Source organism: Myodes glareolus, chromosome 3 (genome assembly GCF_982192425.1).
Source record: "Myodes glareolus chromosome 3, mMyoGla1.1, whole genome shotgun sequence".
In the NCBI taxonomy this organism is placed as follows: domain Eukaryota; kingdom Metazoa; phylum Chordata; class Mammalia; order Rodentia; family Cricetidae; genus Myodes; species Myodes glareolus.
Window position 1 is genome coordinate 25708376 of NC_142028.1, and position 72089 is coordinate 25780464.

At 47.2% G+C, this 72089-nt stretch overlaps 1 protein-coding gene across 1 annotated transcript; it reads left to right on the forward strand.

Moving 5' to 3' along the window:
* The first annotated feature begins 2528 nt into the window (after positions 1 to 2528).
* On the forward strand, positions 2529 to 11101 carry Kcna1 (potassium voltage-gated channel subfamily A member 1). The gene is made up of 2 exons (XM_048444094.3): positions 2529 to 3419; positions 3790 to 11101. Exon 2 carries the CDS (start codon positions 4324 to 4326, stop codon positions 5809 to 5811), a length of 1488 nt encoding a protein of 495 aa, XP_048300051.2. The 5' UTR covers positions 2529 to 3419; positions 3790 to 4323; the 3' UTR covers positions 5812 to 11101.
* Positions 11102 to 72089: the final 60988 nt, after the last annotated feature.

Below are 72089 nucleotides of genomic sequence, written 5' to 3' on the forward strand. Positions count from 1 at the left end.
TCAGACTCTATCCTAGCACATGGTATTAGCACCTGTCCAGTTACTGAGGTCACAGGCCTCGGGGACATTGTTGAGCCCCTTCTCTCCTCAAATCCCCACTCCACTTCCTCTGAAAGCATAAGGCAATCCCAAGATCTTTTCAGCACTTTCTCTAGTCTAAGACAACACTGCTTCTGACCCCTACCGTGCCAGCGTCCTGTTTCCAATAATTCTTGTAATCTTTTAAAAACCCCAAAGCAGGGCTGATGAGATGGCTCAGTGGGTAAAGGTGCTTGCCACCAAACCTGACGACCTGTCCTTGATTCTTGAGATCCTCATAATAGACGGAGAAAACCGACTCTAAATTGTCCTTTGACCTTATACATGTGTCCCCCAACTAAACGAACATAAATGAAAAATAAAACATTTTAAAAAGTTAAGCAAAACAAAACAGAGTGTGATGCCTCATGCCTGTAATCCCAAAACTAGGATGATTGAGGGAGGAGGGTTGCTATGATTTTGCAGCCAGCCTGAGCTTCAATGTGATACCATTTCAAATAATAACAAATGCAAACAAGTGAACAACACCCTCCCCAACACAACCATTCTATATTGTCACACTGATGCACGCCTTTCAGCATCTTCCCATTACGACCCAAATAAAATAATCACCCCCTCCCGGCCTGCAAGGACCCCTGAATGATCCACCGGCCAACCTTCTTCCTGGGTAATGTCTTTCTGTCTGTGATGACCTTTGCTTCCTAAGGTCTTTCTTGCCTTTTTCATGTATTCATCCATCTATCAGTCGCTCTTTTATCCATTAGTCTCTGCTTCCGGTTTCTAATGTTCCCTCTGCAGAAAGGGGCCGCTTGTCGGTAAACCCATACTAGTACTGGATCTACTGTCTAGGTTTATTGATTCATTGTCTGTGCCTGCTATTGAATGGAAGTGCTCTGTCCTCTGGCACCTGTGTGTCTTGTCTGGCCACACAGCACTAGGACATGCCTGGCTCAGAGCTGGGACAGAGCAAACTTCTGCTGAATGCCTTCAGGCCCCTAGCAGCCGAGGATTCGTGTGAAAAATGCTGAATTCTTGTCTCCAAAACGTTTTTCCCCAGTTCCTTGGAAGTTCAAATCCCACTTTAATCACATCTATTAGGCATGTGGAGGACCCAGGTATCCTACACTGCTCTGAAATTATGACTTGGGATCCTATGTCGTCTGAGACACTTTTCCAATAAGGGATGCATCAGGACCAGGCCATGTACAGGAAACTAGAATTCAGGAGCAGGAAGAAGAGTGTGAGAGCGCCGCAGTGAAACTGAAGAACCGGGAAGACAGACGGACGTGCCCTGCTAGGGCATGGCTGGGAAACGTTTGTTACATGCAGCAGGCTCAGAATGAGATTCGAGCTGCAGTCGCCACCAAACCACAGTACTTGGCATTTCATGGTAGAGCCTTGCGTTTACTACCTTTTTTTTTTTTTTTTTAAACCAATAGAGCTTTAGTGCAGAAGAAGGGGAGGGCATGGAGTTTCTGGGATGGAGGGACCAGCGTGCACTGGGTGGAGTTTAAGGTGGGAAGGAGTAGTGTGCCATAGAACTTGCTGTTCGTGGAAGAAAAGCCAGGGTAGGAATCTGGAGGAGAGGAGAGAACGAACACTTATTTTTCTGAAAGAAAAGCCGGGCTCTGAATCTGGAGGAGGGATTTAACTAGCTGTATCCCCGGGATCCTTGTAAAGTCCCCTGCCTTTCACTAGCCACAATAGAGCCAGGAGGACGCGATCATTGGCTTTGATTAAAGTGGTGGGTGGTGTGGGCGGGAGGCAACGCGAGTCGCGGTGGTGCGAAGGGGCGGTGCGAAGGCCGGGCGAGGAACCAATCAGCGGCGTCTCTGGGTTCTTGCGGGCTGCTCAGCGGCAGCTGGAAGGACCAGAGTTGTTGGCTGCCTCCTCCCTGTCTCCCCAGGCGCAACGCCTCTGGGGACGCCGCGCAGGTCCCTAGCTCAGACTGCCCCGAGCTTCTGTAGGGACCCTTGCACGAATATGTCCAGAGCCGAGAAAGTGGTCCTGAGGGGACAGAGAGTCACTGAGTGGGTGGATGGAGAGTGCGGGAGGCAGGACCGAGGGTGGGAGACAAATGGGCGACTTGCTTCTCCTCAGGTTTGTTCCAATTAGCACCAAGTTGGCAGACAACCCACAAACCCACGACACCATCGCCCACCGCCCCCCCCCAATATTTTCTGCATTTCAGAATATTTTGACTGTAAGAAAACTTCAGCTCCCTCTGGTAGGTTCAAGATGAACAGACACTTAGTACCACCTTCTCGCAGTAACACTACGTGGATGAATCCCAGGGATCCTCAACTGCAACGCTCTAACCAAACTCTGCACCCCTCAGAGTGCGGCTGGCATGGAGGTTGGGGTGGGGGGGGGGAAGTAGGGTGGGTTGGACAGAGAGGCCCCTGGGGGAGGGGCGGGGAGGCGAAGAGGAGCGGGATGCCAGAGAATTGCTTTTGTGACTGCATCCAAAGCAGACCGGTCCAAGGAGTTCTGCCAGGGACATCACCGCCTGCATTGCGTCGGACCTGACCATCTCCAATGTGAAATTCCCGGGGAAGGTCGCGCGCGCAGCTAAGGGCCGTGCGTGGGCGGGGCTGCGGGCCACCGGAGAAGAGGAGTTGGTGGTGGGCTTTTCGAGGAAGAGAGGAGGGAAAAAGAAGAAAAGCAGTGCTGGCAAGGATGGGAACTGAATGACAACCCCCCTCTGCCAAACCACCCCCTCATATTTTCCATCTTCCTCCTCGCTCCTGCCCTCCCCCGCCCTCCCCAACCCACGCCCGGGTGGGCCAATCGCTGCTCCGCATTCCAGGCGCTTTCTCAGGTTTCTGCTGATCTTGCAGCGCCCAGAAATGGACCGTGCGGACCTGCGGCCGCACGCTCTCTGCCCCACTCCGAGCTGCTGAAGGCTCCGGGCACGCCGTGGAACAAGGTTCGTGCGGTGGTGCGGAGACCCTAGAGCCATGTAGAGCCAGGCTTTGGGCCGCCCGCCTCCCTCGGGATCGAATCAAGGGCTCCCATCGTGTTCGGAGGGGGCGACAGTGCTGCTTATCACCATTTGCTTGGGTGACTCGGGAGAGGGTGGCCTTTTTGTTTTTTCACCCCGCATCTTCCGGAACTCCCTGCACCGGAGAGAGATCAGAGCCTCCAGGTTGCCTGCACCGTGTGAGAATGGGGGTAGGGAACGGACATTTCCCCCATAGCTGCTCGATAAAACGATCGGACCCCTGAGAGAGGAAGGACACGGACCGCGAGGTGCTCGGTGCCTCTCGGATGCTGCTGTGGAGGTGGCCGTGGCTCGCTCCGGCTGCTGCAGTGGAGACCTGCCGCATTCCGACTCTCCGCCGACTCAGCACCGCCCCTGCGCCAAGCCGGCCGGCCAGGTAGGGAGCTTCCCAGTTAGGGGCTGCAGAATCCGAGGTTATGGTGATAGGGTGGGGGAGGCTAAGGGTGAGGGGTTGCTGGCCAGGGCCCGGAGCTCCTCCAGCATCTCTAAGCGCTTTTCCGATCTCCAGTTTAACGAAGTTGTAAACAGATCGGCTGTTGGGCATTGGGGAAAAGTGGGATGGAAGATTTCCAAACTTGGATTTCTGGGTGTCTGTTGTGTGTCTGTTTGTGCGTATGTGTTAACCCCAGTATAAGTCCGGTGTGTTCTACAAAAGCTAGTAGTCTGTGCTCTTCGGTGTCTATAGGTTCGTCCCATAGGAATGCTTCTGATCTTCTACCCTCGTATCACTTTTTATTTCTCTGCAGCGTCCATCGATTGCCCCGTGAGAGCTTAGAAGGCGGCAGGCGAAGAGGGGTAGGAGGGGGGAGAGCCAAGGAGCAGCAAAGGGGGTGACAGGCGTGGGGATCTGCTGAGCTGGCACTGCACCGGGTCCTAGGAGGGCTGCAGGAGGGGAGGGGAGCTGCGGTGAGCCCCGGAGCGATGGCAGGTGTGCGCTAAGGCAATCAGAGCAGGAAGAAAAACCCACTCACCTACACAGAAAAACAGAGCACACCCCCCAAACCCAAACCTCTCAAAAAAGCTGCACTGGGGGCTCTCAGGTTTTCCAAATTGGGTAAAAGGCAGAGTGGAGGAGGGGGAGGTGGTAACTAGCAAAGTTGCAGACCTCTGAACCTCCTGGCTCTGAAGCCCCTCCCCGTGAGCGTGGGGGAGACTCACTCTCCGGTGGGGGGGGCGCCTGGGTCCCCCCCACCCCTCTTCCCTCGCCCCACCCCTCTTCCTTCGCTCCTTCACACCCCGGGCTCTCTCCTGGCCTCCCACCTCTGCACCCTGCTTCCATCATGACGGTGATGTCGGGGGAGAATGCGGACGAGGCTTCCGCCGCTCCGGGTCACCCCCAGGATGGCAGCTACCCACGGCAGGCCGACCACGACGACCACGAATGCTGCGAACGCGTGGTGATTAACATCTCCGGGCTACGCTTCGAGACGCAACTCAAGACCCTGGCACAATTCCCCAACACGCTGCTGGGCAACCCAAAGAAACGCATGCGCTACTTCGACCCCCTAAGGAACGAGTACTTCTTTGACCGCAACCGGCCCAGCTTCGATGCTATCCTTTATTACTACCAGTCAGGGGGCCGCCTGCGCAGGCCGGTCAATGTGCCCCTGGACATGTTCTCTGAGGAGATCAAATTTTACGAGTTGGGCGAGGAGGCCATGGAGAAGTTCCGGGAAGATGAGGGCTTCATCAAGGAAGAAGAGCGCCCCCTACCTGAGAAGGAGTACCAGCGCCAGGTGTGGCTGCTCTTTGAGTATCCGGAGAGCTCAGGGCCTGCCAGGGTTATCGCCATTGTATCTGTCATGGTCATCCTCATCTCCATAGTCATCTTTTGCCTGGAGACTCTCCCTGAGCTGAAGGATGACAAGGACTTCACGGGCACCATTCACCGCATCGACAACACCACGGTCATCTATACTTCCAACATCTTCACAGACCCCTTCTTCATTGTGGAAACCTTGTGTATCATCTGGTTCTCTTTTGAGCTGGTGGTGCGCTTCTTCGCCTGCCCCAGCAAGACAGACTTCTTTAAGAACATCATGAACTTCATCGACATCGTGGCCATCATTCCTTATTTCATTACCCTGGGCACGGAGATAGCTGAGCAGGAGGGAAATCAGAAGGGCGAGCAGGCCACTTCCCTGGCCATCCTCAGGGTCATCCGCTTGGTAAGGGTGTTCAGAATCTTCAAACTCTCTCGCCACTCTAAGGGCCTCCAGATTCTGGGCCAGACCCTCAAAGCTAGCATGAGGGAGTTAGGGCTGCTCATCTTTTTCCTCTTCATTGGGGTCATATTGTTTTCTAGCGCAGTGTACTTTGCCGAGGCGGAAGAAGCTGAGTCGCACTTCTCCAGTATCCCCGATGCTTTCTGGTGGGCGGTGGTGTCCATGACCACTGTGGGATACGGTGACATGTACCCTGTGACAATTGGAGGCAAGATCGTGGGCTCCTTGTGTGCCATCGCTGGTGTGCTGACAATTGCCCTGCCCGTACCTGTCATTGTGTCCAATTTCAACTATTTCTACCACCGAGAAACTGAGGGGGAAGAGCAGGCTCAGTTGCTCCACGTTAGTTCTCCTAACTTAGCCTCTGACAGTGACCTCAGCCGCCGCAGCTCCTCTACTATCAGCAAATCTGAGTACATGGAGATTGAAGACGATATGAACAATAGCATAGCCCATTACAGACAGGCTAATATCAGAACTGGTAACTGCACCACAGCTGATCAAAACTGCGTTAATAAGAGCAAGCTCCTGACCGATGTTTAAAAAGCAACAGGCAAGCAAGCAAAAGCCCCAAACAAAAGCCCTGATGACTCTTGCCCCACCCTGTAGATACCTTACAAACCATTTAGTCTTCGGATGCTTTACCTGTCAATGCATTGTTGCATTGTGAATCTGGGGAGTGGCAAACCTGAAGCTTTCAAGATCCATTAGAAAAAAAAAAACTATTTTCATTTTACTAGAAACGAGAAAAGAAAGTATTTTATAAAACTGGCTTCAATGCTGGCCATTAAGGAGTCTGTATGGAATAAGACTCATGCCTTCCCTGTACTGAAATATTTCCAGTCTTTTGGCATAAGTTTGTTTTTTTTTAAGAAACCTTAAAAGTCAAATGAGCACTTAGGAATATAAAATTCCAATTTGCATGGGACTCCACTCTAAAATCTTTGCAAAGTGCACACCACATTTCAGATAGTGTACCCCGCGGAACATGTAACAGCCTCAGTGGCCAGGGAACAAATGCTTTTATTTTGATGAACTGAATTGCATACAAGGCAACCAAAATCCGGACTAATTAAGGCTGGTTCTCCAAGCAACGTATACATCTGTTACTGGTCCCAGTCCGTTGGGATTTTCCATCTGCCCCATGCTCCTAGTCTATTCTCTAAGAAAAGGGTAATTGATTAAATGCGTTGATTCATCTGTAGAGCTGCTAAGTTCTCTCGACTGCAGATGATCCAAATAGAGGTCTTTTCTCACTAATCCTGCACCCTGACCCCTGACCTTGAGAAGTGGTTGTAAAACCTTCCCACCTTAGCCTCCTTATTGCAAGAGCACAAGAGTTAAATGGTAAGCATGTTTGAATCTGATAACACTTCTTTTATAATAGCATGCCGAGACAGTTAACCCAGACACTAGGGATAAGCTTACGTTGAAATTGACTCTTCTGAATATAGGCCCTTTGTCATTTGCATTCACCAAAAGTGCACTCCTTCATTTATTAACTCTTTTCTTAGCAACTAAAGTACTGTATTTAAGTACACATGTTAGTCAGATGGGAACAATCCCTTTTTGGAGCTCTAAGCATGTTCTCTTAGTCAGCATTATGGCCTATTTGATTAAGATGTACCTTCACTTAATTAATGCATGATTTCAGTAATAAAAATTAGAAAATACTAAAAATCATAAGTCCGTGGGATGAGAGGGCCCAAAAAGAAACAATGGGGGTGGGGTTGGGGGTGGGGGACACTCCCGTCAGTTTTCCTGCCTTTGCTCAGGGAAATGTGAAGCTTCTGTACAGGTCTAGGCAGAGAGAGGACCAATATGCCCATCCTTTAAGGGACAACTGTGGAAAACTAAAATAAGTCATCAAGGTATTTAAAACACCTAAGACAAGCATTCTTTCTAGCTGAACATACATACAAGCAAAACAAACAAACAAAAAAAGGTGCAATATTGCATGGTTTCTGGTGCATTCCTAGGATGTAAGTGGTAATGTTTATCTCTTCATGCACCCAGAGCAGAAGTGATTTCTTTTTGCTGTCATGATTTGAAGTCTATAGAGACTTTGGCCCTCCCCTTGAGGCTCCCTGAAGAAACTCAGCCAATTGATTTAATAGTTGCTTAGTGCCTTTATCTGTACCCACGGTGAACCGCAGAAAGTGCCTCCATAACTCAGCTGGGAAGTTATTTAACAAAGGGGAGGAAGGGTTGGGGCACAGACCTTTCGCTTTTTTGGTTTTGTTTGTTTTTCCATCCTCACCTTCTCACTTCACCACTGTGAGGAGAGCACACCACCCTCAGAGCCCCAAAGAAGAGAAAGAGAAAGCAGGTGCTGCCTCTCTGGCCATCTACTGGACTTGGTCTCTTTGACAGCCCCACTCTGGACATGAACTGAGACCCAGCTTTGAACTGGAAGGGAACCGTAAATCTGTTCTGTTCTGTTTTGTTTTCTTCTCCATCGGAAGGCAAGCGAAATGTTTTGGGGAATGTGGAAGGCCACTCTGGACAGACAGAGCTTCCTCGGGTTCAGTGGTTCCTTCTCCCCACCTTCTCCCTGACAGCTACAGCTCTTTGCAGATCTCCGAGAGTCTGGTCTTTGGGGGTATCGTTGCTAATTATGGGAACCCTTGGCTCACAGTGACCTCTCATAGGCCAGCCTTCTTGGCCAACCTCCTATAGATAATGCCTATGATGCTCCTATGATTGTCCCATGTGAAAGTCACTTCACTGACTGGACATCTGACTGCTGCTGCCCCAGCCGTTGAATCCAGCGAATGACGGGGACACTGTGTCCTGCTGAAAGATCGCCGTATCACACAGGCTCTGGAGTTCAGCAGCTATTCACCAATGGAGGGGCATTCATTGCCTTTTTAAGGATGCTGGAGTGGGGAACCTTCATACTGCTTTTAGCATGTGGCTGCCTACTACTGTCTGCCTTACATCCTTGCCTGGCTTCTTCTGGGATCTTCCTTGGTACTTCCATCCCTTCCCCCCACCCAGTCTTCAGACAAGAAGTGAGGCCATCAACCGGGAAGCTATGCTGACATCCAGGCTGTCCAGCTCAACTGAAGGAAGAAGGACATTTTCTTTCCCTGTGGAACTTTTGTGGGTATTCATGGAGAACACAACACATATCCTGGAAGATGAGGGGCCAAGGACTGCCCAACCTCTGACTACAGGGTATTAACCCCTCCCATGTGTGGCTCATTCTTTGAACCTTAGATCATCAGTCTTCTACAAGCTTCCAAGTCTCCAGTTGGGGGCAAAATGCCAACTCTCCCTCTAGTCTCCAGGGATAGCTTGTAGTTTTATTTTGACTCTGAGATGTAGGACACAACAGAACTCTGTCAACAGCAATAATCCACTCAGTACTATGGGATGGATGGGTTAGAGGATGAGACAATGAAGCTGAGACTCATCAGTCAATCTCTGGACACTTGGTCTGCCTCTGTGGCTGTGTCCTGGACAGGTTGACTCTTCTGTATCTGTTACAAGGACAAGTGCTGCATGTGGAGAAGCGGTCTGCCTGGGGTTGGGGATGCGCTGTTGTTATGAAGTTGGAGTGGATGGGGGCTATGGATGCTGGTTATCCATCTGTAGCTCATTTCAGTGAACCGGATGACAAGGAGTACAGGGATTGTCTGTGTAGCATAGGCATGCGACCTTTGACCTAGCTCTTACCCCTACACTGAAACGTGCTGAAATGTCTTTGTAGACCTGAAGGTGCACTTTACTAAACTGCCTACTAAGGAGTGACTCTCGTTTGGTCCACTTCATACTCCCTTCCCCAGACTTCCTGACCTTTCACCCCTTCTTAGGTACCGAGCCTTGATAGCTCATGCCATGCCCTGATGCTTATACCCGTTTTCTCTGGAAGGAGAAGACTTATGATGCACTGATAGCCATAACCCAGCTCTTCCAAGGTGCAGGGCCCTAGTTCAATAGGGTGCCCTTGGAAGGGTCAGGCCATCCCGTGGCTATTAGCCATCCCAGAATCTCTGAAGTGCTTAACTCACTTCAAGTGATCTGAATCAGAGAGACCAAAGATATTCATTTCCTCTATCCTCAGATTTCTAGAAGACTGACTAGAGCCAGGAAAAGGTTTGTTTTGGTTTGGCTTTTCTCTCCCCCTCTCCATCTGTGCACATCAGTGCACACCCCTCACCTAACTCCCCTCCGAGACTTGAATTCTGAAGCTCAGTGACGTCTGTTCACTGGCAGTGTTTGTGGATTAGTCCAGAATGCCAGGTCAGATATTCTTCCCATATTGTAGTCAGTGAACAGTTGTTTCTCTAAAATGGAACTGTGTGGTGGGTTTAGGTTCTACTGTGGTGGAAATGAAGCAGAGAGGCTACCACAGCCTTGATCCTCTTGAGAGTAGAACAGAAAAAAGCATCTGAGTGGTGGCTGAGAAATTTTCCTAAGTAGAAATGACATTCAACCCAGAATGGACTTTCTTCATGTTGGGTGTAGTTACAAATTTTTCAAAGTAGTGTCTAAAAGAATCAGTAAAAAATTAGTTTTCAACCTCATGCTCACTATAGGAGGCCTCAGAACACATTTTTTTTCTTTTAAAAAAGGCAACTTGAAAGTTTTGTTCCTTGTTTGGTAGACTGGATTGAACAGAAAGTAGAGAGGGAATGTTAGCCGACAGTAATTCCCCATTTTCTTCCAGGAATGACTTAGCCTGGGAGTGGTGAGAATTGGTGGGTGGTAACCATCCATAGTATAAAATTGTTAGAAAGACTATAAACTGCCAAACAACCACGTTATCTTCCAGCCTTTTCCAAGCAAGAGTGAGGCCTTTTGATATTTATATTCATTTTGAGAAGACAAACAAACTAGAATTAAAGGAGCAGGCACAAGCTCGGTTGAACTATCTCAGGAGATAGACTCCCACCTATGGTGTGATACAGTAGTACTTACCTTTATAGCATGGGACTTCAGGGTATATGCAAACGTGTCCAGAATGACTCAGGTAAATCTTCAAGGAATGTACATTTACTTACCACTTTTGTAAAGAAGCAAGCAGGAAGTGAATTGTTAACCAAAACTAGCCCATTACTTTGGGCCACTGTGCAAACTCATTCAGGGCATAGACACAAGGTTCGAAGCCTTGAGAGCAAATGGCCTCTTTGCTCATTCACTCATGGGAATGTCAGTGTGCTAGCAGAGGGTTAGGCTCTGCTGTCCCTAAGACAGTTTTGAGGAGGTTAACCCGGGTTACAGTGGCTTTTATTTAGAAGTTCCCAGGGAATTTGTGATGTGAAATTTCAAAGGACCTAGAAAAGTTTTGTTCCTAAATCACAAAAGAAGAAACAAAAAATAGAATGACGAAAGAAAATCAAACAAGAAAAGCGCTTGCAGAATATGCTAGGTCACAAGTTGTCTTCCCTTTCCCAAACTTGCAGGAGTCTCTTTCCTCTTCAGTGCACTGTTTAGGTACTGTTTATACAGCAGCCATAAGTGACGTGGACTCTGTGACATACCTCTAAGATTAAAGATAAAGTATTCCTGAGGCTGAACACTAAAGTCGAGAAGTATTAATTTGAAGTGCACCCTCAGGACGACAAACCATTGAAGCTGATGCTGTTCTGTTTTGTTCTTTGGCTTTGCCAGTTGCTGCCTCCTTGAGTTACGGACATGTCTCATCTCATCTCCCCTGCACTTGCCTTGCCCTAACCGTTTACCATGTCGGGTCGAGGATAGTGAATGTTACGAATGGAGAACCTAATAATGCGCATAGTTTTCATCTATGCAATTTTACTTGGTTCTGTCATTTCATGATCTGTTCATATTTGGCATCAATTAAAGATAATTTTTAAGGATCTTATCATGGGAATCCCTTGACTGTTTCTTTGTGTCTTGTCTTAATTGGTCTTTTGGGGGGCCCTCTGCTCATACCATCTGCTTTGGGATCTATTCAAATGACACAATGATGCCCGGGAGTGACCTCGTTTTCTTTGGGACCGGTGAACAGTTGCTGCCACCCAAAGAGGTGCTCTGGGCTTGCATTTTGACAATCAACTCATTGATTGATTTTAGATAGGGTCCCAGACCCCAGAAATGACATGTACAAATGGTGGGAAATCCTGTTTTGAAGAGGACAAAGCAATGAAGCCAAAGGGAGTAGAACAATTAGTTGTTCTTGATAAAATTGCTTTGAATTGGAACAGTGTTTCAGCCCTGCCCTAGAAGGAGTGTGTGTGTGTGTGTGTGTGTGTGTGTGTGTGTGTGTGTTTGTATGTGTGTGTATCTGCATGTACATACTCAGAACAGTGTTATGACATGGTCTCAAATGACTTGTTAGATACACAATGCTGTCAGTGGTGATTTTGGTGTAGACAGACCAAAAATCCTGGGTGCTCTTTACACATTCTTTCTCACCTCACTCCCCGTGTGGTTAACTTTTCTTTCTTCTCTTTCAACAAATGACTTAATACACTTCCTCAATGTTTGGCCTCTCTTCTACCTTGTGAATATTGAATCTTATTCCACTTCTGTGTCAGAGAAAAGAGGGTGCCATGCTTCAGGAGGGCTGTAATCTAGGGCTCTGGATGTCCGGACACCATCATGGAGTTTCCTTGCACCGTGGTGGCCTGGGTAATCTGGAGATGGAGCCTACTTTTTCTATACAAGTTGTTGCCAAGTAGAGTCTTGGCCTAAAAAGGAAGCTGCCTGTGGATTTTCAGTTATGATCAAATTATAGGTCAGGCTCTGCCGAAGGAGACGAGAGTAAGTCCATGCTGACAGCACTGGAGACACAGGAACTGGGAAAAGTACAACCTCCAGTATGTTTCTCAGAGCTCAGTGGTCTAGAAGTAGAGGCAGACAGAGCTAGGTCGATGCCAGAGGCAGCACTGACTGGAAGCTGTGGTGTTCGTGGGGCTTTGAAAAGGGTAGTCATGCCAGACTAGGGGGAGTCAAACGAAGAAGAGGGATCAGACAGCAGGGTGGGATTGAGTCACAGCCGCCTTGTGACTGACCAGGTAACTGCTTGCTGCATTCAGTCTGCTTCCAGATGATGAGGAGGGTGGGGTGTGAAGGAAGATTAGTGCCAGACTGAGCAAGGTGCCCAGCTGCAGGTCTCAGGAGGATAGGACTCAGCATGGCTGGACTGGTCACCACCAAGCCCTATTGTGAACCAACCGGGAACTGGTTTTTTGAACATCCTTCTTCATTTCCCAGGGCCAAAGGTGTTGCCTAGTGGCTGTGTGCACCATTATCTGAAACTCTTGGGAAAGAGAGGACAGTGGTGCTTAGGACCTAGCATGCCAGTGATTTGTCTCACTTTTAGGGATGTAATAATAAATGCATTTAAAAAAGGAATCTTAGAATAGATTAAAATAAAATCCTTTTGGAATAATTGACTTAACAGACCACCAAGAACATCACCAGATAACACCTTGGGCCTATAGAGAAGCTTCCCTCCTCATGCTGGACCTGCCTCTCTGATGGACCCACCAATGGATTTTTTTAACCTGCCTTGATTTATAGCTCTGTTTGTTCTGTAAACTATAAAACTTCATGGAACTGCTTCCATGTTGGAATATGGAATTTTGGGGTAGCCTAAATCTATGTTCCTGGGATCATGGCCACTGAAAATGACTCCAGAATAAACCACCTCTTATTCCACTCCCCAAAGACAGACCAACCAACCAACCAACCGACCGACCAACCAACCAACCAACCAACCAACCAACTCCAATTTGGTTCTTTAGGCTGGGGGTGTGGCTCACTGGCATAAACAAGTAAACTGAAATAGACATGTCAGTAATGACCATAGTGCTTTTGCTGTTTTGCTTCCTGAAATCTGAACTTTTTAAATTTGACAAGTTCTTTTGCACTACAACTTTGGATAGTCTCCCTCTCCGTCTCCCCATCTCTCTCCCTCTATCTCTCTCCACCCCCATTCCCAGCCCCACCAATCTCCATCCTCACCCCCAGTCTCATTCCCACCTCTATACTCATCCCCATCTCCACTCCATCCCTAGCTCTTATCTCCGTCCCTCTCCATCTCTATCCTATCTCTTTGTGCTGGGGAGCAAAGTTGGAGCCTGGTACATGTCAGGCAAACATTCTACCAATAAGAACCTATAGATAGTCTTTTAGCAATTTTTTTTATCCCATGTGATCTTGGCTGTTCTTCCCCAACACTGACTTTGTTCTAGAATATCTTGGAGATGCACTGCTCAGGAGAGCATTGTGTTCTGGAGGTCCTTTGCCTGGTGAGGACCTGGGAAGTAGTTGTAATTTAGCAAGTGAAGTTCAGTCTTCCCCTTCTTCCTCCTTCCCCCTCACAGCACCTCTTTATCCCCAAACCTTTAAAGTCACTAGCACCACTTTGCTTAAAGTCAAAGACATCGCCTTTCTCCATAAGATGTTAATAGCAACACTTCAGGCCTCTGTAGCTCTCTCTCTTTGCAGTTTCTAAATCACCTTCTCCTTAATTATATTGCTTACCACTTCCACCTCCCTGTGGATTAGGTAGGGCTGGTGTGAGTATTCCTGTTTTATAGACTAAAGGGCATGCCCATGGTGTTGGGTGGAGGGATGGCCCGGGTTTATGGTGGAGTTGAGGTCTGGTGTCTAGTCATGGTGAAGCATTTATTGAGCTGACTGATTGTTGGGAAAGACTGGCACAAGCAAGGAAAGCTCCCAGAGGACTCTGCATAGGTACTTGGCTTTTTTTTTTTGACTGCTCTTATTTTTGAAAGAGAAATATAATTACCCCTGAAGTTGCATGGGTTCTGTGAGAGATACTAGAACCAAATGTCTAAGACGTTCTACTGTGTTAGAGAAGTTGAGACAGCAATATGTTGTTAATTGTAGTAGTGGATGAAGATGCTGCCGAGGGGATTGGCAGCAGTCAGTTCCTCCCTGTAGCAGGAGCTCTGCAATTATGTGCCTGCATGGGCGATGGTGGCTTTTGAGGCTCTGGTGGGTGGAGGTATGTGTCTCAAGAAGAAACTTCAGTACATTTCACACATAATATGAGGGACCCAGCAGACCCAAGATGCTTGGCCATCCTTCCTGACTCTGTCCCTCCCTTGTTTTTGGCATGAATTCTGTTTGTCATCGTCAGACCCCAAATACCAAGGGCAGACTCTGCCTTGCAATATGTTGAGGGACCAGAAGGTATGTGATAATGATCTCAGTCAGGATTGCGAAATGTTGTCTGGTTCGATTTTTTCCCCCACTTCCACCTGTGAATATTGAGAAATAAAGCAAGATGTTGCTTGGAAATTTTCTCATATGCTTGTCTGAGAGACATTTTATAAATATATTAAAAGAAACTATTCTTAACTGTCCTCACTAAAAATAAAACAATGCTCATGAGCATCTATGAGTCAATATAGTCCTTTCCTGAATAGCACGTACTACAGACATGCTTATAAAACGGGTACATTATGACATCTCTCTGGTGGGCCAGCCCCTCGCTCCTAAAACTGGTCAGATGTAAGCCACAGTGAAGCTCCTGACAGCTTTTCCTAAGGCATTGTGTTGTATGTAGTTGAGTGAGAAGTAAGAAGAATGTTTGGTTCATGAGACATCTTTTTAGAGACTAACATTCAGGGGCTAAATTGAGTTTTTATTTTTAATCTACTAATACCTTTTAAAATAGGTTTTATGTGGTATTCCTGTGTTTGCTATAGTAGATAGCCCATTTTCACTGTTCAAATACACCAAAGGAACATTTCAGGAAAGTCTAATTTCAGCTAAAATTTATTGGTTTTCCCCCCAGAATTAAAATTAGAGATGACCAAGGAAGAGAATAGGCTCACATTTAAGATAATTGTTTTGGAAAAGTCCAGTTTATAGTAAAAATTCTCATTTCTCAATAGAGTGAGCTAAGAATGTGGGAATCCAAGACACTTCAACTCTTGCTAAGGTAGAGATTGCCCTCCCCACCCCTGCATCCCATGGTACACCATCATTTCTCTGCTTCAGCAAGGAAGCGATGTTGTTTTCTATGAGTCTCACAGGGAATCAATCTGAGCTCAGATTTCACTGTACAGTATGTTCCCCCTTCATATTAACAAGTAAAAACAGTTCTTAATCTCAGAGAAAGTTGTGCGTATGTCAACCCTTGCAAGATGAGACGCCCACCTCTGTTTTTGAAAGATTACAGGATATTAGCTTATTGTTAAAGGACATTTCTAATGAAACTGGAATAGCTGTCTCTGGAACCCAACAGGATAAAGATCACATCAATTTATTTAAAAAAAAATGTAATGCCTTCGGGATGGGAGATAGATCACCGGGTAAAGATACTCGCTGTACAAATATTAGGATCTGAGTTTGAGACCCCAGAATCCAGGTGTCTTAGTTAGGGCTCCTATTGCTATGATGAAAAACCATGACCCAACCAAGTTGGAGAGAAAAGGGTTAATTTGGCTTCCATTTCTATTTCTTGGTTCATCACTGAAGGAATTCAGAACAGGAGCTCAAACAGTGCTGGAACCTGGGAGCAGGAGCTGATGCAGATGTCACAGGGGAGTGCTGTTCAATGGTTTGCTCTCCATGACTTGCTCAGCCCGATTCCTTATAAGACCTCTTATAGCCCCACTCACAAGAAGCTAGGGCCTCCCCATCAATCATTAAGGCAATGCCCTACAGCCTGATCTCCTGGAGGCTTTTTCTCAGGTGAGGTTCCCTCCTTTCAGATGACTCTAGCTTGTGTCAAGTTGACACAAAACTAGCCAGCACTACATGTAAAGCTGGGTAGGTATGCTAATGCTAATCTGTAATCTTAGTGATCTACAGTAAGAGGGGAAACTGAGGGAAGGGAATCCATGAGAGGTTTGGGGGAAGCTAGCCTGACGCATTGCAACAGAAAAGCAGGAGTCCCTGCCTCAAACAAAGTGGACAGCAAGGACTAGTATTTGAAGTTGTCCCTTATTCCCACTTGTGTGCCATGGCATATATGCACGCACACATAAAAGTGTGTGTGTGTGTGTGTGTGTGTGTGTGTGTGTGTGTGTGTGTACAGAGATGAGAAAATACTCCTTATATGGATAAAATCAAGTTTGTGCTCTTACTTTTCAATCTTTGTGCTGGTCATTCCAAATGCAAGCTAAGTTGCCATTGCGTGATCGGTGTGTTGTTATAACTCATCAGAATAGGATATTTAAAGCCAAAGCATCCACTGTATGCGAAGCAAGAGTAGCCACAGGTAGTTTAGCATGTAACAGTCAGCCACTCGATTTTATGATTTTTCAAGGGTTTGCAGCAAGAGGATGGTGGACCAAGTACATGCTAACGTTTATGTGCTTGAAGCTGAGGTGTTTGGCCAGAACAGTTTTCAGGTGGGTGCTTAGAAAATGAACTGGCATGGGGGAGCTGGAAACACTTGGCTTATTTGGTGAGTAGTAAGGAATGAGCTAATTACTGATGGTTATTATGCTCTTCAGCGCCCATGGTTATTCTTCTGGCTGAAGCAGTGGCTCATTGGTTAATTCTATTACTTGTTAAGTGATGAACCCTTAAGCTAAATTGTGATCGAAGTGCTCGCTGTACTATGGACTAAATTACCCAGGAAGTTTGGTGGGATTCACTAAGATAGTTCCACATAAAGGCTAATCTAGACACTTCTTTTATAGCCATACACACCTACAGCTATTCCTGAAGGTCCTGAACATCTTAGCGAGTTTCAGTAAACTCCAGCTGAGTTGGCATCTCATCTTCTCTGTACTGAGATCAATTCTCCAGTTCAGAAAACGCAGTATCTGAGATTCTCAACCAACTATTGTTTGTGTGTTCTCTCCTTGTGGGATGAATCTTCATTGTGGTTTGTTCTGAGAGTGGTTCTTAGATTAACCAAAAATAGTCCATTGATAATTCCACTGATAATTCCATTGATAATTCCATTGATAATTCCATTTCTAGGCAAGACCCACAGACTGAACACTTCCACGTAACAAAGCTCTTCCTCCATTCTCCTCAGACCATATTGGTACATCTCTTCTCATACATTCCCACTTCCTTGAGAAGTCAGAGGTTGGTACCTAAGTTTTGCTAGAAGACTGCTGCATGTGCTCTTTGGGCCTCTGAGTTATGACTGACTGCACCCTGATCCCTTGGAGTGATGCCTACTTACATGTTAATTTTCCACGAGACTCTTCCTGGTTGTTTTACGGTCACTTTCGCTAAAGGGAAGCATGCAGCTGGGCACTAAACTTGAAGGTGGAGAAGCAGGACTGTAGAGCAAGTTAGTGCTAGGGAAAGGGTCTTTGAGACTGGCATTGTATCCAGGTTCTTTTCATTACTTTCTCATGTTTTTAGAAGCAGACTTAATCACTTACCCATGTCCCTAGAAAGACACCTGTCTACAGCTTCAGCTCATGCATCATGACATATTTACACACACGTGACCCACCCATGCATGCATGCACATACATCCACAAACTATGATTTATACTCATTTAGCGGCCCTTGAGTGTATGGTATGGGCATTGCCAGTGCTATCGCATTCCCCTACATCAGCCCTCATGGAACATCACTTCCAATGATAGTGATGGTTGTGTTCCAGGCCCTTTTGATGAGGCAAGCCCAAACTTATAAAGACTTCATGTTATGTTTCAATGGGAGACTCTGCCATGTGAAGGAAAATTAAAAGAAAAGTGGCTTACAGAAGCTTGGAGCATTATTCTCTGTGCCCTGAGTATTCAGCGCAGTGACTATGGTGGGGACCTTTCTGATTCTGCCCTTCTTGAATTAACATTTCTGCTGATACACAGGCACCTTGAATGCACAGTGATAGATAGCGACCCCAGGACAGAGTGGAATCCTGAAAGGCCACTGTTCTGTGGCCTTCTCTGAACACTGATTCATTTCCTATCTGGGCCATTTATTTTCCTGAGTTAGATTCAAATAGTAGATGCTTTTTAGTCTTACTCAGGAAGGGGCATTTCTAAATAGAACACTTAGGCTTAAGTTATCACCTCGAATGTGCAGGAATTTGGGTTTGTGGGCCGAGCATATGCTTCTTCCCTAGTCGAAGACTTTTACTTCCTGGTTTATAAACATCGGGAATAATAAGAACACCTGTTCTGGCCATGCTGCATGACTGAAGCACTAATGCCAGGCTATAGTGATGATTTCTGAGGACAGTACTTTGCTCTTGCAAGACTGAGCAACATTGCTCAAATTTGTATGAATGGAAGATGTCATAAAAATGAATGAATACTTGTGGGATATTATATATGCAGTTTAGTGTCTGTTAAATTCACAGATCTGTTCTCTTGAGCCGTCTAATTTTCCCTAAACCCGAAATTTAGAGATTACATTTGTATTCATCTGTTTCAAAAACCTTACCAAGTCCCCTCACGTCCGAGTTAGAGGGGAAGGGTACCCAGCGTTCCGGCTTACATCTCTAACAACTTATGAAGGACTTCCATGAGGGTAATTTATTTGGACGCAATGCTGGGATTTTAGGTGACAGGTGAAATATCCTCTAGCTTCCCAGGTGTACACTGAGTTCCTGGGTCACAGATCTGGAGGTGGAAGAGTGTGCAGGAGTGTGTTATTGGGCAAATGATCTTGGGATGATACTTGAGGGGAAAATTGAAAGTAGGGTGGGCAGAGCTCTCTAAACACCTAAGCAGAAGCCCAGCCTTTCTTGTAAGGGGACAATCAAACTCAGGTGTTCTCTCAAGTTGTTCGTATTTGGCATGTGAAGGCCAAGCCTTCATGTTTTCTCATTAACCTATGTTTGGACACAGCCGCTCTGCGAAGGAACACGACCTTGGGGAGGGTAGTTCTCTTGTTGTCTGACATCCCTGAAGAGAGTTAAGAGTGTTATATAAACTGGGGGCATTAGGGGACCATACTGATACACGAAAGCATGCCCCAAGAATGGGCAATAAGCTTGTGTGTGGCCAAAGGAAAGGCACCAAGGGAAGCAAGGCGAATTGGTGGGCAGATGGAACATTCCGGTTGGGTCATCTGCCTCTAATGAGGCCTCCTTGACTGTAGTTTATAGATTGACTTGTTAAATAGACAAAGTGCTTCGAAGGCCCCTGGAGATGCTCCATTCTAATGCATGGTAGGCCTCCTCCAGCCTAGCCTGAGCTTTTCTGTATGGATTGAATTCAATTATTAATCAGAGGCGATGGGTGATGCTGGCTAATGTGGCCTAATGGCACAGGCTGGGGCATCGTACTCCTTTGTAATGTGTGTTCTGAACACAGGCTCGGCTGGAGTGCATGCAGCCTGCTCCTCCCTGAGTCTGGACACCTCTGTGGTGTAATGCTTCGAGGGCCCTGAGAAGTGTATGAAACCGCTGCATGACTTAATGCATTTGTGCAACCTGAGCACTTCCTCTTCATGTGTCACAGGGATGATAGAGCGCTACCTGGAAGGGAGTTGGTGGGAAGGAGTCTTTTAAAGCAGTCTCTCAGCCCTCTGGGCACTGTCGCCGAGCCCCTGAATGTTTTCATGGCCCATTTAAAACTACCCTCCCTGGGATTCATGCACCTGCATCCCCATTAAGAAAGTCAGCGTGGCATGAGGAGCAGAAACGACAAGAGTTATTTAGATTTTTTATTCTTCATCTGAAAACAGACCCCAGGGAACTGTTCAGGTTGCTTTGCCCTCGAATCTAAAAGAACCCCCAGGACTGTAATAAATGATGACTCCTGGAATTCTCAGGCTTTAACCTGTTAGCAGAGAATTTGCATTTTGGGAAAGAAAGCAAGAGAGAAAGAGAGAGAGAGAGAGAGAGAGAGAGAGAGAGAGAGAGAGAGAGAGACCAACTCGTATCAAACACAAGTAAGGTTCGGAATGACTTGAAAGGAATCGTAGAACAAACAAGAATCCGTAAATGTCTGTCATCGCGTTCCATCACATCACAGTTGTGCTGGGAATCTTAGCGGTTTAGAGCTTGACTTCTGGAACAAAATGCCAACTTCTAGCTTAGTAATATATCCTATTAGCTGAAGGGTCCTTAAAGCGTCAGTCTAGATTAGCCATTTTTAAGGAAAGCCATTTTCAGAGATGTCAAGGATGCAATGGTGTCTTGGTATTGCTAGGGTCATGGGGCCATGTGGTAAGCAGAATCTTGAAATTCCTGAAGAAGGTGAGGAGAGGTGGAGCAACCACCTGACTTGTAATAAAAAATTACTAGTCATCGGTGAAAAGAGTAGTTTCTTGTGATCTTATTTCAGACTCAGGCTCTTCTAGAAAAGTGGCTGCTGGGAAAGATTGAGTCGGAACAGAAGAGTTAATTTCTTTCTAGAAACTTCATCTCATTCTTCCTAGAAACATGAGAAAGTTCCCCAAACTGATTGATTCTCGCCGGGCTCAAAACCCAAAGGACTCTTAACCAAACAACACCATTACCGTTGATGTGTGCGTCTTCTGGTGAAGGAACAGACTGAACAGACACAAGGATATGCAAGCTGGAGGGATTGCAGGCTTAGCAAATTGAGACCTGAATGCCTGCCTAAGGCTCAGTGCAGAGACAAGGCTCTGAGTTACCTGCTCTGGATTCCATTGTGATTAATGTTGGCTCTGTGTGTGTATAAGGGAGTGTGATTTATCATCATTTTTCCTTATGAAAAGTGCACAGGTTACTGTCCGGAGGGGGCTCTGTTCTGGACTTCAACACCATGGAGCCTTACTCTTCCAGTTTACCATGTCAAGCAGCTTGGCTTCAATTTAGACAGAATTTTGCTTCATTCACATTTACTAGAGAAATATATGCAGTTTTATCTCTCTGGTCACACAGAAACAAATCTTCAATATGATAGCACAAGATACAGTTGTTATCAATGGTAAAAACCAACCTATAGTGCTGTCCAGGCTGGGTCAGTTTGGGAAGCATCCTTCCAGTCTAGAGTTGTAACAGACAACACCAAGACTGGGAATATCATCTGTTTCCAGGCAACCAACATTTCCTGGGTACCAGCTCACTAAGAGGGAAGGTCAAGAGGGACATAATTGTAACATTTTGCTTTGAGTTTCTGTAGCCACAGACAAGGGTAATTCCAGGTTCCCAATGACACCAGGGCAGTTCAGTGGCCAGTAGTAGTATTCGCCCTTCAGTTTCAAACAGTCTGAGCTCCCAAATTCATTGGGTTGCTGAGAGGGTACCCTTAGCCTTCATAATCGGCTCTTCTGGTAAATGTTGAGATGACTTCATTGCCATTGCATCATTAAACTCTTCTTATCAAAAGAAGCTAAATGTGCTTTTCGATGTCATCTGCAAGCCCCTGACCGCAGATAAGGTGCTGATAACGTCTTGGCTGTGTGTCCTGGAACTGTCAACTCTCAGAATTCCCCTGAACCTTAAAAGTCCTCTTTCGTTTGCATTGGCTTACCTCAGCAGCGTCTGTGCCATGCCCCGACCTGCTCAGATGTGCTGCCTTGAGGGAGAGTTTCAAATCCAGTTCTTTATCATCATACCAATATAGTATAAACTCGTTCGTGCTAGTGTCAAAGGGCAGAGCCTTTGGGAGTGTCTAACTGCTCGTGCAACTCACCGATACAAGCCCAGGGAGCTAGGAGAACTGATGCCGAGCTAGAATTTAGTTCACAAGCTCTCATAAGGGATGCACTGCCGAGAATGACAATGAAAACCATGATTAATGGATTTTATTCTTAAGTTCTGGTTGAGTCAGCCTCTCTTGACTCAGTGTTTGTGTAGGGGATGTTAGTAAAAGTCACATACTTCCAAAGTGCGTTTGCTTGTACAACCAGAATGCTTGTAAATTGTTGAAAGCCATGTTTTTATATATGTGTGAAATCTTTCAACAAGAGTATACCTTAACATATATATACATATATATGCCAGGTTTGTGTATTATAATATAAAATGCCAAAAGTTTTCTCTAGCATATAAAATGCCATCTTATTAGTGTAAGCAGCATTTGGGCATGAAGTAAGTAAACTGAGGCTTTGGCTAGATAAACAATTGTGGCAGAAAAAGGATGCTTTTGGAACCAACATTCTCTGCTTTGAATGTCATGATGATGCTTCTGAGTTATGCAGAGTTGAGTTCAACCCCTTAGCATGCTAAAGACAGATGATAGAACTGGCCCCGGCAAAGCTGCCACACTGAACTTCCCTTTGCACTGGTCAGCCAGCAACGCTTCCCAGTGCCTTCTCTCTGTTCAGTCTGCATCCATCCTCATCTCACGGAGCAACATGAAGATCTGTCAGCGACGTGTCTGTTCCTAAGGCATGATGCCTGTAGGTGCACGGCCTCTGCTGTTGCCTGGCCCTCCCATTTTATTTTCTCTAAACATGTATTCGGTCTGTAAAGACCAGCTTAGGCATCACTCAACCAGTACATCTCAACATATTTTTTTTTAAAAAAATGTATTTAGAGTAATTCTTTATACCTGTCACCTTCATCAGTCTGAGTTCCCCTGGGGAAGAAGGGGGTCATGTTTAGCCCACAGTGTTTGATAAGCACTGAATTAATGAGGAAAGAAATAACATTTTGCTAAGTTGGATGCTGTGGCGAGGACTCAGGGAAATTCTGCAAGCAGGTAAGATTTTTAAGTGCTTATAATATATTATTTATACGACAGCTTTCTTCAAGGAGCTTAGTGTTCTAAGTCTTCAGCTATATCTCCTCCTTCCAGATTAACCATTTGACTTTTGAAAATAGGGTAAATACTTCTCCATCTGTTATTCCTGTGGGCAAGAAACAGACTCCTCTTCTTCACACGGCCCCTGGTGTCTTCCTGGGAATTTTTTGCTTTGATACAGTGAATTAAAAATCACACGCTGGAAAAATTGACCACATGAAATGAGAAAGGGTAGTGGGAGATCTTCCTGGGAAGGAGGAAGTAGTCTCAGAGAAGGGAGAAGACTGCAGAATCAACACCACATCGATGGCAGAGATCAGGTTGGCAGCCAGAAGTCCCGTGTCTAGGTTACTATCCTTGGGGCACTGGGGGCTGCTTTTTATCCTTTGCTTATTACAGTTCAGGAGTGGTGGAAAGATTTCCATTTAGTCATTATGGGTTTTTTTGTGGCTCATAAAAGCAGATTAATTATCTGTTAATACATTCATTGTGTAACCAGCCTGTACCAAAGAGAGAGAGACAGAGAGAGAGAGAGACAGAGAGAGAGAGACAAACAGAGAGAGAGAGAGAGAGAGAGAGAGAGAGGCAAGCACAAAAGATTATATCACAAGTTTTTATTTTTATCATGTTTTCCTCCAAAGAAATGGTTTCCAATGAAGACTGAATGTTCTGTGGAGCAGGTGGTACATGGATTGAGCCCTGCCCTGCTTCCCGTAGCCAAGACGGGCTCCGTTACATCAGTCCTGTACGATCCTTTGGTCCTTTATGATGCTCACTGCAGTTCCCGATTTAACATCCTCTAATGAACTTTCTGTTGGTGTTTTCCTTCTCCCACCTCGTCATTAATGAAGATGCTGAGCGAAACTGGGCCCATCACCAATCCACCGAGCACCCCAGCGAATGCCTCCCACCTCTAGCTGCATAAGCATTTATCATTCCCCTTTGTTTACAATCCTTTCGACTGTTTCTAACCCATGTGTGGGGCTTATATCCCAGCCAACGCTCAGCCTTGTTCGGTGAGGGAAATAGAATCCTGCACACCCTCTGCAGCTCTCTTGTATTCAGTGGGAGAGCCTTGGTTTAGAGAGAGAGAGGGAGAGAAAGGGGGGGCAATCTGGTGAGAAGTAAGGGGTTTGGTGAGGAAAGAATACAGATGTTTGAGGTTGGCTTTGTTGTTTTGGTGATGGTTTCTAGGGAAGCAGTGCCAAAGTTCCCACAGAAGCCAGATGCCCAGAAAGGACATCCTATTCATCTGCCAAGGAGATACTAACCACTTTCGCCATCTCAGAATGTATGAAGAAACACTGACAGATGCCCGTGCATACATGTGTGTGCATGCACGCACATACATGCACACACACACACACACACACACACACACACACACACACACACACGGACGCACATGCATACACACGCATGCTCATTTTCTTGTGTTTTTAGCAGGGACTCAGAGCTAGCCCCTCTGTCTTAGTTACTTTTATTGTCATTGTGACTTGATACCTGACAGAAACAAGGAAAGAAGAGAGCGGTTTGTTTGGGCTCACAGTCTGATGGGGCAGTCCATCATGGCTCAGAAGACATGGCAGCAGGAGTGAGGTTTCTGGTCACATTGGATGCACAGGCGGGAAGCAGCAGTAAGGGCTGGTGTTCAGGGATGCCAGACAATGGATGGCGTCTCCTGTATTCAGGGCGGGTAGAAACATACACACAGACTGGAGGGGGGGGAGGGAGCACCCAGAGCTGTATCTTCTATGTGATTCCAAACTCAGTCAAGTTTTCAGTTGAAGATTAATCATCACTTTGACTCCCAAATGCTCAATGGGGAACCACATTCCCCCTGGTCTTGTCTTCAAACTGGATGATATTTAATTGTATTGAATTTTGATATTTTATCTCTAGACTCTAGGAATGGAAAAACAAATCAGATATTCCCCTGTCCATGGTTAGCCTGTTGTGTACTGTAAACACCACAGGGCCAGTGACCCAAGGCATGGGAAGGAAGGGGTCAGCTGATGGAGAAGCTTAGCTCATTCCAAAAGGAGGGTCTTGAGAGCCTCTGAGTGAGGGGGGACATTGAGCTTGGGCCTTAAATCACCCTTATTTACCCGACTGACTTAAAACCAGAAATCATTTCCTCACAATTCTCAGGGCAAGGTATCTGAAATCAAGACGCCCACAAAGCCGTGATCTCCCTAAAGGCCCTGGAGAAGGATCCTCTGGTCACCTCTGTTTCTGGTGGCCGATGGTGACCCTTGGCATGTGCCTGATTTGCTCCAGTCTTCACCACCAGTGTTCGTCACATGGTCACCTTTCCTGGTGAAAGGATGTGGGTCACTGGACTCAGCCCCCTGAAACTCAGGAAGCCTCCTGCAGCTCAGTATCACAGCTCGGCCCTCGCTACCGCCATTGATCATTTGAGTGTGTCCATTCATTTCCTCCCTTCTGTGACAGTTGTCTGAACTGCATATGGCTGTTCAGGCACAGATAGACCCTACAGGCCAGGGAGGCTTTTCGCTTACCCCTCTTGTGTCTTCCCTGTTCAGCGGAAGCAAATCTCGAGACTGATTGCAGCCACGTGTCTTTGTCCTCTGAACTCCCAAGGTGCTAGGCTGGCCTCTTTTATGCTGCTTAGCGCTTCATAACTCGTTACATATTTATCTCTCACACACTGTGTGGTACCTACTGGCAGTCGTCACATTGCCTATGCACATGTGACCCTCTACAAAGCATGTGTGCTTACGACTGAATGCCTGAGGAGATGGAAGGCTACAGGGACAAAGGAACTGCCGAACCAATGAGTAGGTGGCAGGCCTAACAGTTTCTGAACTAAGCAACAAGGAAGCATTGTGTTTTTTTTTCTTTCTGAAATTGTCCTTTCGTACTTCTTTTGCAACAGATAAATAGAGGAAGAGGAGGGTAGAGAATATCAGTTTTAATTATGAAATAGTATATTTTGATATTTATCGTTTTGTATAGACTCTATTATTTGACTTTTTTCCTCTTTTTTCTCATCATCATTTGCAGTCTAGGGGCTGCTCGCCCCTCTCTTTTGGTGAGAGGGCTGGATGGAGTGAGACGTAGCTGGCCTAATATTCTCAGAACCCCTAGTTCTACCTACCTTGGTGTGCAGTACTTACACACTCGGCTAAGGCCTGCAATGCTCAGAACCCCTAGTTCTACCTACCTTGGTGTGCAGCACTTACATACTCGGCTAAGGCCTGCAATGCTCAGAACCCTGATTCTATCTGCCTTGGTGTGCAGAACTTACACACTCGGTTAAGGCCTGCAAGTAACATCTACAACTTCTTAATCTTTCGGCAGATTTCTTCGTTTACTCGGTCTCTCTCCCCTCCCAGTCATTCTTACGTCTTAGCTTGTTGGTATCACTTACATGTTGTTGGAGTTTGCATACAAAATAGTTCCATTCAAAGGCTCATGTCTTAGGAGTTTCGTCTTAGCTGCTGGCGTTAGTTGGGGGGAGTTTTGAAAACTTTAAGGGGTTAGCCAGAGGAAGTAGGTCACTGGAGGTATGTCAGGGAGATCTGACCCCCTGGACACCTCTTGCTTCATCTTCTCCTTCTGCCGACTTGAGCATACTCTTCTGACATATGGTCCCACTGCCATGATGTTCTTTCTTGCAATAACACAGGCAGTGGCCACGGGTAGGGCCCTAGGAAACTGTGATCCTAGATAAAGTTCATCCCTTCAGTTGTTTGTGTAAGACATTTGGTCACAGTGGTGAGAAAAGAAGCAAACACACACACACACACACACACACACACACACACGCACGCACGCACACCATGTTCCTTAAAATTGTATTTTCATGTTCTTAACTAAAGAGCATAGTTGGCATTGGAAAAAGTGAAATATAATTCTTTCTCCTCTTCACTTGAGAATGAAAATATCAGGAGAGAGCAGGCTATTACATACACAGGCGGGGAAAATGTGGAAAGAGCTCCTTCTGTGGGACAGCTCTGTAGGAGCATCTAGGTTCTAGTCTAGCTACGTCGCTAATAGGCAGTGTGATCCTGGGCCTCAGTGACTCTGGTCTCTAGGTATCCGTGTCACTTTGAGTGTGCCAGACAGCAAGCTACTTCTCATGAGGAATCACCATAACAGATTTGTCATCTGCAAGCACAGCTGTCTACATATTATCATGAGACAGTCCTTCACCTCATGATTCTTGCTTCCCCCAACTCCCCATGCTTCCTTCTGATTGGGTGAGAGGAAGAAAGACAGGAAATGGAACCAAATGTTACTTCTATACATTGTTTTTTTTTTTTTTAAATAGCATCCAGGAGGAAGTTTGGAGTAGGGTACTTAACCAAATCTTTTTGGTTCTTTGTGGATTGGGTTTAAATTTTTTTAAAAAAACCACACTGTCCCATGAGTCCAAAGAAGTAGAAATCGACAGTTTCTTTTAGCAGTGATGGTCTGGACGTTTAGTGATTCCTAGCAGAATGACTTCTTCTGGCATTTGTAAAGATGGTGATGATGCAGCGACAGGCTGACTAAGCTGAACCCAGGGAGCTACATTTATTCGCTTATTAATTATTCATGCTTGGAATTCTCCAAGAGGTAATATGGAGAGGTATATAATAAAAAAACCCTCTATTTCCAAAGGACTTTACAACTCAAGATAAAGGAGCTGTGGAATGATGGCTGTAGAGGTAGCTGGACAAGAAAGGTCTTCCTCTTGGTTGAGTACATATTTTATCTTTAAGATGCCCATCAGACATGGAGAGGAAGGGAGCACAACTCACATGGCTTTTACCAGCTAGTGGCACAAGCATGTTGTAACTTCAGAGGAACAAAATCTCACATATTCTCTTATATGAAGCCTTAGGAGAAATTTAATATCTCATTTTCACGCTACTTGACGTTATTTTAGTACTTTGATAGTACTTTTAAAATGCACATAAGATTTTTACTTCATAAAACCGCATTTTACATTGACCTTAAAAGCACAGCTGCAGGCCTGCCAGACTGTCACTGTGGAAGCATTTGGACTTGGGTTGAACTAAGTAGTCCAAGGACATAGGCACTTGTTTTCATGCGGTGATTTTGATAATTTCACTGACTGCAGCGATAGGACTTAGAAAACCAGAAGATCAAATTGTGATCAGGTTTCTTATAATATCTGCTTTGAAGATTAAGGGTCACCTGCAGGCTTTTGATGGTTGCCAGACATACAGAAGTCCACCTGTCCATGGAAAAAGGCACCATATGCTTAAGCTATAGGGCAGGCTTCTGGCAAAGTCAACATTGTGTCCTGCCATCATTTTTCTATTATATTCTTGCCCTATAAAAAATCCATTCTGTGAATGGGAGGGAGCAAGCTGCTGAGTATTTCAGGTCATGCTAGCTTTCTATTTTAAAGTTAAGAACAGTTATGAAGGAAGAAGAATTTTCCACATAGAAGGCCTATGACATTTGGTGAACTTGTCTTGAGTACAAAAGTTGGTTTTTTCATATACTTTGATTTTGTACTATGAGTGTTTGCCTGCATGTAGGTATGTGCCCCATGTGTGCAGTACCCACAAAGACCAGAAGAGGGTATTGAATCTCGTTGAAATGGAGTAACAGGCAATTGTGAGTTGCCATGTGGGTGCTGGGAATTGAACCTGAACCCTCTGGAAGAGCAGTCAGTACTTTTAATTACTGAGCCATTTCTCTAGTCTGGAAAGTTCATTCTCAAAGCTCCTGGAGAGAACTATGAGGCAGCATTTCACAGACCCACAGAACAAGGGAGCTCTCTGCTTCGCTTATGGCATATCAATAGACTTTCAGGAGTTGCTAATGGAATGTCAGGCACGCTGAACATGTGGTATCGCAGATGAACTCGTCATTGTAAGAAATGATCAAAATTTGATTCATATGTTTAATATACAATAGACAGTGACTAATGTCATAAGGATTTGTTGAAAGGATAAGATGGTGTATAACTTACACTGGCAGTCTTGGAAGAGATAAAACACTATTTGGTGCTGTTTTCTATTGTTAGAGCCAAGCTTGAGATCTAAGCCCCTTTATTTTATGGAATATTTTTAGAAGGTAGCTGTTCTAGTTTGCTTTCTGTTGTTCCAGTAAAACATTGATCAAAAACAATTTGAAGGGGCCCAGGGGGTGGTGGCGCACGCCTTTAATCCCAGCACTCGGGAGGCAGAGGCAGGCGAATCTCTGTGAGTTCAAGGCCAGCCTGGTCTACAAGAGCTAGTTCCAGGACAGGCACCAAAAACTACAGAGAAACCCTGTCTCAAAAATCAAAAATCAAAAAAAAAAAATTTGAAGGAAGAAAGGACTTTCTTTTCTTTTCTTTTTTCTTTTCTTTTCTTTTTTTTTTTTTTTGTTGTTGTTTCCAACTATAGTCCACCATGAAGCTAGGCAGGAACCCAGAGGCAGGAACTGAAACAGACGCCCTGGAGGAACACTGCTTACTGGCTTTCTTCCTCTGACTTGCTCAGCCTAACTTCTTCTAAAGCCCAGGACCAACTGCCTATGATTAGCACTGCCTGTGACGGGCTGGGCCCCCTCCCATCAATCACAAATCAACAGCATTCCCCACGGACATGGCCACAGGCCAATCCAATGGAAACAGTTCCTCAGCTGAGATTCCATCCTCCCAGCCGTATCAAGTTGACCACTCAAATCAACTATCATAGTGAAGAATTCGAACAAAGCCCTAAGATAAATAGGAACCCACAAAACTTCCCAGGCTCTGCCAAAGTGAGTTTCAGGGCACTCATGTACTTGATATTTAGAACGAATGTTCTCTTTTCTTCTCTATAAACAGAGCCCACCCAGCCTGTGAGTGACCCCTTATCTTCATCACACGCCCAGTGTCACACTAAAGTCTCCCATAGGGAGAACCAATTATCTTTTCTGAAATGTTGCAAGCCAAGGTCATTTCTTTGACAACTTTATAGTCCCATAATATGGTATGCTGAGGCATAAATAGCAGGAGTTTGAGGCTAATCTAGGCTACATGGCCAGCCTAGGAGATAGTCTCAATTTTTTTTATAACTTTTAAATTAAGAAGTCATAAACAAAGCAATGCTTGCCATTCTGTCTCTCAATTGTTCCATTTCCCTACTACATATGTCCCTTTGGTCACTTATTTAATTCTGCAGGGCTGAGAAGTGAGCCCCAGGTGTGTTGGAAGGGTCAGTTTCCCATTGGTGGTTCATTGGATTACTCTTTGAGAAAAAAAGCAGAGGAGTGGGGCTAAAGGTGGAGCTGCCACCCAGGATGCTGGCGCAGGACATCCCAGCCACAGAGCAGTTATTAGATATACTGTTTCTCCAGGGACACTGCTGAAGGCAGCTGTCTCCAGAGTGAAGAGCACAGAAGAGCAGGATGGGGCCAGCAAGATGGCCTCGCGGATAAAGGTGTTTGCAGCCAAGCCTGACTACCTGAGATCCCTTCCCAGGACTGCACGAAGGAAGGAGAAAACGGTCACGAGTTGTTCCCTAGCCTTCATGTTGTGAGTGGCACGGCACGCGCGTGTGTTCACACAATTCATCAATGTAAGCTAAGATAGAAGAGGACCCAAGGTGGGGCCAGGCAGACAGAGAACGTATGTGATTATCCGAGGCTGGGAGGAGGCGCTTATCTTTACCACCCCTGGGAAGAGCATTTCATCTTGCTTTCCTGCTTATGATGGCCCTCATGTCCTTTTGTTGCTTGATCAGCGTCCAGATCCCATGCTGAGACACATAAGTTACCTCCATCAGCTAATCACAGTGCCCTCCTAAAACTAGACGTGAGTTCCAGGGTGTTCTGGTCAGTGTTGCCTTCTTTGGCCAATGTTGATTTCCTTAGCTCTCTCATTGTTGACCCTCTGAAGACATGGTCTGTTCCTGTTAGTTTCTGGTAATGTGTTACTTGAGGTCCTTTACGAAGAGAGAAGGGTTGCTTTGGCTCACCGTTTGGGAGAATTGCATTCATGATCAGCTGACCCCTTGATGGCAAGCCAGTGTATCACCGAGGGAGCTCACAAAGAAACTAAACCCCATGCCTAATGGCCTGGGAGAGAGAGGAGCCTGGGGTCTCACAGCCTTGTTCAAGGGCTTGATGCCTCCCCACACCCCAGCAGGCCATGTCTCTTGAGCTACCGCCACCTTCCAGTAGTGCTGCCTGGGCATGAAGCTTCTGAGCCTTTGAAAGACATACCAGAGTACGGTCCATGCGCTGCTCATAGGTGGGTCCCCCCAGTCCGCTTCACAGTAGAGACACAGCTTTTGTGGCAGGAGTGATTGGTGACATACTCTGTCACACTTAGATAAGAATAGCGCTCAGACTTAGAGCTCTGAGACAGGTTGTGTTGTTGTCCTTTATTTCTACAAGGGCATCTGTAAAACCAGTGTCTCGTGGGGGAATTAGTGAAACGAAGCTGCTTGGCAAGCCAAGGCAGCCCTGAGAGTCTTTCTATACACTTTCTATATAGCCTCTCTCCCAACCCTTCCCAGTCTAATTTCTCTTCTCCTGTCTGTGTTTTCAAATGGTGGTATGCAGTGTTCACACGCCATCACACCATGCTTGCCTCCATGTCTAAACTGACACCTGGAGTAACCCTTCACGGTGACCCTCAGCGCGGCTCCCAAGCCTCCACCTTCAGCTGTGAGTGGAGCCCTCAGCATGCTGTGCTCTCCACACCTCCCTGGTGCACAGCCTGTGCTTAGAACCCCCTTGCCACCCACACTATGCGTTCTTGGTTGACCTTCTTTCTCTGGCTAGTTCTTAGCTCTCTTTGATGACCCCACTCAAAAACTTCCTTGCTTCTGAGAAGATCCTTTCCACTGATCTGGCCAGACCTTGTGGACTAACCCCTGTCCGTAATAGCCCTGAATACGTTGTCAGGTCAGTAATCTGTTTATGTGCCAGATTTACTTCTAAAGCGCACCAAAAATGTTAAATAGCAAGTATAGAATGAATAAATGAATTAGGAAGGCCCTTCCTGGTGGGTCCTGGGAAATCACTCTGCTTCAGGAGTACATCCCTGGACCCTCCTCTAGCAGAGTCATGTGATCACCTCGTCAGTTCAGCTTAGCTGGGTCCTGATATTCTAGCGCTTGCACGGCCTGTCGTACTGCTGTGCCATGTGCATCTGAGTACTTCCCTAAGCACACACTCAAACGCTATTGCAACACGAAACTGCTTTTGTTACACGCCTCTATAATTAGACTCTCTATATAATGGGGCTTGCTAAATCGAGACCAGCTAGCGCTTGTGTGGGGGCAGGCAATAAGACTGATAGATTATATTCAGCTCCAACTTTCAATCACTCGGGAGATCTGTTACAGACATGGCAGATGGTGGCTGACTCTAAAAAGGCTCATAGAAAGGAGCCAGGGTGCTCTGTCGAGAAGGCAAAACACAGCCGAACGCTGCATGCGGTGGTCAGAGGCAGACGAGGGAGACACACTCGTTCCACAGCCGAACGCTGCATGCGGTGGTCAGAGGCAGATGAAGGAGACACACTCATTCCACAAGTGTTTATCCACTGGCTGAGGCTCTCTTTTGGTGATCTGCTGTAGGGCACAAAACAGGCAAAATTCTCTTTCTCCTCTCTTAGAATAGGACAACAATAACAGTAAGTAAGTAAATGATCTAGAACAGGGTTCTCAAACTATGGGCCGCAGCCCCTGTGGGAGTCACGTATCAGATATCCTGTATCGGAATCTACACGATGAGTCATGGCAGTGGCTGAATTACAGTTATAAAGTAGCAATGAAAATAGTTTTATGGTTGGGGGTCACCACAACAGAAGGGACTGTATTAAGGGGACACAGCGTTAGGAAGGTTGAGAAGCTCTGGTCTAGAATTTACGGTGGTGCCAAGTGTTAAGAGAATAGGAAAGGAGGGGAGGAAGAGGACTCCCTTTTGGGGGGGGGTTGTCTTGTTTTCAGTGGAAAAGATAGGAAAAGCAGTGCAGAGATGGCGGAGACGAGGAACACAATCTCAGTGGAGCACAGAACCGTGAGGCCTGTGGGGCTCACGTTCCCAACAGAGGGTCTTCCAGAGCAAAGGGCCTGTGTGGGGGTATCTAGCCTGTTGGGACAACAGCAAGGTCAGTCTTAAAGGAACAAGCCAGACTATAGAGGGCATATAAGTCCTTTTAATATTGTTCACATCTACATCGAGTAAGACGAGAAAATAGCTGGAGGTTAGAAGGCCAGAAATCCCATATGCCCTCAACAAAGGCAAGCGGATCTGCTGTGCCTGGCAACTGAGTAGGTGAGTGGGGCTTCCTAGGTGAAGTCAACACAGAGGGTGACTGATGCTCGGAGTTCACATTGCTTCCCACTCCCTTGTCACTCACTCACCCAAAGCCTTGTGGCCACCACAGAGAATACACGGCAAGTCAGGAGTGTGAAAGCCTTCATTTCTACACAGTCAGCTGGGCAGACAAACCCCCAGGAATGCCATCCGCTGTGTGAGGACGGGTAGGACACGACATGAGAGGATGGCAGGTGGCCCCTACCTCGTCTGAGAGCACATAGGCTTCTCTTCCAGAGGACCGAAAAGCAAAGGTGAATCTGATGACCGAGGGGAGGCTATGCATTGGAGAGAAGCAGCAGAGCCTCTGAGGCCGACTGAGCAGCAAGATGGAAGGCTCTGAAGCCAGGCGGTATTGAACTTCTTGGTCCTAGACATAGGGTACTGAACCATGGGAGCGGGTGAGGACAGCAGCACAAGGGGGAACTGGAGGGGTAGGTGGGGGCAAGATGAGGAGGGCCTCTCTAGGACTTCATTCTGGGACAATGCAATGCTCCTGGGATTAGTTTTGGAAAGATCATTGATTCTGGCTGCAGAGTGATGGATAGATGTCAGGGGAGATGGATGTGGTGACTAATGGATCCTTCCTGGCAAGACGGGATCGAGGCTGTGTGGATGTGGGGGAAGAGAAGAAGGTAGATCAGATATGGTACACACTGGGAGGAGGAATAAACCAAATCTGTGGACTGATTGAATTTATCAAGGGTGGTGTATGTGTGTGTGCACACACACGTACACATGCACACCAATAACTCCCAGTTTCTTACCTGGGGGTTGAATTCTGACATAGAAAGCACAGGAGGATGCGTAGGTTTGGTGAGGAGAGGCAGGAGGTTGACTGTTGGAGGTTGTGAATGACAAGGCGACATGTTGAACCCGCAGCTGACCAGATGGTGCAGACATAGTGTGAGGGGACGCATACCGGAAACATGCTTTCTCTCCTTTGCTCATGGAGAACTCTAGCAGCCTTGAATGTGGGAATGAGAGGGACCACGCATGTCATGACTTTAGAGTTGTCCACAGAAAGCCAGGAGAATGGTGTGCCTTTGAAATAAAAAATCGGAAGGAGTAGCGTTGATTCACATGTACTGCTCGCCACCTCTGGGTTTTGAACTTGGCTGTTTAGTCTCTAACTTGCCTAGCTCTTTGCCCCCACACACACACATCCAAACAACTTGCTTACATGGGGATATGTAACATGAGGGTCGGCTTGTTGGGGTTTCTGTCCCGTCTGGTACCCCACAACCGGCAAGTCCCAAAGAAAATCACAGAGTCTACATTAGGTTATAAACTGATTGGCCCATTAGGTCAGGCTACCCATTATCTCTTATAACTTATGTTACCCCATTATCCTTATCTACGTTAGCCACATGACTCAGTACCTTTTCCAGCGGGGCAGCTTACATCTTTCCTCTCCGGTGGTCTGGGCAGAACTGCGAAGGGAGCTTCCTGCTTTCCAGAATACTCCCAGTCTCTTTGCTCCACCTCTACTTCCTGTCTGGCTTTCCAACCTATACTGCCTGCCTGGCCAATCAGCGTTTTATTAAAATATGATTGACAGAATACAGACAATTCTCCCACACCAGGGATAGAGAGGGAGATTGCTTTAGGCCTAATCTACCATGTTTGGAGAGTTTAAGAATGTGAAAATATTAATGCCTATGACTACCCAGGGAAGTGGAAACCCTCATTTTATTTAGCGAGGGGAATATTGGTGCAAGCCATGTGAGCAGTCACGTAAGCACAAGACATGCTGTGGCCCAGCGGTCCCCCGCTGTGTAGTGGGCAGAAGAGCTGGCATAGGGCTACCCGGAGATAAGTGAGGATTCAGCAGTTGGCAGCGGGACATAATCTGAGCGATGTCACTAAGGGATGGCCCAGTCACATATGCACAAGTGCATGAAGCAACAGTCGGTTCCAGGGAATAATGATGTGTGCCTTCCTTATTACACACTATTGATTAAACACATGCACAGTAATCTGGTCACTGTGCATCCCTCATTGCTACATTTATTAAAGGAAGTGGGGCCATCGTATTAGAATGGCTTCTAGAAGGGGACTCAAAAGAAGGAAATTGGGAGGGGTGGGGAGGTCTGGTTAGAGGTGAAGAGGGAAGGAGATGACCTGGGGGCTGAGAGCTGAAGAAACATAGAGGCAAGACACAAAATCGAAGTCAGATGCTCCCACTTCCCATTTGGTCCTGGTCCCTAACCCTTCACCCAGGACTGCTTTTTAAGTCTTATCTTTGTGTCCTGTGAACGAGGATCATAACATCTCAGATGGAAGGGGGTTGGCATCACCCGATGAACTTTGCCAACAGTGTGCTTGGCACACACCACACACAGGTACAGGCAGTTTTCCCCGCCCTATCCCTGTGTGCTCCCTCCAAAGCTTGGCTTCCCCAGAGGCCACTCTGGTATCGCTGCCATTAGGGAACCCTGCTTGCTGACACTCAGGGCCACTTTTGAAAGACACAGGCTGTCCTCAGCTGGACACCAGGAGAGCAGCCTTGTGAGCGCCACATTCGTGAGCCTTCAGTCCAGGTAGAGGAAGGTGGTGTGGCCTTTCCTGGGTTCCTGGGAGGTGACCTGGCTGCCTGCAGCCAACAGCTTCGGTGTCGTAGCCTGGGTTCCCCTCCAGCGAGAGGCCTGCCTACGCTCCCATCAGGCCTGCTTTGCTGTGCTCCCATTGCGCAGCTGGCCTGAGATTGCCCCAAGAGCTTTTCAAAGAGGCTTTTGTTTCTCACTTTTCACCCAAGCTTTAAGAAACTCCCACCAGAAATGCTGAGTCTAAATAGTCTAAAGACTCCCAGCATCCTCAGGGTGAAGCTCCAGTGCTACCATTACCTTTTATCTTAGCCAAGGAGGTGAGGCTGGATCTCAAACCGATTTCAAAATCAGTCCTATCACTGATAATACAAGGTGAGTAAAATTTCTGCTTGTCCTTGCCAACATTCAGTCTTTTTCTTTTTAAGAAGAGGATTTTAAATTCTATTTTATGTTTGAGTGTTGGTCTGCATTTATAGCATATGTGTGCCCATGGAGATCAGAGGAGGGTGCCTGATCCCTCAGAATATAGACAGTTGTGGGTGTTCAGTATTTTTCCTTAAACGACCAGCCACTTCGCCAATGCAATAATCTCAATCAGATCAAAATCAGACCAAATTAAAAGATATCCAGGTTTAACGGCTGCCAACACTCTCAGGTGACCTCCCCACCCCTCCCAGGAAAACACAGAGAGGGGAACAGAGAACCAAAAGACCATAGAAAACCGAGAAACCACGTGTTCATTCTCTGGGGGCAGTTTAAATATTGGGAGTGGTCTTGACCTTCTCTGGGGAGGGGTCACCATTTGGCGGGCTTTCTTGACCCTCCCTGGGAAGGAGTCACCCTTTGGTGAGCTTTCTTGGAGGTGGAGTTTGGACTAAAGCATCTTCCAGGGGAGAGAGCTTATGTCAGGAGCTGGGGTGAAGTCTCCAGCTAAGCATTCTAAGCTTTTTTGGATAAGAATGTTAGGGGCTGAGGTGATGTTTTTAACTAAACATTTTTAGACTCCTTGTATGTATGGATGCCGGGGGCTGGGGTAAAGCGCCTGACCAAACATTTTAGACTCTTTGGATAAAGGGGTGTCAGTTCAAGCCTGGCTACTTCCAGTGGGCATGGGGTGACATGGGAGAGGGGAGAGTTGGGAGTTGGTGGGCTCAGGCTCAGCGAGAGGTGTGGCTGGAGCAGCATCCTGTTTACTGTCATCCTGGAGACCTCAGGCAGCTGTTCCTTGAGGGAGATGAGAAGGCAGTGGCTAGGGAAAAAATTAGATTATTATTATTGGCCCTACGAATGGGGCTAGCCATGGGAAGGGTCGTTAACTACCAGAAAGAATGGGACAGAGAAGTGCCCTTGTTGTACAGGTGAGGCTCGGGTGAGTAAGTGAGACATGAGAGCAGATAAAACCACATTTTGGTTGGTAGATGTCCTTGAGCCAGAAGAGTTGGTACCAATGGTGAGGTCCCAGGAGCTGATGCAGGTGTTGGCATTGTCTGGAGGGCCCTTTGTAAGTTGATCTTGGCCCAGACAGCAGGAGCTTGAAAATGGGGGGGGGGGGGATAAAATAGGCTCTGGAGACTGTTAGTTTTTACCAGACCTGATTTCTTGATAAAGCAGCCGAACTTTTCTAGGAACCTGTAGGTATCTGTAAGACAGCTAAAGCAAATGCATTTTAGAAAACAAAGGAAGTTGGAAACTCTGGGTCTTTTAAGATACACCTAAAACCTGTGAGTGAGTCTCCACGTGGGTGTTGGGGATTGAACCCAGGCCCTCTACAAGAGTAATAAATGCCATTAATCTCTGAACCATCTCTCCAGTCCTGTTTTCTCTTTCTTTCTTTCTTTCTTTCTTTCTTTCTTTCTTTCTTTCTTTCTCTCTCTCTCTCTCTCTCTCTCTCTCTCTCTCTCTCTCTCTCTCTCTCTTTCTTTCTTTTTTTAATTAACAAGACATAAGGCTGGAGAGATAGCTCAGAGGTTAAGAGTACTGGCTGCTCTTTCAGAAGATCCAGATTTGAGTCCCAGAACATATATGGTAGCTCACAACCTTCTGTAACTCCATTTTCAGGGGGTCTGGCATTTCCCCAAGCACCAGGCCCACACAGGCACACATGCACACACACAGGCCCACACAGGCACACATGCATACACACAGGCACACATGCATACATACAGGCACACATGCACACACACAGGCACACATGCACACACACAGGCACACATGCATACACACAGGCACACATGCATACACACAGGCACACATGCACACACACAGGCACACACAGGCACACACAGGCACACATGCACACACACAGGCCCACACAGGCACACATGCATACACACAGGCACACATGCACACACACAGGCACACACAGGCACACATGCACACACACAGGCACACATGCATACACACAGGCCCACACAGGCACACATGCATACACACAGGCAGTCTTAGTCACTGTTCTGTTGCTGTGAGGTGACATCATGACCAAGGCAACTCTTATTTAAAATAACAACAATCATAATAATATATCCTAAAGCATCTAACCCAGCGGTTCTCAACCCTTCCCACTGGGAGGGTCAAAAGATCCTTTCATAGAGGTTGCCTAGAACCACCAGAAAACACAGATATTTACATTACAATCCATAAGAGTAATGAGATCACAGTTATGAGATAGCAGTGAAAATAATTTGTGGTTGGGGTCAACACAACATGAAGAACTGTCTTAAAGGGTCACAGCATTAAGAAGGTTGAGAACTGCTAGGCTGGACCTTCTTTCTTTACTAAGAATACTCTCTTTTATGGAGAAGGAAGATCGTGTTTCTTCGAGTTGGGCTTTGCCTGTTTGTTTGATTGGCAGATGTATATCCTTTACTTGCTCCACTGATAACTTCTGTACCCTGTGCCTTGGTGTTGCTGAAATGAGTGGAGGGACAAAAGGCGCTCCACCTTAGTTGCCTGGTCACCCTTGGTGAAATGTGATCTGCTGTCACATGCCTTCTGATGAATTTTCCCTATGCACCTGGGGCTACACAGAGAGAGGCGAATGTCCGTGCAGTCTAACCTTTTGGGTGGCAGTCTCTCAGTGGGCATCTGCCATTGTCTCTGACCCGAGAGGACTGGGAAGGGTGGGGCTGAGAACCAGAAGCAGCCGGAGAAAGCTGAGGCTTCTGCACCCCTCCCCCACTCAGCTGCTCAGGGCTCACAGGTGGGGAGTGTCCTGGGATACTCAAAAACTCAAGATCATACCCACAGAGTAACTGCCACTCAGCCATCAGTGTAGGTGCCAAACCAGAGTTCAGATAGGGATGGACCAGAAAATAGGAACTAGGGTCTTCAGAACATTCTGGAAGCTGAAGGTAAATCACGGGGAGCCAAGCTTCATAGCTATGCTTCCCCATACCCTGCCCCCACACAGGTGATCATTGATTTACGTGTAGATTTTTCACCAGCCATCGATTTTTTTTTTAGTATTTCTGCATCCTAAGCTCTTTAGCAGAGAGTTTTTCATCCTCTGTAATCAGAACACTCCCCTGTCCTTATTCCTCCTGAGCCTTTTGGGACAGCTTCTCCGGGCTCAGTGTAGAGATGGCAGGAAGGAGACATCAGGGAATCTTGGGACAGCCTGGCTGCCCCAGCTTTGGATGGTGGAGTGGCCTCTTCTTCCTCTTTAAATTAAGGATCAATAACAGCCTCTGAAACCGAGGCTGGGCATCCAGAGTTAGCCCATAAGTCCAGGATCCTGGGCATCCTTGGTCTCCACAGGGTCCTCAGCAGCCTGCTGGGTCAGCTTCCTGACACTGGTCTTCAGTGTGCCTCTAGAAACCTTTCCTACCAGATGGGCCACTTCCTGCTTCCTGGGAGCCCTATGCTGTGAGAAGTTTGGTAAACCTGCCCACCTTGGTTGATCCTTTGTGTACCCCTTTCAGGGGGAACTCCTCAGAACAATAGCAGACATGCCCTGCCTTGCCCTCCTTGTAATTCCTGCAAGTACAATCATCCCCCTTCTGTCTCCGCTGTGCTAACCTGGGATTTACTTCTTCTAAGCGCTGTTTACATCTGATGCCATAGCAAGGGACCACATTGCTGAGGGTTAACATGATATAGCATTGTGTAACAATTAATCATGGCATTTAGAGCATCCATTGCCTAAAACAGTCACTTTTTTTTTGTGGTAAGAACAACCAAAACCCTTTCTCCTAGCTGTCTTGAATGAAGAGTGTTTTGTGGTTAACTGCAGTCCCTCTCTGACGGAGGCTCCTGGGTCTTACCCTTGGAACTATACCTTCATCTGTTGGCCTCCAACTTCCTGCTCACCCTCTCAGCCCAGACTACTCTATGCTTCTGTGCCATCGACTCAGAATCCATGACGGAGATCATGTGATTTGCCCTTATATTACTCACAAGGAAGGTCCTGTGGTGTCTAACTGTTAGATTGCACACAGGGAAGGTCCGGTGGTGTCTAACTTTCTGAATCTGGGCTGGCTTCACTTCACAGAAGGGCCTCCAGGTTCATTCTTACTACCACAAGTTATGGAATTTGGCTTAAAAAAATTACTGCCTGGTGTAGAGGTGCACATCTTTAATCCCAGCACCTGAGAGGCAGAGGCAGGCAGATCTTTTTGAGTTCGAAGCCAGCCTGGTCTACAGAGTGGGAGTTCCAGGACAGTGGACTATGTGGTGAGACCCTATCTTAAAGAAAAAATCCTGAGTGTTTACACAGATGAGTATGTGCTGAGGCTGTGTGGGACAAGGGGCTTAGGAGTACAGGTGTTTTGTCACCTTTTTGTTGGTGGTGGGTTTTTGTTGTTGTTTGTTTGCTTGTTTTTCAAGACAAGATTTCTCTGTGTAACCCTGGTTGTCCTGGAACTGGTTTTGTAGACCAGGCTGCCCTCAAACTCAGAGATCCATCTGCCTCTGCCTCTGGTGCTGGGTGCTGGAATTAAAGGTGTGAGCCACCACCCAGCTGAAAGGAGGGTTAGGAACATGAAGTATGAAGAACAGTGCAGAAGAGGGCAGGGCACATGGATAGTGACACTGGGTGATGAGGCATTGCTCCCTGGGATGTCCCCTCATCTGAGAAGTGAGACATTCCACAGGCATCCCCAGACATTCCAGATCTGCTCGTTTCTTGGAGCACAAGAATAGAGGATGGCTTTATAAAAGTGTAGCTTTTAATAAAGAGTGATAGAGAACTCCAGAAAAATTGTCAAGTGTGGGTGGGAGTTAAAGGGGCAGGGACTTCCTTTTCCTTCCTTCCTTGCTTGGCAGACCCGCAGAGACAGTTTGAGGGGTCTTTAAGAACAGCGGGTTTTATTTTCAGAGGACAAGCTAAACCCTGAAAACCTCACTCAAATGTGATTCTCTCACCCTCAGAGAGCTGAATTATACTATTTCATTTATATAAATACCAGGTTGCATTGTTGTCCTTAAAAATGAACTCCAGAAGTAATTTAGATGTTCATTGTGCTTATGCACTGGGGTTAAAAGTAAGCTTGTAATTGGAGAACAACATAGAAAGGGAGAGAGAGAGACAGACAGACAGAGACAGAAACAGGGAGACACAGACAGACAGAGAGACAGAGAAGCAGAGAGACAGACACGCACTGAGAGAAAGACAGACACCACCACACACAGGGAGACAGAGAAAGATAGGCAGACACAGGAAGACACAGAGAGAAACATACGGACAGATGCAGACACACACACACACAGGCAGACACACAGGGAAACAGAGAAAGATAGACAGACAGACACAGGAAAAGAGAGAGAGAGAGAGAGAGAGAGAGAGAGAGAGAGAGAGAGAGAGAGAGGAAGATACACAAAGAGAGACAGACAAAGATAGATGCAAAGAGACACATAAAGAAACAAAGAGAGACAGACACAGAGAGACACAGAGACAGAGAGATAGACACAGGGAGACACAGAGAGAGACAGAGAGATGGAGAGAGTTATAGAGAGATCTATGTACGTTCCCAACCTGAACCATTCACCCCAAGTGTATTTGTTCACCTGAGTGCTGACCACCAACTTCATGAGGTCTGAAGCACATTCTAAGTGGGTTTGGTCCTGGCATGTTCTGCCTCTTATGCACTGTCTTCTTGGATTTGTGGCACAGGCGTGGTGAGCAGAAGACTGGGATGAAGGGAGAAGGAGAGAGCCAATCCACATGCCTGCGAAGGGTGTTTGCCGACTCAGAATGGAGTCTGTGGGTTCTTGCTTCCTTCAGGAACCCAAGGTCTGCTCAGCCAGGTCTGTGATATTTGCAGACAAAGGGGAAAAAGACATCAGTTCTGCTCTCAGAGGAAGGGGCAGACTGGCGTTAAAACACATTTATTTTTGGCTGTTTGGGATGACTGAATGAATAAGAGACACCCCCCCCCCCACTTCTCTCCTGTGTTTTGTGTTTTCATTCTAGACTCGGTTCTTCTAAACAGTCATTTGTTCTGAGTTCCAGAGCCACACAGTAGCCACATCTTATAACGTGGTGTAGAAGGGGGCTGCTGCAAAGTTTTATGTGGCTGTGAGATGGCTAAGCCCCAGCAGGGCTGCTCTGCTCTGTGGCCTGGGATGCCTGTACCCCCAGTGCATGTGTCAGCAGTCGAGATAAAGGCGGACCCATGCGTTGCTAGATGTGTGCAATGGATACCGGGACACTGTTCGTCATGAATGGGGCTGGTGGAGGAGAAGGTGGATTGACACAGGGTAGAGGACAAGAGGTGTTGGGGGGCGAGTGTCTGTGGTGTGTAGCAGGCAGGGGGGGACCTTCTTTCCTATCCAGTGGGCTGCAGAGGGGATGGCAGATTTTCCTACAATGCATCATCTAGCTGGGATGCTGTGTGCTTTGCTTCCCTTAAACACCAACTCTGCTGAGATTCTGATGGGGATAGCAACCTGCATTGGACACTTTCTCACCCAAAAATGTCCATCTGCCCTGGGGAGATTAAAGACCCAACTGTGTGTCAAAGTGCGGGATTGTAGATATTTTTCTCTTCTTTTTAAACTCTAAGAGCTTACTTTAAAATAAAAATGACTACGTAAAAAGAAAAAGGCCCAACCCAGGTTTCCCCAAAGTTCACTAAAGCTTAAGCAGGCTCATTATCACTAATGAATATGTTAAACAAATAAACAAACAAGCAAACGAACCACTCTGTAGTGATTAACTTGTTAGTGGGGCCAAAGAACGTGAATTAATTTTTCCCATTGGGTAAGAGATTGCTGATTTATTTAGCTTGCGTTTTGTTGAGATGGTGTATTTATCTCGCTGTCTTACATATATATTTTATTGGTTTGCATTCATTGTGCATAGTCCTGGGCCTCATAGGAACATGTTCCTACAGGTATAAGATGTGCCTTGACCATCATCCACCCCCAAACTGTTCAACCCCTTTCCCCCTCTGTCAGTCGCTATGTCTCCTGGATAGTTTTTACTGTCATGTCTTATCTACATACATGATTTATATATCTGTCCATAATCGAGGATCTGTAAATGAGAGGAAATGAAATATGTGTCCTTCTGAAGTGGACTTGATTTGTCTAATATGATGACCTCTGGTTGGGTTCATTTTCTTGCAAATAACAACAACATCAATTTTTCGAAAGGCCTTTTCAAAGCCCAGGGCTAGAAAGGAATCCCCCTAAGGCTGAGAGATGCACTTGAACTTGGTGTTTCTTCTGCCCGGAAATCATAAGGGTGTGCTAGTTTTCAGTGTACAGAACTGCACACTAAATGGTCTACCCTCACTAGGGCAGCAGTCTGCCAACTAGAAAACAAAATGTGACCCAGTTAGACCATTGATGCCCTGTCACTGGGGAAGTGACCATTGTCCTTCCTGACAACCTAAAGCTGCAAAACGTAATTACTATTTTAGCCCAGCTCTTTCCCACTCTGAATGAATGGCCTGGTGGGAAACGGCAAAGGTTATTTAGAGGGCAAAGGATCTTACTCATCAAAATTCATAATTATTAATAGGAACAATAAGGTGGATTGTTTAGCATTAGATGCAGGTGGGTGGGACTTGGCAGCACTAGAATTTCAAGTTCCAGGCTTCTGTGGAGATGCGGAGGCAGGAATTCTCTCCTCCACTCCTGCCACCAGCAGAGTGTGGTGGTGCCAGCCCTGCTGTGGTTTTGCGCAGTGCCCAGAGTGATTTGTTTGCTGTTTCTCCTGGCAGGCATCCTAGTGAGACTGAACACCTCTCCAGGGTTGGACTCTGGTCCGGTGACTGTTCTGCAGAGCCACCAGAATCGGCACTCTGCAGAGAGTCTGGCAACCTGGGGAGACAGCTAGGAAGGAACATTCTGTAGGCGTGAAAAGGCTACCTTAAATAATTACATTGCAAAAAGCGCTGGACACACAGCACCTTCGGAGCTAAGAGCCGCATTAGATTGGCAGTCTTATGGCCTGGTGCTCTGTGGACCTCTGTAGGCTGGGTTGGAAAGGTTTGACCCTGTGGTTGACCTCTACAGTGCTCAGGGGAGCTTGGATTCCCTCGCCTGTGTTTCTGGGGGAACAGTAGCTCAGCTCTACTGGGTTCATAACTGTACTTGTCACAACACTGGATGGGCCGCTCAGTCTGGAGTCCAGCAAGTGGGAGGAAGCACTACAGCTCCTTCTATGAACCGTCACGGGTGTAAGAGTCCCATGCTGGGATCAGGTGGTGACCTGAGTGGGTGGGGTTTGTGCTGAAAGAGAAGATGGGTTGCACCAGAGAAACAGCCTTACTGAACTGGCTTTACCCCCTACCCTAGTGAATGTATAGTACCTTCTAGAGAAATGCTGGGTTGGAACAGCTGGGATGGGAGTACTCTTGGCATCTACTGCGTAGACTGGGGATGATGCTAAATATTCTCTGATTTCCAGCTCCCCCCACAAAACATTAATCTGTGCTCACAAATGCAATCCAAGCATGTGAGAGGCTGAGGTTGAATTTGAAACCAGCCTGGGCTATATAATGAACTCTAGGCTAGCCTGAGCTACCATGTAAGACCTCTTTACCCCCTTTTAAAAAGTATCTAGCTGGACAGTGGGGGCGCACCACCTTTAATTCCAGCACTCGAGAGGCAGAGGCAGACAGATCTCTGTGAGTTCAAGGCCATTCTGGTTCTAGCTAGTTCCAGGGCAGGCTCCAAAGCTACAGAGAAACCCTGTCTGAAAAATCAATAAAATAAAATAAAAATTAAAAAGTATCTAAACTAACACATCTCAATTGTGCAGGGGTTAAGAAAGCCTTGTCTAAGAAGGGTGGGCCATTTGGGGAGACATATATTTTGGCCCTTACTAGCAAAATTAGGATCTTTATGGCCTTTCCAAATCTTTTTATTTTCTTCCTACAAAACTCCAAAAGGGCAGATCTGGAAAGTGAGAGGCGTGGAAGAGACTGAGGTATTGTTTGAGTACACACAGCCTACGTTGCCATTGGCCTTCAAGAATGGAGCTGCTGTTTACAGGAGGACACTGAAGCACTCTCTTTCAAATACTGATGGAGAACAAATGGTTAAAGTTGGGGAAGGATTTGGATCTGACCCAAGAAGTCATATCTATGTGCATAAGAATGATAAAAAACTTTTCCTAAGTTCCCAATGAATACATAAAGTCAATTTAATGGCAAGTCTTTAAGGAAGGGGAGTGTGGCATATTCCTAAATTGGGGCCAACATGGGTACAGCCGAGAGAACCCGATCAGGACACGGGATAGATGGCGTCTCCATGTACCTTGTAGTCCCCTTGACTTCTCTATGAATTTCAAAGAATAAACAAAACCTCTGCTGTTGTTTTTTGGTTTTGCTCAGTGTTTTATTTTCTCCTCCCACCCTGCCTACTATTTGTCTGCAGCCGCTGATAGCCATTTGCATGGTTGCTGACCTGTCACTCCCATAGCTCCATTCCTTCCTAGAACCACTGACTGTGAGCTGAAAAACTGCAGAACAGAGACTCATCCCAAATGTTGTGCTTAACAGATCCATAGGTTCTGCCCAGAGCCCATTCCACTTCTGACCCCAGCTGGCTCAGGAAACTGCAGATGAATCAGCGTGGAATCTCACTGTTTTACTGGACTGCAATTGTGTCTAACTTTCTGACCAATATCATTATCTTAAATCTTTCTTGATCTTTCTTGATGTCCCTCCAAATCCCTCCTGCCAGCCAAAGTTCTGTGATTGAGATTATCATTTCCCTCGGAAAGGATTTCCTGGATGGATTTGATTTTTTCCATACGTGGGCTCTGCCCCGTGTTTGTGTGTAGAAAAGGGAGGATATAATTTGCTGTGATTTCTCTGCAAAATTTGAATGAAAGGGAATATTGATCCCTTCTCTCCTTTTCCTTTCCTAGCCTTGTGTCTTCCACTTCTAGATAATGATTTATTTCGAAATATGAGTACCGGGCACAGTATTTGAGCTTTTGTGGGGACAGTTACCTTCATTTAGAGAGAAATTCTATCTCCTGACCGTAGACTGTAACCTTCCCAAGGCCAACCAGGTTTAACCAGGTTAGAGTGTGGGTGCTTTTAATAAACCAGCCCAGTGAGCACATGCCCTGTCTTCGTGGAGTTTTAAAACACTGTTTTTTCTCATTTTATATGACATATGCATTTCCCACTCCCTTCCCTCCTCCTGCTCCCTCCACCTCCCCTCTTCTACTGCCCATTCCAGCCACCCCCCCCCCCCACTCCTCAGAGAGGGTAAAGCTTCTCATGGGGAGTCAACAAAGTCTAGCACATTGCTTTGAGGCAGGAATAAGGCCCTCCCTGAAATGTCCCACAAGAGTGAGAAGACACAAGACGCAAACAAACCCACTTAGGAGGGGGGGGGGGTTCTCACGGGTCAAGGAAACGAGTACGGGGGTGGGGGGTAGAGAGCAAGCGAGCCAAGACGGCACATCCAGCTTTTAAAGGCTTCCTAGCACATGCGCACTGGGTGGGTCAAGATGTGCCTACATCAGATGCTGATGACGGTGACCCTATGCCTTGCACATGCACACAGGGGTTTTGCCTGAGTGCATCAGACGCTGATGACACAGATGGCGGGCAACCCACACATGCACACAAGGGCTCTAGTTGAGCCACACATGGAGGTAACCATGCATGCACATACATGGGTCACCCGGGCCCTTTGTTCCCAGGAGTCCATCCACATGTACATGCCTTTAGGACCCAGAAGTGCAGCCTTATGGGTGGCTGAATAATTACATTCCCCACTATATCTAGGCTGAGCAATGTATCTCTCCAGACAGAATGGGTTCCAAAAAGCCAAAACAAGCAGTAGGGATAAATTCTGGTCTCACTGCCAGTGGCCCCCGCAGTCTGCCCCAGCCATACAGCTGTCACTCACATTCAGAAGGTCTAGTTTGGTCCTATGCTGGTTCCCTTACTGTCAGACCGGAGATGGAAGGCTTCCATGAGTTCGGGTGAGCTGTTTCAGTGAGTATCCCTATCATGGTCTTGACCTCTTTGCTTATCTTCTCACTCCTCCCTCTCTTTGACTGGACTTTGGGAGCTCAGCCCAATGCTCCGCTTTGGTTCTCTGCATCTGCTTCCATCAGTTGCTAGATGTAGGTTCTATGATGACATTTAAGATAGTCATTGAACTGACTACAGAGCAAGCCCAGTTCAGGCACCCTTGCCACTATTGCTTAGGGTCTTAACTGGTATCACCCTTGTGGGTTCCTGGGACTTTCTCTAGTGCTAGGTTTCTTGCTAGCCCCATAATGGCTCCATCAATCAAGATATCTCTCCTCGTTCTCCATCTCGACCATCCCATTCCCTTAAGCTCTCCTTCCCCCACCCCTTCTCCCATCTTCCTCCTCTTCTGCTTTCCCTCCACCCCCCACTCCCATGCTCCAAATTTTGTCAGGAGATCTTATCTATTTCCCTTTCCCAGGGGGATCTATGTATGTGTCTCTTAGGGTTCTCCTTGTTACTTAGCTTCTCTGGGGTCATGGACTATAGGCTCATTATCCCTTGCTTTATAGCTAGTATTCACCTATCAGTGGGTATATACCATGCTCATCTTTCTGGGTCTGGGTTATCTCACTCAGGATGTTTTTTTTTCTAGTTCTATCCATTTGCATGCAAATTTCAAGATGTCATTGTTTTTTTGCCACTGAGTAGTACTCCATTGTGTAAATGTACTACATTTCCTTTATCCATCTTCAGTTGAGGAACAACTAGGTTGTTTCCAGGTTCTGGATATATGAATAATGCTGCTATGAACATAGTTGAGCAAATGTTCTTGTGGTATGAGTGTGTCTTCTTTGGGTATATGCCTAAAAGTGGTATTGATGGCTCTTGAGGTAGATTGATTCCCAATTTTCTGAGAACTCTCCAGATTGATTTCCAAAGTGACTGTACAAATTTGCATTTCCACCAGCAATGGAGGAGTGTTCCCCTTACTTCGCATCCTCTCCAACATAGGCTATCATTGATGTTTTTTATCTTAGCCATTCTGACAGGTTTAAGATGGTATCTCAGAGTTGATTTGATTTGGATTTTCCTGATGGCTAAGGATATGAACATTTCCTTAAGTGTCTTTCAGCCATTTGAAATTCTTCTGTTGAGAAGTCTCTGTTTAGATCTGTACCCCATTTTTAGTTGAATTATTTGATATTTTGATGCCTAATTTCTTGAGTTCTTTATAAATTTTGGAGATCAGTCCTCTGTCTGATGTGGAGTTGGTAAAGATCTTTTCCTATTCAGTAGACTGCCTTTTTGTCTTATAAAAAACATTTGACAAAATACAACACCCCTTCATGTAAAGGCCTTGGAGAGATCAGGAATACAAGGATCATATCTAAATATAATAAAAGCAATATACAGCAAACCGACAACCAACATAAAATTAAATGTAGAGAAACTCAGAGAGATTCCACTAAAATCAGGAACAAGACAAGGTTGTTCACTTTCTCCATATCTACTCAACATAGTTCTTGAAGTTCTGGCTAGAGCAAGACAACAGAAGGAGATTAAGGGGATAAAAATTGGAAAAGAAGAAGTCAAACTTTTGCTATTCACAGATTATGTGATAGTATACAGAAGTGACCCCAAGAATTCTACCAGGGAACTCCTACAGCTGATAAACACCTTCAGTAATATGGCAGGATACAAGATCAACTCAAAAAAAATTAGTAGCCCTCCTATATACACATGATAAAAAGGTTGAGAAGGAAATCAGAGAAGCATCACCATTCACAATAGCACAAATAACATAAAATATCTTGATGTAACATTAACCAAAGAAGTGAAAGACCTGTTCAAAGGAACTTTAAGTCTTTGAAGAAAGAAATTAAAGAAGGCATCAGAAAATAAAAAGATCTCCCATGCTCTTGGATAAGTAGGATCAACATAATAAAAATGGCACTCCTACCAAAAGCAATCTACAGATTCAATGCAATCTTCATCAAAATCTCAACACAATTCTTCACAGACCTTTAAAGAACAATACTCAACTTCATATGAAAAAACAAAAAACTCAGGATAGACAAAACAATCCTGTACAATAAAGGAGCTTCCAGAGACATCACCATCCCTGACAACAAGTTCTATTATAGTGTTACAGTAATGAAAGCAGCTTGGTATTGGCATAAAAATTGACAGGTTGACCAATAGAATCGAATGGAAGACCGAATATTAATCCACACACCTATGAACACATAATTATCAACAAAGAAATTAAAATTATACAATGGAAAAAAGGAAGCATCTTCAACAAATGGTGCTGGCATAACTGAATGTTAGCACGTAGAAGGATACAAATAGATCCATACATATCCCCATGCACAAAACTCAAGTCCAAATGGATTAAAGACATTAATATAAATCCGACCACACTGAACTTGATAGAAGAGAAAGTGAGAAGTAGCCTTCAATGCATGGGCACAGAAGACCACTTGCTAAATATAATCCCAGTAGCACAGACACTGAGAGCAACAGTAAATAAATGGGACCTCCTGAAACTAAGAGGCATCTGTAAAGCATAGAATTGCCTTTTATGCCAGGCTATTTTTTAACTGAGTGCAGGTTTGGGAGCTGGGTTCTTGCTCTTACATTCACTATGTGACCTTAAGTAGGTCACATGACCTTTCTATGCACCATTCACCTTATCTGAGGAATGATATAAAAAAATACAGACTGTGTGGGGCTCTTATGAGGGTCAAATGAGATAAAATATGTTATTTAGCATGGTGCCACATAAACTATCATTTTATAAATATTAGATAGACATAGCTGTGTTAGTAATTGAGATGTCAGGAATCTTCTAGAATCGCAGCCTTAATGTTGAGACTTTCAACTATTTCTCCATCCTAGCAGACCCAAGTATGACCTTAATCTGGGTGACTATGCTCACAGAGGCATTCCATGCCTGTCCATGATACAGCTGTCCTCATGAGTCTATCCACAATACAGCCATCCTCATAGCCTGTCCGCGATACAGCCATCCTCAGCATCCTGTTCCCAATACAGCCATATTCAGAATCCTGTCCACGATACAGCTATCCTCAGTATCCTATCCACAATACAGCCATCCTCATAGCCTGTCCCTGATACAGCCATCCTCATCAGTGCACTTTTGCTCAGTTATCTCCTGTTGCTAGGAAGCACGGCCAGTGTTCTATGATATTCTTGCCTTCCAGCACAACTGATTCATCAAGTTCATTTTTGAGGTCTGGCTTTCGATGTGGTCAGGAAAACTTCAGATGGAATGGCTTGGCCTATCTTGCCTCTCCTTCTTTAGGAGACACGGTCTTGTCTAGACTCAGCCTCCCTTGAGGCAGGGGCAGAGGCATGTAATCCCTTGTCTGGAGCTGTTTGCTTCTGTCTACAGTATGGCAGGCTGGAGTCAGTGCACCAGGCAACTTCAGCCATTGTGGAACTTGGTTGTGGAGGTGGTCAGTGTTTTCTGGGCCTTTCTTTCTTCCTGAGCCCTTTTCTTGTGGAATGGGGCTATCTAACTAGCCTCTCTGAGGAAATTCGCATGCTTTAGGGATGTTTGCTATATGTGTGCATGTGTTCTTTTGGTAATCTCATGCAAGCATGTATGTGAATGGGAGTGTGTAAGCATATGTGTGAATGTGAGTGTGTGTTTCCTGGATACCTGTCTGTGTCCTCATGAGCTCCTTAATGTCCTGAAAGGGCTCACCGACCAGTAACCAATAGCACACTGACTGTCTTTTAATCTTATTAAGAGGATTCTAGGACTCCAGGGACCAGAAGACAGCTAGGATGCAGAAGACTTTAGTGGGGGGGCTTCTGTTTTCTGTGTGTGTGTTTTCTTTTTTGAGACAAGATCTCAGTATGTATTCCTATCTGTCCTGGAACTTTCTCTGAAGACTGAGCTGGCCTCTAGCCCATAGAGATCCACCAACCCCTAACTTCTGAATGCTGGGGTTAAAAACATGTACCACCATATCCTCCAATTAGGAGATTTTCCTAAACCTAGTTATTGCCCCTGGCTGGGAAGCCTGACCTCAATAAAGATGATGATGGGAAGACCAGAGAGCTACGGGCAAAGGAGGGGAGGCTCGGAAGAGACACCAGACTCTGCTGAGTCTCCTCACAGACAGCATTAGCACCCAGACTTTCAGATAAACCCAGATCTCCTGCTGCCACCCAGAAGCTTTCTTCAGCTGCACGACCTTCAGGACTGTCAAGCTGGAACCGAGCCTGGAATTTTGTTCCTTCTGTACCTGGACTTAGGGGTGCTTCTCTGCCAGCACATAGCTGTTGGTGAGGCCAGAACTATTCGGTCTCAACATCTGTAGCTCTCAGGCCACCAGGGAGTAGAGAAGATGAAGCGTAAGGCCAGAGAGTCAGGTGCAGCGTGTTTGTTCCCGTCGGGGCCTGCTGACTCCCACGTCTTTGAGGTTTCTCTGTCTAAGGTGTTTTTTGAGTCGTTCTTAGGCCAGCAGAAAAGTTCTTGCTCTGTTTCCTTCTGCTCAGTTCTCTTCGGCTCAGCAGCTTAAGTCCAGAAGGCCTTATCACGTCCAGTGACTAGGGTCATGGAGACGTTATGATAAGAAGACAGTCTCTACCTTAAGGAAGCTCCAAGAGGAGCAGAGAAGTGTGTGTATGACGTGTGGCAGACTAGTTGAGGGGCCCAGGGAAGGGCTGCTCACCTGGGGTGGCTGTGAATTTGGGTGGATGAGGCAGACCTTAAGGGCACCAAGAAGGTTTCTTGGGACATGAGAAGCCGTTAGGAAGGAGTCAGGTGGACATGCTGGGAGCATGTGTGAAGGCTGAAAGCGTGAGAGACCCTGGAAGACCTGTCAGACACCTTCGTGTGGGTGGAGAGAGGGAACAGGAAAGCCTCCTGGGCAAGAAGATGGGTGCTAACAGCAGGTGCTGAGTGAGCAGAGGCATTACCAGGCCAGGCCTGGTGACCTCAGGGCACCAAAGACTTTAAAAGATGAGAGGAACATGTCTATGATTCTGTAAACTCATAACACTCAAGCAGTTGGAAGTTGGGAGAAGAAACAGATCCACTCAAGATCACCATATTGGTCAAAGTTGTTAAGTAAGAACCAGGAGGTCTCATCTTCATTGGGGACATAGACACAAACGGGAGATCAGGACTCCAAACTCAGCTCACTCAGTCCTGGGGTTGGAAGCTGACTGCCTCTCTACTGTTTGTCGAGGGCAGATCCGTGGAAGGGTTAACAAGATGAGAATGGTTTGGTCATGTGGTAGATCTGTGATTGAAAGCAGAAAGGCTCCGGCTGAGCGGTGCGGGATCCATGCAGAGTGACGGCGGACGGCAGCAAAAATGTGAACTCCGGCTAGCGAGTTTGCCTATGACTCACGCTTAACTGAGGGAGCACATAGCTGCCTGCTCGCGGGGAGGTAACGGGGCCCTTAAGAATTGGCATTTAGTTCATTTCAGAGTGGTCACGCAGCTGAGAAAACCCCAGATTGATATTGAGAATCTGAGCGCAGAAGGGAGTAGACTGGGGATTTCAAGGGAAGCTTGACTCATAACGTGAAAAGGAACCCTTGGGATGTGAAGGTATCAGAATTTACTTCTCCTGCTGATAATGTTAAGCAATCAGAATATGCCAGGCAAAGTCCTTACATTTTCTATGCCCTGCTTTTTATTCTATCCTCCAAGTTGCTCTTGGGAGGGAGAGAGGGCCTCCTGTCAACCTTTCTGTTGTATGGATGAAGCACACACACACACACACACACACACACACACACACAGCTAGCCAAACATACACACTCACATGCACTTGCACACACACATGCACACACAGACATACACACTCACATTCACATACACACACACATACACAGCCAGCCAGACATACACACTCATATGCACACACACACACACATGCACATGCAAACATACACACTCACATGCACACACACACATGCATGTGCGCGCATGCACACACACACACACGAGGGGGGGGAGGCTGGCTCCGTGCTCTCCCCCTCAGGAGTGCTAACACCCAGCCCATCTGTTATAGATCTGCTTAGTAGTTGAAATTTCACCTTATGGAGAAAGGGTAGCTAGGATGCTCCTATTTTCCCACTCCTCTCTTTGGACACAGGGAAGTGATTTCTTCTCACGGAATCAGCATGCTAATAAATACTTGGCAGGATTGTAAAGCCATATTGATGCTCTCCTTTCAGAGGAATCGCCGTAGTGACTTTTGCCAATGGGCACTTCATGAAATTTTGATGACCGAAGTGATGTGTGCTAGTCGTGACTTAATCACCAGCTCGCAGACATCCGCTCTCCTCCTCTGTGCTGTTTGCCCAGGGCTGTAGAGATGTTGTTAGTAGGGGGAAGGAGGTTGCCGTAGCTCAGTCAGCAAGCTCTGGGCTGGGATTTGAGTATGTGGGATGTTCAAGGTAAGAAGCCTAGATCACAGTAAGAAAGGTGGTTTTGGAGAGTCTAGACTAGGTGGGAGTCCACTGCGCTCAGAGGCCTGTAGCGGAGCATCGCACGGGGGTCTGGCCAAGCAGCCATTCTTTCCTAACTGTGTTGCCATGGGAGCCCACAATGAAAACATCCTAAGAGAGGCTCTCTGGTCCCACACAGATGCCAAGGAGGACTAATGCAATCCCTTCTTCCCTCATACACAGCAGTGTTGCTCAGGTCTTCTCACCTTCCCAGGCAGCCCCCTCCAACAGGCTCAGTTAACTTAAGGTCCCTGCCACCATGATATCTGTTGTGTAAGAATGGCGATCTGCCATCCAGTACGCTCCCTGTTCCCAGGGAGGACACGAGCAGGGGAATTCCGGTCCAGTCCAGTGACAAGCCCTCCTCAGCTTCTCCCCCTGAACCATGGTGAGAATAAACCTGGTTCCGGTAGCATGCTGGACATGTGCTTTATGTGATGTTTGAAATGGGGCCAAGGACAGCCTGACGCCCTTCACAGACATGCTAGGAGCCGTTTGAAAGGCCTGAAATGTTAGGGAAAGGAAATGCCCTACAGAGTATCATAATGTGTGCAGACTGTGTTAACTAAAAGAAATTCCTTGGAGTTCTAGAAGCTGCAGGTTCAAGATCAGATGCCCATGCCATCAAGTGCTGGACCATGCCCACTTTCTGAGTAATAGATGGCCACATGTCTCTGAGACAAGAGATCTCTCTGGGGGTTGGGGCTCTTGGCAGTTTCACTGAGCTATTCATGAGCAATTTGCCCCCAGGATCTAACTACCTCTCGGAATTCCAAGATTCGGGATTAGATTGGAGAAGCAGAAACATCCGGGATATACCGGCATTCCTGCACCATAAAGGCACCCTAACTTTACCAGAGGGAGTGGCTGGGAAGTCCTAGAGAAAGTGACAATCCCTCCCAAGACTGTTGCCTTTTCTGGATGAAGTCTCCTTAGGGAACATACTCTATCAGGGCAAAGTAGACATAAGAGGAAGGCCATCACAGGGGCATTGATGTTAGGAGCCAGGAAGCCAAGCCACTGTACCGTGTTGCTTAGTCTGCAGCAGGAAGAACAGAAAAAGCTAATATGTTAGTGGACCTAAGAGACACAAGGCATGGGTTCCCAGAGACCAAAGATCCATGCCTTCCTTTCATGGAGAAAAGTTTGACTAGAGAGAGAGAGTAGGTTGTAAATGATCTCTCGGCTTTTCAGCAGTGATGGAGCTCACGACCCAGCTTTACACCTACAGTACTCTGTCCAGTGTCCAGGAGCTAAGGCAGCAGTCAGGGGAGAGGGGGGCTGCAGAAGAAGTTCCCTGAGTCCACCTGGCCTCCAGTAGGGGCCAAAGAGTGAGGTTGGGTGCTTTGTTCCCTAGCTTTTCCTGCTGGGTCATAATGGATTGGCCCCATTCCCCTGAGGCCATGGCTCCCACCAGATGGATGTTGAGTGTAGACAGGTGGACCGTTGGGCAGTAGCTGATGGTACCTGAGATTTTGAAGTAGAGTCAACACACAGCCCCCGAGCTCACGGATGCCCAGAGCGAGTGGGACTTGGCTTTTCTTCATGAGAGCGGATCTGCTTGCTGTGTGAAGGCTTCCTCTACTCTCCTCTTCCTGGACGCCAGTCAAGCCCTGCACTCCCAAGCAGCAGCATCGGACTGAATGAAATGTAGTCACTTCCCCATATACAAGCTGGAGCGCTGCATGAGAGCCAGTGTCACGTGCACTCATTGAAGGGTGGAGGAGAGCCTGGGGGTGGGTGGGCAGCAGGAGGCCGAGAGCTATTCTTAGCCCTGTTGCTATGGGATGCTGGGCAGGCCATGACGGCTTATGCTCCTCTTGGCTCCACCAGCTCTCACACAGCATTCTGCATCACAAATCCCACCCGGACATGGCCAGCCTTGTCTCTCTGTAGTGAAGTGCCTGGTGGGGAGGCTGAGGAGGGAATCCTGAAATATCTACACATACCATTCAGCATCCAGGGAGGAAGACACAAGAAAGCACAGAGACTTAAAGTGAAAGAATTGTTTTGCACGGAAGGGATCAGCTGTGGGATTCCTAGAGGTCTCTGAGTCCCTCTGTCTTCCTTTGTAGACTCTCTTTTTGCTTGGAAGGAGAAAGATTGGTGACTAGACATATTGGTCAGTTCCTACATCCACATTCCAGCTTTCTTTACCTGCTCTGTGACCTCAAGGTGGCAAAGAACACATCACTTGGGCCCCCTGACCCAAGTAAGGGCCCAGAGTGTGGGGTTGGGTGCCTTGTTCCCTGGGTTTCCCTGCTGGGTTGTAATAGATTCGCCCCATTCCCCTAAGGCCATGGGTCCCACCAGGTGGCCCATGCATATCACTCTTCCTCTGCTGTCTGGCATCTCTCCTTTTCACTCTCCCTTTAGAAGAAACAGAGTCCACTCTGGGCACACATAAGGTTATGTGCATCGACTCGTGTATCTAGATGAAGAAATATGCTTCTCCCCAATTTTTAGAGAACAAATGCTGCAGGATAGCCTAACAGGGTGTCCAGGCTCCCAGCAGAGAGCAAAGGAAGGAACATTGGAAACCATGAGTTGGGTCCTGCCTCCAAGGAACGCCATCCCAGAGCCTACCCACAAACTCCACGGGGTGCTGAGGTACAATACTGAGAGAATACACTAAAGGAGGGGGTTTATTTTGATCCCCAGTTGTTCTAGAGAGTCGACTCCATAACGGTGATGACTGCGTGGTGCCAGGAGAGGCCATCTTTCTAGTGGCGGGGACTTGAGGCTGACTTCTCACACCTTGGCTGTTCAGGATGCAGAGCTAGGTTATGACCCTCAAAGGCCACCTCCAGTGACCATCTCTTGCAGCTGTGCTCCCTCCCTGAGGTTCTTTGACCTCCCAACGGAGCATGACCAGGTGAGGACCCGTGTTGGAGCATGTTTATGCTGTAGCGCTTCCTTTCCAGCAGACGGGATGAAAACTTGTTTTCACCTGACATACTTGCCTCTAAAGAGATGGTTTGTTTGACTCATGATTTTGTAGGTTGTAGTCCACAATAAGTGATCCTGTTATTTTTGGGGATCTCTAGCAAGGTAATTTCTCTTAACTGGAGACCATGGAGAAGCGAATGACTAAGGCAAAGAATTCCGAGGCTCCCCAGACTATGTCCACCACTGTCCATTTCATTGATCCAGCTGGAATGGGGGGGGGTCTAGGTAAGAACCGGGCTGGGAGATAGCCCATTGGTGAAGTGCCTGCTTCTCAGACACGAGGATCTGAGTTTACCTTTTCATCGCTCCTGAAAGCCAGGTGTGGCAGTGCGGATCTGTGACCCTGATGCTGAGAGGACGGAGACAGAAGGATCCCTAGGGCTCACAGCCATTGAACCCAGACAGTCAGTGGGAAGTGGCAGAGGTCCACCCTGTGCGGACCTGTGGCCTCCACACTCGTGCACAAGCATGCACACATAGATACCACACATACACAGTACTTAATGCATCACAAAATGAAGAACAGCATCCTGGTGGCCCGGGGCGGCCCCTGAAGGACGGCAGAGAAAAGCTTTGGCTGAGCTGAGTCCCTGGGCTTTATCTGGAAGATAAGGCTGTTCCGCAGTTATGAAATTCCGAATGAAAAGCCACATGGTTTTTCTCCTAAAGCAGAAGGAAGTGCACAGGGATCACAGACTTAAGCCCTCTGCTCGACAAAGGCCACCCACGGTCCCCGGCTGCCTTGTGTAAGGTCGGTGGCCCCAAGGCTGAGACTGTGTATATTTTTAGGGAGCTTTAGAATCATGCTTTCACAAGGCTCCAAAACTTTTCTCTCTAGGGCTCCAGGGTCCTGACTAATATGCCTGATTGCTGGCTGGGCTCTTGTTCAGTCAGCTTTATAGAGCCAGGAGCATTTGCAGGCGGTTCCTGGCCCTGGCACTTGCTCTGACAGGCAGCCTCCTAGCTGCTGCTCGTGGCGAGGCCACTCCTGGCATGCTCCTGTGAGTCACACTGAAGCTCTGTCTCACTCAGAGCAGGCGCTAAGCTCTGTGCTCCCCACAGCAGCCAATCACTAAGGAAACCAGAGAATCGTGCCGTCATTTCAAATTTGTCAAGACCCACCTGTCTCCCTCCGTGCAAAATAGAGACTGACAGTCAGGTGGGGGTGGACATGGATAAGGGTGGAGGAAGCAGAGGAATTTTGCTGAGAGCTTCAGTGGTAGACGCTTCTAGAAGAGCAGGAGGTGAGGATGCGTGGCTCAGGCCCTGGATAGCTTGGTCAATACTGCAGGCACTGTCTCTTGCTAGCTGGTGTCTTGGGCAGGTTGCTTGATTTCTCTAACCTTTAATTTTCTTGCCTGTGAGATGTGGTGATGAGCAGGGAGGCTGCCCAGTGCTTTCGAGGCAAGAGCCATCAACAGTTCCAGCCTTTGGATTACTATAGCCATGCCTCTGATTCCTTCTCTGCTTGTCTGACTTCATTCCCGTCTGGGACTGGAACCACAGTCCCTGGTCCTGTGTGGACAGCGGGGACATTTTTGGTGGCCCTGGCCCCTAAGCTGTCTCAGATACGCCTTCCTTGTACTTTGAATCACAACTCCTTCTAGGAGAGGAAAGATAATTACAGACCCAGGAGGCATGTGTGGTTGACTTATTGTGGAGGAATATTTAGTGTGCAAATATTTCCACAGGGTTTCTTTTTTAAGAACTCAGACTATAAACTGAGAAGCCCAACTCTCTTCTTCTTCTTCTTCTTCTTCTTCTTCTTCTTCTTCTTCTTCTTCTTCTTCTTCTTCTTCTTCTTCTTCTTCTTCTTCTTCTTTTCTTCTTCTTCTTTTTCTTTCTTGGGTATGTGTGCATGGTGCCTGCACGATTGTTCCTGTGGGTAGGCACATGTGTGTGTGTTTGTGAGTGGGCATATGTGTGAGCAAGGTTGTTGTGGGCAATTCTCCTCCTTTACTTCTCGATCTTATTCTTTGAGGGTTATAGAAGCAGGCCATTAGTTAATTCCCAGCCACTAGCCCCGAAATAATCACACAGAAACCATATTAATCAAATCATTGCTTGGCCCATTAGCTCTAGCTTTTTATTGGCTGACTTTTACATATAAATTTAACCCATTTTTATTAACCTGTGTATCGCCACGTGTCTGTGGCTTACAAGCTAAAGTTCAGTCTGACTCCAGCAGGGCTCCATGGCTTCTCCCTGACCCTGCCTCCTCTCTCCCAGGACTCCTTTTAGTTTTCCCCACCTAACTCTGTTCCCATATAGCTCTGTTATAGGCCCAAAGCAGTTCCTTTATTTATCAATGGTAATCACAGCATACAGAGGGAAATCCCACATCAGAGGGTCTCTCTGTCAAAGCTGGAGCTTGATGGTACAGACAGTCTTGCTTGACAGTTTGGTTGGGGAATCTCCTGTCTCCCACTGTGAGACAGGGAATCACTTATGGGTTGCCACACTCACTGAGAATTTAACTTGGGTTCTTAGAATCTGAATTCTGGTCCTCTTCCGTGTTTGATGACCTCTTTAACTGCTGAGCCATCTTCCCAGCCTGGAGATGAACATTTTAATGTATGACTTCTCATGGCCAAGCATGCAAAGGATATAAATGACTTCTCTATCAAATTTTGGTTATTCAGACCAATTGGCGCACCCATTGGAATATGGACTACGATCATTTATAGTTCTCTAAATCCACAGTTCTGGAATCCAGTATACATGTGCAAACATGCATACACACACCTGTTCACATGTATACCCATGCACCATGCACACACATGTTGGATCGTAGTGTTGTAAAGCTAGGGAACTTGCAAATATCCTTTCCTTTTCAGTGTGGACCAATCAAAACCTTGGAGCTCACAGTGCAGTAGTAGGGGATCAAGCTAGTAGCACGTTACAGTGACAATAGAAGTGGACTGGAACTTTAATGTGTCTGTGAGGTCACAACAGAGCCAGAAGGGCCTGTCCCTCAGTGTGACTCCTTACACTGTTGTTTCCTAGATGAGGAGGTGGAGGAGATTGGTCAACTGCACCCTCAGCATCCTCCATCATGGACAGGACCAAGTCTGCTTTTCCCAGGGTCCCGCATTGGTAGGTGACAGAGGGGAGAAACACCTGCTCACACAGGCACCCAGGCCTTCCTGCGCCTCTCACCTTCCATTCACTGAGACATGACCTCATTCGAATATGTTTCAAAGGCATCCGCCTCGCTTCTGATTACACCTCAGCTCTTCCATTACTTCCAGCCAATACAAGGCAGCCTCAGTCCTTCCGCCCTGCTCCCTGGGCCCCTCAGACTACCACAGCATCCCTACATGGCAGACCGAGTGGCGGATCACAAGTACGATTGAGGTATTTCACTCTCTGTCCCAAGTCCCTGCAGTCTTCCATTTGCAAACGCGAAACCTTTTGCCCTTCCCTCCAAGACTCTTGGTAGCAGCCCTGACAGAGCCGTGCCCCACCCCATTGCCCATGTTCACACTGTTTCATCCCTCCTGTCCTCCCTGGAGACAACGGAGCCCTCGTGCTCACCCTGGCCTCAGGGTCTTTGCACATGCAACCCTCCCCCATGCATCCATCCCTCATTGTATTCAGGTCTCAGGACAGCTGCTGCCCCTCTGCAGAAACCTCTTGAACCATTCTCTGAGGAGACACCTGCTCATCACATCTCCCTTGTCTATGTCTAACTATTTGAGCATTGCATCTTGCTAGTCGACACTAAGTTTGGTACCCGCCTCGAATGCTTATTTGCTTAGAACTCCGTGTGTGTGGCTCACAGTTTCTGTAGTGCTCAGTAGAGGGCCCGACAGAGCAGTCACTCGGTAGACACGCACTAAGCCGTCAATTCGGGAGCCAGGTTGGTTTGCACCTGTGTAGTTCCTTCCTCCAGACTCTTGGTTGACTCAGCCCCTTCATCCTGGTGGTTAGAAGGCAGGAGGAACTTGCTCAGCCAAATCTTCCAGAGGGATGTTTTGATTAGTCAGGACTGTTACTGAAATGGTCTACACAGAGGAGGATGGCCTTGAACTTCTGACCTTCCTCTCTCCACCTTTTGAGCGCTGGGATTTCAAGCACAAAACAGCATACCTTGTTTTTGTGGTCCTGGAGTTGAATCTCGTGCTTCTGGAGCGCTAAGCAAGCACACTACCAATCGAGCTACACCCCTAGTGCCCTCTGTTGGTCCCAACCTACAGACGAGAAAACAGCCTGGGATCGGCCATGCTTTCCACAATTGTATAGCTAGTCGCAATAGCCTAGGCTAGTCTCAGTTTTTAGCCTTGGGCTCTGTATTGTCTCCCTGGCCCATTCATACTGCGCATGGCTGATCTTTTTACTCTCCCTTCTGTCCTACACAGTACCCATCTGTGAGCTGAGAAAACTATGCTCATGGTGTTTATATAACTCTCCTGTGGCACACAAGGGGACGTGGCAGAGAAGACTTTATATATTTCGGTACCTCGTTCGAAACCTTTGCCCCATCCCCTTGGCTTCTCTCTGGGGAGCAGACCCTGTGTCAGGGCAAAGGACATCCAGTGACATTGTGAGGGTCCAGGGAGTGAGGCTCTGGGATCATTGTAAGAGAAATGGAGAAGAAGAAATGAATTATGGCAGCAATTTGGGGTTTTGACAATTTTCTGGTAAGATGTGATCGGGTTTTATCACCTGTTTCGACTTCCTATTTAACCACCAGTGGGGTGCAAGGGTAAAGGAATCAAATCCCTCCCTGACAGGAAACCCTTGACTGTGCGGTCTTGGTTTTCACATGTGTGACAGACCACTGGCTTGCTTTTGGAGTGAACCATCTCAAAGAATCCTGGTTTTTAGGGGTATGCCATAGAACGTAATAATGCGAATCAAAGCAGCCCTCCACGTGATTAGTTTACATACTTCCCTGACTGGATGACAGTGGACTCTCTTCCAAGTGCCAAATCTAAGGCAGCCGCTGTGGAAGTGTTGTGAGCCAGGGACAAGGCACAGCGCTTTCTCTAACAGCCTTCAACAAGCCTGGGGAGGGCTTTCCCTTAATTCCCCCCTGTACAAGGAAAACCAGATGGGAGATATGCAGTCATCCCTCTGTCTGCATGGGATTGGATCCAGGGGTCCTCTTCAAAGTCCCCAGTCATTTATATAAAAATGACACTGAGTTTGGTTTGAATGTCGCACACAGTTATCCATGTACCTGGAGCCGTCTCTAGAATACTGATAAAACCCAATGCAGTGGAAGTGCCATGAAAAGAGTCACTAAATTATGACACGGGATAATGACAGAAGTCAGTTTCTGGGTGTTCAGCAGAGAGGAGATATTTTCTGTTCAAGGATTTTCAACCTGCGATTAATTAGAGGCCATGGTAGTGAGGATAACAGTGTAATAAAGGAGTCAGTGGCTTTGAAAGTCAGTTACTCTTCACACTCAATCTGAGTTTAAATGTGTATTTCCTAAACCTCAGAGACAAAAGGAGCCTCGAGGAGCCCATCGCTACATTTACCTGAGGTTTGACCTTCTGTGGCGTTCACATGGAAGCCTCTGGGTGGCCGGCAGATCCCTCTGCTTTCTGTACCAGAGTCTTGCACGCCAGGACTCTGGGACACCAGCGTTCTGAGAGCGTGGCACATTACCCTGGTATGTCCCTGAACAGCCCTTAAGGGGACGCTGTGCCTGTCTCATTGTCCCTGCGATTCCTGGGTTGCAGACCCGGAAATCACTTCCCTATCTCTTGCTCATTTTCTTCCTTGTCTTCAATGAATAGCCTCCTTAGCTGTGCGTGGCAGGAAGTGCCATCCGAGAGGCGCATGGCCCCGAGTCTGTCTCTGTCATCTGGAGCTGGAGGTCATGAACTGGCATGGACTTGAGACTTGTGGGTGAGGGGTGTGAGTGAAGACCCAGGTGACAGGCCATAGGCTTCTGGACTTTGTATTGGGAGCTGCAAAGAGGAGACTGGAGGGATGCTTCTCAGATCAGCTCTCCCAGGCTTTCCGGTGCAGGGGTTGCTTAGAAACCAGCTCATGATGGTGAAGGGAGGCATGAAATCAGCCCAGTGGAAGGACTGGTAGCTGCTTGGCAGCTCAGGGCCTGTTTTCTTCAGGTGAGAGTGGGCTGATTCAGAGAGGTGGGTTTTTTTGAAGTCATTTTCCTATCCCTACCAACATGCCCCTAAAAAGGAAGTGGCCAGAGGGATTTCCTCACAGATCCTCTCTAGGTAGAAGTTGCGTTCTGCAAAGCATGTTGTCTTGGCAGGGGCAACATGTGATGCCACCAATAAATAAATAAATAAAGCATCCACACAATTCATTCCAAATATTGGAGCACCCTGATGATGGTGTCCATCAGAATAACATGATGGTGAGGGATGCTGAGCTGATTGGTGTACACGGCACTCGAGAGTGGGGGCAGGGGGCCGGAGGGTAAGCAGTCAAGACTCTACAGCTGGCACAGGCAGATGAGCTCAGACCTAGTTTGTGTGGTTGTGAAGCCCCAGAGCTGGATGCTCACCCTGCCACTCACTTCCTTGGGCAAACCACAGCCGAGTCCAGAGCGGTCAGCTCAGTGGCAGGAAAGGACGAGAAGCCAGATCCTCTCCAAAAGTCTGTCCAGCGGTCTCTCACCTCTCCAACGCCAGCATTCTGACCTGCCAGAACTTGCTGGCTACTTGTTATGTGCACATCTGGAAAAGCAGGTGGGAAACTGTACAGATGCCTATAGCAGCTGTCTAATTACTAGTGTCACGACATGGCCCAGTTGTCTTGTCAGGAGCAGGCAAATGTCAGCTGGGCATGCTTGATATGTGTGCACGCGCGCGCGCACGCATGTTGGTAAAAACTGTTGCTAACTCAGCAGTTCTGCAGGGGACAAAGCCTGCATCTCCAGCTGAGGTCTTAATTCAAGGAAATCCAGGGCAGGCACAATAAAGCTTCATATTTGCAAGTAGCAGGCTGAGACTCTCCTCGGCCTCATGACTTGGCAAACAAGGCCAGGTGGGCATCTCTGGGTATGGATTTTGACCTCATTTGTGGCTGGTCTCCAGCCTGGGGTAAGAAGGTGAGTGCACAGCCTGGCTCTCACAGGACAGTTTGGTGCAAGCACGGTGGCCTGAGAATGTCTATCAGCTTCCCCACAGCATATGTTCCTTTAATGTACCAGTGAGATACCAATGTAGATGGTGTTTCTAGTGTTTTCCAGCTCGTCCAGTGTTTCCCCTGCCATTTAATCCGCACAGGCACCCGGAGCAGTCTCTACAATCATATCTGTGTCGTCACAGATGAGGAAAGCAGGGCTTGGAGACAGCCACTGTCTTGCCCAGAGTAGACATGAGTCTTAGCACATGTTGGCAGAACAGGAGCCCACTGTGCACACTCTGACATGGCCACCCCTTTTCTGGCTTGCTCGTTCTCCTGTTTATCTACCTATTTAACACATATTGAGTACTTACCACTCTTAGCACTAATTAGGTGACAAAGACTGAAGATGAAACTATAGAATACCTTGTGCTCCAGGATTACAGGGCGAATAATAGAATGAGAGGATCAATTATTGGCTTATTCCGTGGAATTTAGCTAATGGCCTTGTCACTCAATTTAAGTCCAAAGAAATAGCATTAAGACTCTTCCAATCACCTAGCCCATTCTACAGAAATATCTAGGGATATTTCTTCACACTCACGCATCTGCACACCTTGGCATGGTCTATAACCTGCCCTGAATCAGTGCACGTCTCAGTTTGAAGTTATTTGCTGGACATATGCATTTTCCTTCTTTGATTCCTAAAGGGGAAATTTTAAATATCTCGGTGTGCCGACTCTATGTGTGACGATTTTCCAGCCTGACTGATCACCACCAAAGCTTGCCCCTCACTCCCGTCGTCCTAATCTTCTGTGAAAAGGTGATGTCATTCCATATGGCCATCATTCCAACCATACAGGAGAAATTTAGAAGCAGTTCTTAGGTCCTCTCTGGATTCAGCTTGTATTTTTCATAACAGATGGTGCCTTGAATTAAAAGCTATGTGCCCACATGTCCCCTTTTCTTTACTACATGATAAGCTTTCTCAGTGAGGGAATTATGGTGTCTTTATCACTCCACCTTCTGCAGAAGCTAGTACGTACCATAGTAAGTTAAAGATGCTTGGCAAACATCACACAATAGGTAGCCCAGCTTGTTATAGCTCATTCCTCCAGAGATTACTTTAAGCAGTACTGGACACTTCCCCTGGCTGCCTGCTGTAAGGAACACTGTTATAACACTGACCCCAAAGACCTGAGTACCCCCCCAAACGACTCTCCCTGTTGCTAAGCAGTTGCCTACCTCCCATTGGGCTTAACTAGTCTTGGAGTCTCAAGACCCTCTGGCAGATAGAACATTTTTCTGTTTGGAGTACTTAGGAATCTTTAGTGAAAACCGCATAGAAACCATCTGTCTACATCTGGTTTGCTGTGTGCTGACATCTCTCAGAGGCTGTTGGTGTGGACATTGGGCAGTCCCCTCGAGGGACTCTCAGAAGCTTGGCCAACATCAGTGTCCCGGGGAGCATCAGGGAGCATGTCGATGGGAACCATTCTGTTCATATCAAGGTCATGGATGGGTTGGAGATCCAGGGCAGGCGTCATCTGGGAATGGAGGATGGAAAGATTCTTAACCTGGTTCCTCAAGATTTTTGTCAGGCAATAAGATTATAGTTATCTGGAACTTTCCAAATGTTTGTTTTATACATTGACATCCGGAGTCAGCTCTTGAACCTCCACAGTATTTAAAGGCAGAAAATAAATGTCTGGTGGGGGGGATTCTGTCAAGGCTGCCACTGAAGTGGAGTTTACTGGGTACCAAGAACTTGCACACATCTTTGGATGAGGGGCAAATGATGTGGGAAACCCAAGTTGGCTACAGTCTTTGGAAAGTGTTGGTACCTGGCATGCAGAGGCACTTAACCTTACAGGAACATCCAGAGGCCAGAGGTCAAGGTCAGTTGTCTTCTCCTATTTTTCTCTGTACCGTCAGAGTCAAGCTTTCTCACTCAACCTTGCTTGCTATTTCCCATAGGCTGGGTGTCCAGAAAATTCCTGATTCGCCTGTCTTGGTGGCCCCGGCACTGTTGTCACAGGTGCATGACACCACGTGGGTCTTGTGTGGATAGTGGGGACCGGAACCCCATTCCTCACTCTTACCCAGCAAGTGCTTCACCTCCTGAGCCACCTCCCAGCCTTTGCTTATACTTTCTCCCCACGACTGATGCTTAGCCTCGCCGACTCCATCTTGATCCCCCAGCAGGACCCAGCCTCTCCTGATTTTGCAGCATGGTCTATTCCTGACATCCTCTCCCCAGGGATCCAGCAGCTAGCCCAAGTCTCTAGGTTGGGCAAAATTAGTTATGTTCCAAGGCCCTGACGAGCACCTCAATCTCACTGTCCCTGTTCCGTTTGGGGATTGTTCGTATGGCATCCCCTTGCATCTCCAAGGCTAGGGCCTTACCATGCTCATTTTATTTCTCCAGTTTCTCTGGAATACCCAGGACCTTGGGCAGTGCACTGTGGCAGTTATTCATCAGAGGGGACAGCTGAACGTTTGGTATGTGGCACTGGGGAGCTGAGATGTATATGGGTCTAACGTCCACACGAATTTTAAATACTGGGCATTAAAAAGTGAAATGATCTTGTTAGTTAGTTATTTCACATAATGCTAAAAAAACTATGCATTGAATATACTGGGGAAACTAACATACACTATTAAAATTACCAGGCATGGTGACACATGGCTTTTATCACAGTACTCAGGGGAATCGTCTAAAGAGCAATCTGGGGCTACATAGTGAGTCTGAGGTTATCCTGGACTACATAGCCACACAGCAAGTCCTCACTCATCTCAAAGCAATTTAACTTTAGTAATGTCAGTTCCAATGGGGTGACTGGACATCGCAAATGACGTTAGTGCCATTGTGCTCTATTGGAAGCGCTGGCCGAGCACACCATTGCAAACAAGTCCCGCAACAGTGACGGCGCTGTGCTGGGTCGTGCTGTGATGCCGGTCGGTGATTTGTGTGAAAAGTCCGCTCCTCATTTGGACCTCTTGGCTTATCTTTCTCTGGCCCTTTTATCTCCCTGCTCTGAGCCTGGGTCATCCTGCTATCGCTGTTTTTACTCGGTCTGTCTATCAAGCGTGTTGAGGCTAAGCTTAGAGGATGGACGCATTTGTAAAGCTGTGGGCTTTTCAATCAGATGAAGAAATTCTTTTTAAATGTCAGAACCCCTAGCCTGTGGGGAGTGTCCCTACTCTGAAGGCCTTTGCAGTCAGAAACCCTTTCCCAACAGGCTTTAGGAGACAGGCACAGCTTGTCCGGGACAGCTCTCCTCTCCTCTCCACACTTACATAAAGGCTCCTGTGAAGCGGAGAGCCGCAATTTTAAGCGCATCGAAGGTCGTGGATTTAAAACGGAGACCTTGAAATCTAGCAGCGCTTGCTTTCATAACGGCCTTGCGTTGCCTCTCTGGGATCTGATAGGAAGGGCGGTGCTGTGGGCTGGCAGGCAGGCCGAGGTGGCATTGCCAGGCTGGGGAGGAGCTTCAGAGCCACGGGGCTGCCCACTCTTCTTCCTTTTCCTGGGGGAGACAGCTGCCGGCAGTCCTTCATAGCGCAGTTTCTCTGCGGTTCAGCCCGGGCAGAGCCAGGAAACTTTTAGTTCTCTAACTGGCTCCTACCTTATTTGGGGGGCTTGAGCAGATCCTCTATCCTGATGTATCCTGCTGTGCTGAGGTTCCAAACTCCATCTCAGAGCTTGGGAGGCAGACAGAGCAGGTGCAGGCATAGGCGCATGCTCAGTGGAAGAAAGTCTCTAGGTACATGGGAAGCCGTGGGGGCCATAAAATGGGTAGCTAACTTGGAACATTATTCAGCGGTGAGCAGTAACATCAGCGCTATGCTAACATCAAGGCTGAAGCCTAGACGGTGGCACGGGTAGAGGGCAGAGGGGAAATCTGGAACCTAAGAACGCCTAACTGCTCTTGTTAGCTTTACTGTACAAGCCTCTAGGGAACCAGGAGTTCCAAGTCAGGCTGCTTCTCAGGTTTTGCTTGGTTGCCATTCATTCATTTGTTTGTTGGCTCATTCGCTCATTTTTATGGCAGTGCTGGAGACTGAACCTAGAATATTTATTTTATGTGCTAAGCAAGTGTTCTACTTCTGAGTTAAATTCTCATATTCTCTCTCTCTCTCTCTCTCTCTCTCTCTGGCAGTAGCCCAGGCTGACTTGGAACTCACTGTGTAGCTTGGGCTGTCCTTGAACTTATCCTTCTGCCTCCACCTTCTGCGTTCTGGGATGAGAGCCGTGCCAGCTTTGATTCGCTCATTATCTTTCCCAGCCTGTTTTGGTGTGGCCCTTGAAGTGTGGTGCTCTACATATGGCGAACGCAACCCTTGACATTTACCTATAAAATGACCTCCTCTCTGTTTTTGGAAATGTAAACAGAGTGAGGAGCATTTCAGCCACGTTACACCCATGGTGCACCTATGGTACCATTTGTACCAATGCACTGAGCACGACTCAGGGATGTGTACAAGGTCACCCAAGAGGCGACAGTCATGGAAGTATCTAGAGTCTGCGTTGTGACAGTTAATAGAGATGGTCATTTCCTGCGGAGTGGTCACAGCTAAGGAGCAGCTTCTCCTCTGCAGAGAGCACCAGCCACTCATTCCCAGAAGAGAGGACCCGGTTCTTCCCAGGCTGTCCTTGAGGCTGGGGAAAGGGACAGGGCTGCTGTCGTGTGCTGGTTTGGCTCTGCCTCTAACAAATACCATCTGGGCCTGCAGGCATTTTGGTATGGTGGCAGCATCCTGGTGCCCAGGCTCACATTCCTGGTCACAGATACAGCTTCTCTTCCAAAGATGTGTGACCTCAATGATGGCATGCAGGTATCTTATGGGGACATCACTAGCATCTACACACCTGGGTATGAGTGAGTCATCACTCCCCCTGCCTCTGGGCATGATCACGCCTCCAGGACCCCAGGACACATCAGGAAGGTGGCCCGTTACTGCTTCTGATGGCCAGTGTGAAGATGGCTTCACCCAGTCCTTGTGAGATAGTCACTCCTGACATCAAGCCCCAAACTAACAAGGAGACCATGGAACAGGAAAGCAGGCTTCCCACTTAGGCATCTTTCCGAAGCTGGTGGGCCGCATGTGGCTGGTGTCATTGAGTCTCAAACAAGTGTCAGGGCTGCGACTGACACTAGAGTGACCTAGGGATGATGGGAACACACAGCATTTGGTCCCGGGCTGAGCTGAGAATCAGTCCACCATGGCAGGGGAGGCAGGGTGGAGTTTACGGCCAGGCAATCGTGCAGTGGGTGGAAGCCACTTATTCAAGCAGGAAGCAGGTATGAGCGTCAGAAAGAGGACCAGGATAAAACCCTGAAGCCCCACCCCTAAGGTCCTACGACAGCTAAGTCTCATGTCTCAAAGAGTCTAAAACCTTTACAAATAGCGCAGTCACCTGGGAAGCTAGTGTTCAAACAATCGTGTAAGCCTCATAAAGGAAAGGAGAAAATGTGAGCAAAACAGTCTGTGTGAAATTATCAAAGGGTGTGTGTGTGTGTGTGTGAGTGTGTGTGTGTGTGTGTGTGTAAGGATGTGCTTCCTGGGAAGTGTGGGTGGGAAGCCTGCCTACTTACTGAGAATGTGTGGTCTCTTCCCTGTGTGACAATGGCATCCACCACAGTCCAGGGAGGAGGGAAGGCTTGTCGTCCCTTAGCAGGGTATGTAGCTGATCCTGGCTAGAAGGGAAGCCAGTGGTCCTTGTGTCCCAAGGGGACACAAAAGGAAAAAGAGGCAGAGGGGGAAAGGGCATCTTTGCTCCCGTGTGCTCCAAGGGCCAGGTGGCCTCAAAGCCAACTTGGAGCTCTCTGCTTGGGAGCGACATCTCCCTGCCCTGATGGCAGCTGTCCTGCCCTAGAGGAGTGCCTTGTGCATGGCTGGCACGGTGCCCTCCTTGCTGTCAGAGTGACTCAGATCCTCATCCTGGCGCTTGCCTGCTCAGGCAGCACAAGCTGTTCCCTTGGCTGGTATCTACGGAGCCGAGCCGGTACTTCTCTCTCCAGGATGGAGGCCAGGGAAGAGGGGTGTTGGTGTGTCGACCCTCTCTCCTCTCCCTCTCCAAGCACAGGGGTGGGAGAGGAAGGAGTGAGAGCCGCATTGCAGGCACTGCTGAGCTTCAGTTTCACTCTGTTTCAAACTGCCTAGCCGGGGCCAGCCTTGCTCAGGGCATGCCCAGCAGGACAGCGGGCATTCGGGACAAGTGACCAGGTCAGGTAGCACTCGAATGAAGGACTTTCCTGAAAAGTTACCAACACAAATTGGGCCAGGTGGACAAGGAGACATTGACAGTGACTATCTGGGTGTATGACACGACCAAAGGTCATTCGGCACAGAAAGGGTTTGGACAAAATGTTCACAAGTCTCTCTTTGCTCAGCTTCAGTGGCCATGGTTCCTTTCACTCTCCAGGGAGCAGTTTCTCTTACCCTTCCTCCTCCCCTCCCTCCATCTTCCCCCTCCTTTATGGTATTTTGAGCTTAGAGATGTTAAGTTAAAGGCAGAAGGTCACATAGAAGTTGAAGGGCAGAGCTGAAAACCCAAACCAAGTCTTCTTTGGTGTATTTCACTTTCTTTTTGTGGTGCTCGGTAGGGATGGAACCCGGAGCCTGTGCGCGATAGGTAAATGCTCTCCCACTAAGCTATACAAACCTAGTCTTCGAGTCATGAATTATAGCAAACCCTGGGCTTGCAAGAGTGTTCGTGCATTCTCAGCTATCAGCACTTGTCTTATGTAACCTGTTCTTGCAATGTCACAGGGTGACTTTAGGCGCTTCGGAAACGACCCGTACTCTCAAAGGAGAGGCATACAGGTAACTAGGCAGTGGGGAGGCCCCAAGGCCGAGAGATCAGCTAGTCAGTGAGTGGCATTTCCTATTTATTCTGCCCTAGAGATGTAACCTGTGCTGAGCCTAGTGTATTAAACCACATAAAATCAGCATCTTTTGATGGTCAGGAATGGTCACTTCATGGAAATACTTTAAAGGTTAACTGAATCCAGCAAAGATTCTAAATAATGTGATAATGTGCCTTGAGAGGGTCTAGGGCCTTGAGGTTCATACTTTCAAAACAAACACAGCTCCCTCGGGCTGCCACATCACAGAAAAAGCTGATCTGGGTGGTAACCTGTGAGTGAAGCTATCCTTCACCTCCTTGCATCTGAAGGTCCTCACCCGAAGGGTTACAGAGCCCTCTAGGAGGTGCCTGGGATCAATGCTTGTGCTCAGGGCGTGGCCTCGGGTTAAGGAGCCCCAGCTGGAAGCCTCGGTTTTGCGCTCTGCCTGCTCTGTGACCTTGGGTGAGTCACTCACCTCCCTGCCACACAAATGTCTCATCCTGGGAACAGGAATATTAACATCCTCGCCTCACGGAGTTGTGGGGATTATGTAAGTTAATGAAGGCAAAGTCTTTAGAATAATGCTGGTTGTGGAGCACGCTGTCACTCTCCCTGCTGCTATTATAAATACTCCTAAGGTCCCCACTTCTCAGATGAGAAGGGCAGGAGTGTGCTCTTGACACAGCGTAGAAGCTTCTGTGGTCTAGGCCTCGGGGTCAGGGGGCAGCTAGGAAAATGTCATGCACATTCTCCAAGTGCCGCATAGCAGGGGAGGCACCTATCTTCAAACCCTTCACTGTCATGCCGTAAGTTAGAAGCTTCTAGAACAGCGGCTCTCAACCTGTGGTCCTTTCACAGGGGCCACATGTCAGGTATCCTGCTGATCAGACGCTTACATTGTGAGTCATAACACTAGCAAACTTGCAGTTATGATGTAGCAACGAAAATAATTTCATGGTTGGGGCGCAGCGTTAGGAAAGCCTGGAAGAACTATATCCAGAGAAGAGTTCTGTTTTCTGAGGGAAAGACTCTCCTAAACATACAGGGTGGGAAGCAGTAGGACAAGCCTTGACCTTCCAGGTTCTCATTACCCAGATCATGGCCTGGGTGAGGCTCTCCAACAGATTGTCCAAGAAAGGGAGACCTGTGAGCAGTGCCTCTGTACCTCTTCAGGTGAGTCCCTCTGAGGCAGTGTGGGGCTTAGAAGTACATAGAAGCCCATTTCTGAACCACTAGCTCAGTGGTCGTCAGGACTTCCTCACTAATATGATTCTCGGGGCCCAGTGACAGCTGTCACATTCCTGCTGCTGGTTTGCTACAGGAAAAGGGTCAGGACAGTCAGCAGCAGGGACACAAGGTGTCTCTGTAAGAGTCTCGACTGTGGATGGAACTTCCAGATGTTTTCTCCTTGCACTCAGGATGGCATGACTTTCCTGAGGTCAATGTGTGATGATACACGTGTACTGCTGACCGACAGGGCAACCATCTTTGCCGTCCAGGCATTTCGTCAACGCTCCAGCCACGTTAGCATAGGTGTCGCTCATATCAGGCTCTCAATCCACCGCCTCCCCCGTGTAAGCTCCCGCGATGTGACCCAAAGCTTTGTCTTGGCATGACATTGTCGTTAAAGCTCAAAACCCACGTCTCCCATCACAGCCCAGTTCCCCAAGCAAAGACGCCTGTGAGTGTGATATTCCG

What these genes read in the sequence shown, in the direction of transcription:
- Kcna1 (XM_048444094.3), top strand. Translation starts at nt 4,324, where the DNA reads ATGACGGTGATGTCGGGGGAGAATGCGGACGAGGCTTCCGCCGCTCCG.